The following is a 66123-nucleotide window of genomic DNA, read 5'->3' as shown; positions in this document are numbered from 1 at the left end:
AATGAGAAGTGCATACAGATTCAATTCCAGGGCGTACCCGAAATATCTTGATATTTCAACCCTATTCCCATTGCTTCAGCTTCCAAGTCCTGCAGGTAGAGGTTAGACACAGGCGCTTGGGGAGGCCAATTGAAATTTGAAGAGGTCACTGTTTTAATGTCTCTGCTCGAAGATTCAACGAAGGAAGAAACAGGCATAGGTGTAGGCGGTGCAACGCTTTGAAGATGGTGAGGCTTGAACTCGGGTGCACCGGTAAGCTGTTGAACAAGATCCCGGAAGTTCATAGGATCGACCTTGTACACTTTGATTGGAGTCGGAGGCATCGGTGCCACCGGAGCCTTCTTACACGGCTTCGATATTGGCTTCCTCACAGAATGGAGCCAGGAACCATGTTTCACATCCCTCGCTTCGTCTGTGACGGATGAACCATGGGAACTGGAATACTCTTGCATCATCCTGCAATTTTTCTGGGTATGGAATGTTCTGGCGTATAGGTGACGATGTGATAATGCTTAGTAATAATTAAGCTTGCTGCTGGCTGTCTGGCTTGCGAAAGATGACTACGTATATATACAAGTTTTGCGATGCATTAAAGGAGCAACGATTAAGGCATGTTGATTTGGGTTTTCAATTAGAGACAACGACTTGATGATTGGGAGGCAGCCGGGTTGGGGAATGAATGACAGAACGAAGAAATTCAAACGTGGGTTTTGTCCTGACCGTCGGCGGGTGTACGTGGTGACGTATGAGAATGAAGGAATGTGTGCGCGCGGTCAAAAATGCAGTTAGCGGGATGAGCTTTTCCATATTAAAATATTGCTGTGAGCTTGTTTTTATTGGCCGTGTCAACATTTATGTCTCGCCATTGATGAGTTTATGTAGTAACAAAAGTGTGTAGTGTCAAATTGATTGTTGTATGGGATCGACTCTACGTCATCATTAAACATTAGCCGCCACTGTCCTGTTTGGTCGAAGGGGATTTGAAGATAAAATTATTATTATTATTATGAGGCAACTAATTTTTTTTGTTGGCCAAGATTATTAGGCAGCTACTCAGAATACATTGATCCCACGCCACCGATTGACCCTTTGTATGTGCTTGACCTCATAAACCGCGTGGCTTTTTAGGGTATTTTCCATTTTTGTGAATTTGCATGGACGTTTGTCAATTAATTTGTACCTTCAAATTCCAAGTCCATCCAATCAAAAGGCGTAACTTATTTTCATTTTAAAATTCACTCTTCAATTTGATTGTTTTAAAAATGTTTGACTGAAATATTGGTTATTAATAATCTAAGGATATATATACATATAATGAATGGTGTCATCCATGCTTTTAACATTTTCTGGAAACGCTCATGGATTATGGCGATGAATTTTTAATACCCACTCGCGCACACAGATGATTTTAGACAACACGTTGACGATATAAAATTCAGTTCAAGTAGTAGTGTACTAGTGTTATTACTAATATGGAATATGTATGGTGCAAAGCCTACTACTTCGTTAGGAAGTGGAAGGCCGATCTCCAAATAATTTAAAGGGGAGGGGTGACAAACGGTGTCGTATTGCCTCAGTGCAGAGCGGAGACAAGCTGTGTCTGATTTGGAATGGTCGTTTCAGATCCACACTGACCCAACCATGGCACGAACCATCATGACTTGGAACCCAAGATACATGCAGCAAATGGTAATGCTACTGCTTTCAAATTTCAATATTAATTAATAGTAAGCCATATTGGGATCTCGTGGTCTTGTAATGATCTCACATTCATATACGCAAAATTGCGGGACCAAGCAGTATCAACACTTGCAGATTCGTGTGTGTGTGTGTGGTGTGTTTTTTTTTTTTAAAAAAAAAAGCGTGCAATTAATGCCTCATTTGCTGGGCAAACACATTCGATCACATGCAGGCCAGCTATTCATCTAGAATTTGACATGTTACGGAAGCTCCCAGTGCTGATGTCTATTGATCTTTGTCACGTAAATAATCTGGGTCCCATTATCCCTTTCATTCATATGAATGAACTCCTGGGCAGTGGATTAGAGCAGGAATGCTGTCAAATTTGAGTAATTAAGGTAATGTTTAGTAAACAACAAGTATTTTCTAGAAATAAAATATAGTTGTTTTTCATTTTCTTAAAAAATACTTTCGTTCTTACCAAACATGCATAATTGAATTAAACTGAACTCCTTCATTTCATGGGTTTTGTTTCACTGGAGATGGTTTCAAGAATGGATCATGAGTTATTGACCCTCCCGTCTACGCTGATGGGGACAGTCGGTTTTCAGTGAAATCTGTCTACCACACTTACTGATGACTTTGTTTCTGCCTCTCTCTGAGGCCATCAAACCACGCCAATTATTGTCCATAGCTGTATGTCACTTCGCTTTCTTGTGGAAATGATTTTGGCTTATTTACATAGTAGTAAAATTAATTCATTTGTCTTCTCATGTTCTGATTATTGCAATCAATGATGGAATCAGACCCTTGCATTTTTGCGGTCATCTCTGCGGTGTGAAACCAAATAACGTTTCGTGATTTCTAGACAACTTCGTTTTTCACGCGCATGGATAGTAGGGAGGATGCAAATTGTAAAGAAGTGACCACCTTGTCCGACTGCTCGTTCCAGCCAGCTTAATCATTACTAGTCAATGTTTTTGCACTAATTGAACTGCTGGCCGTTGTTTTCTACCAAATTAAAACGAAAATCTACACATGTGAATTTGAAAAAATATATTACGTTAATCTGAAAGTTAAGGTCACTAACGTCCAAGAAGGAGTCAAAATAAATTTCATAAATTTTCAGTAGTTTTTCCCAAAAATATTTCATGAAAAAATTTGTCCAGGCTTGAAAGTACTTCACAGTCGACTTTGTCCATCATATGATCCCTTCGATGCCATTTAGAATGAGTTTGATGATCCCATATACGTATACTAAGCGGGTCTTTAATTAATTATTTTTTTCAAGCATTACTCCTATATTCAGGTGAAAAAAAGGTATTACTCCTATTACAATTTTGTGGGAAGAGGCTTGAAGTCTAATATAGGGTTTCTTTTTGCTCTTAAATATTGGTAAAGTTCAAGTAAGAAAATATATGGGTGAAGTCAAAAAAATTTAGACAAAATTAACAAGTTAATTACCTCTTCTTGATTTTATTGAAGTGATTAGAAATGATTTACGACAAAGACAGAAGGAAATATAACAGAAGAGAAAACATTTAGAGGGTTATACCGTTGGGAGTCCAAGGGACATGATCACTGTGATAGGGTAAATATGAAGGGAAGACACGGCGGCTTTGTGGGCGGAGCCCTTTACTTACCTACCATGGACAAAACGAGGGGTCCTTTCCATATCCTCCCAAATATGTATGAACATGCACGCACGAATTCTCTCATGTTAGTAGTATTCTTTTGTCATTCCTCTTTTGGAAAATTAATATCAGTAATAGAACCGATAATTTAGATCAAATCCAATATCCCAATCCAAATCTGTCCAAAAAAAATTAAAACCAAATTTGGCTATATGAATTTTTTTTAACAGGATAGGATACGTTAAGCTCGACATAAATAAATTGGCCCAAATTAAGCCCAACCCGAATAAACTAACCACCAGAATTTTCCGCTCTATATGTATATAGAATTAGTAATTTTGACCAAGTTCAATGAACCAACTTGAACTGACTAAAAAAGTTAAGACAATGCTTACTTACAGGGGCTTTTTAAAATGGTAGGATACTAAAGTCAAACTAACCGGAATTACCTGCTCTAATCAGTAAAACTAAGGCTAGAAAAACCAGCTCACACACTTTGATCCTTACGCACTGTCATTCCAGAGAAGATTAACATGCATCCTTTGTTGACACCAAAGAAGGAGCTCTGATTGATGCAATAAATACTACAATACATATCTTTACAACAGTTACCACTTATGTCCAATCTCCTATCTGCTGTACAAGACTATACAATAAAGGCCCCACTGTTTATACTCAAACTTTGCGCTCGCAATACAATACATACAGCCTGAATTGTTTTATTCTACTGCATCGTCATTAGTACAGAACAAAGTGATAATAGGCATCGAATTCACACCCAAATATAACATGCAAGAAAGATCTCCGCGCTGTAACTAACATGTGCGCATAACCTGCTTTATGTAGTCTCTTGCTTCTAGTCTGAATCTTTGCGCACTAGGCGGCGGCCATGCTTTGCAGCAGTGTAAGTTGATATTGCAGAGCCAGTCACACTCAACGAGTGTTTAGCAAATCCAAAGCTCTTTTTAGTCGCCAACCAAATAGTCCAAAAGAATCCAATCCAGCCTGACTCATTTGTTTCCATGTCCAAGTAACATTACAATGTTATTAAATGAAAACGAAAGCAAATTAAAGCAATTTGTTGCTGAACATGAAAGGGAGAAGATATGTTGCAATTCAGAATGGTCCAAACATCTCCAGAAAGATAGTCTAAATATTTTGTCAAGAGATCTAAAGGAAAGACTCTGAACAGGTAATCAGGTCTATGGCAAATGTCTTGGCTGGTAAGTCTATCCGCATACAAATCAGCTGATATCAACACATTTTATTACAAAAACTCATCATGAGTCCAGTAGGTGTAACATACCTCTCATCATTTAGGTACATGATGGGATCAAATAAAAATCTTACTAACTAGGTAGAATAGGATAACAAATTAGCTTGGTTTAATTTGACAGTGCCTGCCTAATTCAAAATAAAATCAACACCTTCAATTATTCAGTTCAGTTGAAACTAAAATGTTAATTGTTGTTTAGAATCCTAATTAGAGCCACATCTTGTCCAAGAAACATATGCCTTTGACACGATTGAAGCAACTACGTTTTACAGTCCAGCATCTGGTAAAAACCTCCATAATCATGGGATAGCAAATAAGATAAACCAAATACAAGATCTGGCCAATGAAGAGTACAAGGTGGTCAAACAATTTGTTACCTGTGGTTATCAGAATAGCCACAATTGTCCAAAATGTAACGGCGGAAATAGTAAATATGGCTACTGATAATGCTCCAATATATATAGCCGTTACAAAAGCAAAGAAAAGTGCCAAGAATCCTCCTGCTGCTGCCAAGGACATGAGAAGCGAGATGACAATGGCATTTACGGTTGCAGCCAGAAAGAAAAGTGCAAAGACAAGTAGTCCAGTCAGAGCAACACAAGTAATTGTTCCAACCTGCAGCAATTTGGGAAAACAAAACATGCCGATCAAAATCAACAAAAAGAAAGTTATCATGCTCCATGTTCTTCATATGGTGATTGCACAGGAGGAAAAATGTGCTGTCCGCAATTCTTTTGGAGCTGGGAGAGAAAAAAAGCCACATCTTCTTTTCTTTTCCTCTTTTAGACAGGTAGAGAAAATAATTCCTCATAAGCATTATGACTACAGGAGGAATTCCTGATAAGCATTATGATACCCAAAACAACCACTCAAACTTTACACAGACCAAAACATTAATCTTCTTTTCCCACTTAAACACGCATTAGGTGATAAGTAATAACAATCTACCGTGTTTTCAGTGCCATTGATTCCTACCTTGAATTTGAACAAATGCCCTTGAAGCCCTATAGCAGCATTCTTCTCATTATCTTACTGGCACAATATGTGTTATAACTATAACTATTTCTTAGTTCAACGTCAAACAAGACTTTCTGCTTATTCAGAAGTATCAAAACCCTTAATTTGCAAAAGAAGAAATTGACCGAAATTAAGTAGATGCTGTCCTATATCCTGTAATGCCAATGAGCAAAAATACGTTGTCTCCAATATGCTATTCTTCTGCCAACCTTCTTATAAATGTTTAGAGAAGATACCATAAAAATGCCCCAGCATAAGTACATCCGATGAAATTTTAAGAAGCTTATCATGTATAAAAACAAATAAGATCAATATATATGACTAACAAAAAGGATCCAGAATATATCATTTTTAAAAAAGAGAATAATTTAGTATTATCAAAAAGCAAGTCGAAATAAAAAACTAAATAACAACAACAGGAAGCTTTTCAATTAAGTGATGTCGGCTACCAAAATAAAATACTGAAATTAAAACAGAAAAATTGTATTCCCATCTCTTTAACTTCATTGAGGAAGCTTGGAAAAAGGGAAGGCAGAGCATATTCGCGATGGACATTTTTCCTCACATATCCACCTATCCCAATTATAATCGTCATATAACTGAACAGCAGAGTGATAAACAATTTCAAACCTCTTAAATGATCCGTTAAACAGCTATTTCATGAAAAATTGACAAGAGCTGAAAATATGTTGGATTAGGTGTATGAATAGAAGATACCTCTTCTCCTGTCAGATGGTTGTAATCCTCATAAACTTTTCAACTTGTCATAATCTCAAAATATTGGATAATTTTTTTATTTGAGGAGGGGGAAAACCACTCCTGCCTTTCTTACATGCAGGTATTACTATACCGGCAGAATAGGCAGTCCCTTTATGCGTAATTTGTGCACGGACGCTACTACAAATCAGAGGCTTCGCTCGTGAAAAGAATGAATCAAATCAAACAAAGGAAAATACTCTCCAATTTCCCAAAAGAAGAAAGCAGATAAAAAATAGATATGATTGAACTCTAAATCTTCCACTCAGTGATGAATTTTAATCTTTAAAACTTGTAATTTACAGCCGGCACCAGAACAGACACATGAATGCTACCAAAAACTTACGGAGATGACAAGGAGAGCTCGGAGAGGACTACCACGACGTGTCCAGAGAAGAACATCGCGCCCAGTATTTTTACTAGCTTCGGGGATTAGAGGGGCGTTTTTGGAGACGGAGATCTTGATCCGGTTCAGCAAGGGTGCCGCGTTATCCGGTTCAGGGAAAATAATCGAGGTGATCAGACGGTGAAGAACCCCATACAAGGTCTCCCTCTCCCTCTCCCTCTCCCGCATGTGGGGGCCACCGGAGGTCCTGTTGAAGCTCTCGTCTGTGTCTTCTCCAGCTACGTCCCCATAGATTCCATTCCGCTTCTCCGCCATTCTCAGTGTGTGATGGTATTGGAACTTCAGCTCAGTTCAGTCGTGATTTCTGGCTTGCGAGGAATTTTGGCAAGAGAGGAAAAGAAAGAAGGGGTTGTGGGTCCCGTGCTTTAATATGGGCGGTTTTGATTATTATTTTATGTACATCGACAGCACAACGAGTAGGAAACACGTCGGCACGTGACGTGACAGCTCTGCATCCACGTGGCTCATACTCTGGTTGCGTGGAGACGAAAATTTCTCCAATGTTCCCGTCCATTCAACGTCTCAATTTATTCTTTTTTAGTTAATTTGATCTGATGATTAATTTAATTGTCATCTGATCTTGATGCAGGTTACATTAAAAAATTGAAAAAAATTAAATTCAATTAACCGTGCATGTAAATTAATCCCTGAACAAAAGTAAATTTATCTGAAAATATTTCTAAAACTAGTTGAAAAAATTGGCCCATTTGATCGATGAAAAGAACATCAATGACAACTACTCAATTACTGTCATATTCGTTTGTAAAATAACAAAATGTTAATCTGCACACTTTGTGAAGATCAATTTTTTCTTCCTTCTCATTGACAGAAGCCCATAGTGGTGTTGCCTAAAAATAGTGTACGTTTGGTGTGAAGTTCAATAAACAATCATGGCATGGCCCCCAATTGGTTTAGCAAACAAACGATCTGGCATGTCGTTTCCTCGGTCGCTAGATGGTCACTTCGTGATAAAATCTGTAAGGAAAAAATTTTACCCAAATAAATCAAAATGGATCGGAGTGAGAAGCATGGAGAGAATGGACTTTAACTTCAAATCATCTTACCTCCTTTAAAATTTGTATAACCTGATGGAGATTCTCGTTGTTAAGCCCCAAAAGATCCTGATCAGCCCTGAAATGAAATAGATGATGATAGTTTTTAACTTATTGTGGACCTTCACTCATGCTTGATCCAAAATAATTTGAAGATAAGGTGAATCAAAAAGGAAAGGAAAAAAGAAAGTAACAGAGAAGTTTGGTACCTTTCTAACATTTGACAGAGTAGTTGGTGTGCATACTGGGCTTCTTTGAAGTCGTTCCTCAATGGTAAGAAGTTTAGCCAGGCTGGAACCACCTGCTTATCAGTAATGAAATATAGAACGCTATGATTATAATACAGGAATAAAAGGCGTGCCAGAGCTAGCATGTATTTCAACTATCTCACGAAGATACACACATACAGATGCATGTATATATGTATGTATAGGCACCATAAGTATAACTTCAACACCAAAATAGAAAGATTGAAAGATAATGATCAAGTATTCTACTTATTATGTTAATTAGAGTCTCTCATGCACCAAAAATGGACTTCAGAGCAAGCCAGCACCGATATGAAAGAAGCTGCTTTGTATATGCGGTGTCACAAGATATCCCAATTAAAACAAGCAAAGCACATGCAAAGATTAGTTGGTATTTACGTTCAAGACCCAGGCAATATATATAGCAGTATTTGGAAAAAGACTAGAAAAATGATACGCACATGATGGCCGTCAATGGTATCACGCCAGAACTCACATATTTTGCCCAAAGCTGAAACAACGGCATCATATGTCATTGTCCTCTCCGATTCAGTTCCGCTTTCTATTACATAATATAGGCTGTCGATAGCCGCTGCACAAATTAAATTCACCACTCATACATGTTCAATATTTACTCAGGTATTACTTCCCTTCTGTCCTGCAGGTAAGAGTGAAAGGCGGTTACCGGGTGCATCAAAGTTGGATACAAGTCCTCTACGCGTAGCACACAAACCGATTCCACGCGCAGCTTCCTTTAAGTTACATTACCCGAACAGAAATAATGCAGAAAAGTTCGGTCAGTATATAAGTGACAAAGTTAAGATTAGAGCTGGCACATTTTGCAGAATACAAATACCCTTTGAAGCTGGGGACTTTCTGAGTAACAAGCGTGTATGACGACTTGAGCATATGTGTCACGATACCTGGTCGAATAACATAGACGAATGAGTCATGAATATTAAAGGCTTATACTTGAATTCAGATATACTACAGCTTAAACCTTTGCAATATATCTGGGTAGTCCTTCAAAATCAAGTTAAAAATTGAGATTGCCACTATTTTCACTCTATCTGGGTAGTCATTGTCACGACCCCGCGGGAAGAGTTGAATCAAATAAACGGTGGAGAAATTAAATAATCAAAGCTTCATATATGTAAGGTGACCATAAATATTTATAGCAGGATCATTCCGAGAAGAATTGCAAGATGAGCGAGACTAACCCACAGCGCTTCAACTGCTGGAAGAAGCTCGTCAACATGAGTTAAGAACGCAGACTTCAATGTATTGATCATTGTCACAAAGCAGTTTGCACCCTTGAACCGAAAACATAAAACTACAACTTATTGCTCTCTCTCGATAAGCATATAAAGGAAAATCCAGCCGCTCATATGAACAATACATACGCAGAAAACAATATGTTCGACATTGAAAGATTAGTAATTTTACTCACTTGAACTAATTCCTCCTCTTGTTCCAGTTTATCCCTCGCGTCAGGAGCCGATGCTCCTCCTCCAGCTTCATTTTGTAGATCGGCAAATGACTCCTGAGAGAGTACTTGGTATATGTGATCAGCAATCTGCTTGATTACCTCCACACTAAAAACTGATCCAGATATCTGCGCAAGCACAGTGTGTTATATATTCCTTATATATAGAAATATAAGCTCAAGCATGTGTGTTGTGATTTCAGTGGACGTTCCCACGCACCGCAATGCATGCATTGAGGCTTTTTATCATCACTATACCCTTCGATCTTTCGATTTCCTGCAGTGGTTTGAAACTCAAAGTAGTTCAGCTAAAGAAATTGTGCAGCAGTGTGGGTTGATATATATAGAGACCAACGAATGATGCAATAATTTTAACGACGACGATGACCAAATACCTCTTCCAAGGCTTTGACCAGAGCTCGAACAGTGAAGTTAATCAAAGCTCTTTGTGACTCTTTTCTATGTTCGCACGAGAGCAGCACGCTTGGAAGGGCTAGAAACAGAAATTAAGGGAAGCTTATACTTAATTAAATACACAACTCAGCGTTTCAAATAATGTTATTTATTACGATGAAATCATAAATACCCTTAACAGATGCCATTTTAGCATCAAGGTCGTCGTCGACACTACTACTGAGAAAGCGGGTCAAAATAGGAGAAACCTAATCATTGGAAGTCGTAATTAGTCGCAGGGAAATGTCTTTCTATGTCTGCGTATATAGCTGCAAACCAAACCAATTACCCTGGAAGCCCAAGGTTCAAATTGTTCCTGGAATCGAACAGCAAACTTTGAAATTAAATCAATGGCCAAAAGCTTCAGCTGAGGGCAAGTCGGAATTTTCTTAGTAATGGTCAACTTCTACAAAACATCAATATATTGTTAGGAATGCTGGTGCCTGCCAACCTTTTACATATGCCTAAAGCTGACGGCAACAATGATAAAAAGAAAAAAAAAATTAAGGATCTGCTTAGAGCTGAAGGGAATATTTGAAGCCAAACATGTAGGGATCAATATCTTCAAGAGTCGGAATCAACAAAGGCATGATCTCATTAAGAAATTTGTCAGCTTCCAGCCGCGGTAGTCTGCACAACTGGGACAATGCCTGCAACGTGTTAACTAACTTCTTAACCAAGCCCAAAGGAACAAATCATATTAAACTATTTATAGCATAAGCTAAAGCAAATAAAATAAAAATACTAGCTGTGTTGTCCAATGCTCTTCTTGGCTTTTATTTTTTTCTCATAAAATTTTATCTTTTGATTAATTATATATTTTATATCTTTTAAGAGAATTATCATTATATTAAATATGCTTGCGAACATTTAGGCATGCAAACAATTATTTAATTAAATGGTATTGCTGCAAGTATTTTTTAGACAGAATTTAATAACGCAATAATGACCAACAAGGAGTTGGTTATTTTTAAGCATGGTCGTCCTATTATGAAATTCGTCGATTCAAAAGAAAAATATTTCTAATTTTGGTGTCTTACAGATTCAACAAAGCTGTTTTGGCTTCTTTTTTTTTTTTTAGAAAATGTAATTAAATAGAGGACGCGATATATTGATGTTCATGAAAATGACCTTTTGTTTACTGGGATGGTTAGGAAAAACAGAATATACCTTCAAGATGTGAATTTTTAATCTCCGGTCGGTATCCGTCCAATTATTTGCAATTCGAAACACAACTAGAAAAACCTTGAAAGCGTTACAAGTCATATATATTAGATGCCAAAGTAAAATCAAAATACATAAACAAAATTCAACTCAGATTTCTAAGCTAATAACTAATAAGTTACTATATATTTGGTGCAATAGAATCGTATAACTAGAAAAAAAAACAATATTTTTTTTCATCCTTTATGGCCCAATCATTCACTACAAAAATAAATAACTTTTGGTAGTGACTTTTAACGGTGACTGTAAAAAGCTGCCATTAAAAATAAATAATTTGTGACGACAAAAATTGTCACTGTTGAAAGGGAAACTTTTTGTGGCAACAATATATAATTGCCGCTAATTATCAAACTTTTAGTGACGACAAGTGTATGTTACCATCGAAGTTTTAAGTTTTAGCGGCGATCGCTGCTGATTATCAACATATTTTAAAATATATTATAATTTTTTTAATCCAAATTTTACATTTAATACTAGTAACTTTAGAGCTTGATATCAATTTAGATGTTCCCAATTTGATAGCTAATGATGGGAAAGAGAAAGATGAAAAGAAAAAAAATGAGCTATTTTAAAATTTCACTTTTAATTTTTACAATATATGAAATATATTTATGTATGTGATGCTATATGATTTTTTTTGTTTGATGCTATCTCGCAACATAAATATAAAAAAATAGATAATATAGTATATAATTTTCTTATAAAATTATAATTTAAAAATGAAAAATAATTAAAAAAGTAAAGTGTAATATAAAAACAACCCAATTACATTACTTAAGAGTTATTGTTAATTAAAAGTAAAAATAAAATTTTAAATAAAACTAGCTAAAAAAATAAATAGTTATGAACTAATGTATAATCATATATATTTTTACTATTTACTATTAATTTTTAGATATTTTTATATTATAATTATAAATATGAACATTAAAATAAATAATACAAATGATATTGTATCAATTATATTTATAGTTTACTTTAGACAAAATAAATAATATAATTTACAATTTGAATAAATTAAAAGAATTAAATTGAAGTATTTAATGATAGTAATGAGATTTTATAATATTTGCTATTAGTATTTAATGAGTGTACGTGTGTGTTTGTATAATATAATATATATATATATATTTAATTATGCAGTAATAAATTACAGGTTTATTTCAGCTTAGGGGCAAAATAGTGGAATACAAAAGGAAAAGGTCATGATTTTAAATCTTGAAAGAGGTAACTTGTGAAATGAAAATATAAATTGGCGACATGATGATATGTGGCATTAGATGGGGTGACATGGCGCCACAGGGTGTGAGGTTGGGGTGACACATGGAGGGCAACGTGGCACCACATGTAGGAGTGATGTGGCACGACGTGGAGTAGTGATGTAGCGACATGTGGAGGGGTGAGGTGACAACATGTGGTGGTTAAACCAACATTATTTTTCAACAGCGACAAAAAAGTCACTATTAATTGATAGTTTTTGCGACAACATTTACTTAACATTCAGCGGCGACAATTTAGTCGCTATTGATGTGTGGTTTCTGTGGCAATTTTTGTTATCATTAATTCTCAATTTTCAGTAACAACTATCTTTCTACAACAATAAAATTTTTTTTCTGTGGTGACATTTGTTGCTGTTAATTCTTAACTTTCAGTGGTGACTTTTATTATCGCCGTAAATAAAATCAATAACAAGAACTCTCACAGCAACTTTTTGTTGTCGTTGAAAACTTTCAGCGACAACTTTTCAATAAATCATTACTGAAAGTCAATTTTTTTTAGTGATTGTTGTACCTTGCAACTTTACTAATGTAAATTCATGGCAAGAAAGCAAGTAATCAGTTAAATGTATCTAATCATTAATTAACTACAAATAATTTAGCATTAATGACCTCAAGTAAATCATTAATGCAACAATAATTCAAAAATTTAAAGATCTTCATATAAAAGAAGAAATGACGACATACTTTGTCTTTTTTACTTCGCTAATCATATCAACCTTTTTTTTTTTTTTCAATCGAAAGCCACGGGGAGTTACTATAATTCTTGAATCCAATAATTATCTGTTATTGAAATAGCAAGTATATTCTCCAACAGTGATCCTCTGTCCAATAAATATGAAGTGGTAATATAAGGAATATAAATATATATTGAATCCATTTTCAACCCTATTTACAAGATGACGGTTAAAAAAAAAAAAAGGAGTCCTATTTAATTTATAACACGATTTTAATTGAATCACATGGATTAAGAAAAGTGGCTAAAATTAATTTAATAATTTTATCTTTTCCAAAATTATCATAAATGCTTCAAATATTTTGTATAGCAACTCGCAAAAAAGCAATGAAAATTTTATATTTAGGAGTGAAAATGTAATATTTATTATTGAATACAAAAGATTTAAATAAGTGCTCTTCTTATCACTAAGAATTATTAATGATTACGTTAATTAAAAAACATTATTAGTATGTTGTACCAAAAAAAAATGATAGTAGTGGTTACCTCTCCAGCATTTTTTAAAAGAGACAGAGCAGAGTGGTCCCAGAGAAACGCTGAGAAAATATAACTCAAGGATTCTATGGATTTTGCCCCAAGCAATAATTGAGATATAAGCGGTTTCAAGGAATCTACTGTCTCCTGATAGTACTTGCGTAAAACAACCTGCACCCCACAATACAATACGCATTTCAAGTTTTATTTGATAAGTAATCACCAACATGAGGCTTCCACAATTTGACTTTGAGCTATATATACATATACCGAAAATGATACTGCCAATGGTCTCAGAGTTTCCGTAGCTTCTTCCCGGAACTTCCCTCCTCGCTGCAGGTGGTTATTTGCATAAAACTGTGAATATTCCAGAAAAAAATATATTTGATGGGGCCAAGTTCCCATAAATATCCATTATGCGTAGTTCTCACACACGTATATATACCTTTAGAAATTTTAGCAATTCAGGCACCAGATCTTCCGAGAACGACTTCACTTCTTCATCGCCGCAATATTTAATCAAGCGACCAGTTACTATAACAGCATGCAACTGAGACCATATGTATAAATTCACACCTAAAAACAAGTTAGTTACTACATAGTGTAGGTATGTTATGAATGCATGCAAAGATGGCAAGCTCCACTTGGTGTCTGTTTATACCTGCAAACGGGGATAAATTGAAGCTGATCTAATTATGGCGACTAGTCTCGGGACGAACTTATTTAGATATCGGACATGCTTTTGATCGGAGTCTGAAGTTAGACATATAATTGCATCAATCGCAGCCCAAAGAACGCGAGGGTGGGCATCAGTCAGCGAGATCTCTAGCACCCTCTCAGCATGGTCACATATCATTTCCTACATGGCAGCCATGGAGAAATTAAGAAAATGATTACAGAGAAGATGGAGGGACGATAAGAAGACAAAAAATTTGCGAAAACAGGGAAAAGATGAGATTACGGGCCGGCCACATGCGCTTACAGTTGCAGCGAAGACAATCAGTCCTGCGTGACGAACCTGCCAATTTTCAGAAATCAAATACTGTGGTACCATCTCAAATCCAATGGAAAGTGGTATGTCTTCGGGTGAATGCCAGCAGACCCGGAACAATAAGAACTTTCCTAGGCGATACTTCTCTGAGATCCCCATATATCCACTCGATGTACTCTCTACATCATACCAAGCAGGAACATCTGCGATACAAAGCAGCAAGCGCACGCAATTCTGGAAAATACTGCATCTAGCCTCCGCAGAAAGTTCAACAAGAAACTCTGAAACTCGCCTCAAAGCCTGTTCATCGAGCATCTTAATATTTTAATCGCTTGGAACGTGAGAAAAATGTTGCCATCTGCAGTCACGGCAATTCGGAACATGCAGTCCAAGACAACATCAAGTTGCATCAAAAAACGGTCCGTATGATATCTAGCCAATTCCACCAAATCCATTATTCTTGGTTCCACGATATGGGTTCGACCGTCCAAGTGAAATGCTCGCAGGAAGGAAATCATCTTTGGTAATAGGACATCGATTTCGCTGTAAAACCTCCATCGGTGCAGCAGGCGTACCAATTTAACGGAGGCATCGAATGTCAGAGCCTGGATGTTGAGATTGGGGGAATCAAATAGCTCGCCGAATCTAACGTTAAGCGACTTATGGTTGGCCCACCAAAATATGTATGCCCCGAGACACTCTTCCCTCGACTCGGGCAAAGTCGATAACACCCTGAGTGCCATTTCTTGCCTTGTTTCGAAGTTCGTGTTAAGGGCGTGTAAAAGATAGTCAAGAAGTTCACCCCACCTCTCGATTTCAAATATCCTGGCGGCTATTTCAGATAAATTCAGAAGGTAAGGTAATGATTCGTGGTTGTGGATAGCGTTAAGAAGCAGGGGTTTGAGATGGAAAAGGACGCGTTTATCAATTATAAACCGATCTTGGCCGTGAATCTTATTTAGAGCATGGTGGAGCAGATCAACGGTGAAGATTCCAACACCAGAGGGAAGACGCGAGTTGAGGAGGCGAGCGAGCATGAGAGATAAAGCATTTGGATATCGACGGGCAAGGAACTCCCAGAGAGCCTTAACTTGTGATGGTGCGTTCTGATTTATAACGGTGGAGTTAGCGAAGTCGCAGACGAGAGATAGGAAGCGCTTCGGGTTATTGGAAAGGAAAAGCTCAACGGCCGCGGAATGGAGCTCATCTTTCTCAGCTTTACTGAGTTCTTGATGATCTTGGACCAATTTGTGCCTTCTCTTGGCTTCTTTACTCGACTCAGGAGGAACCTCATCTGGCACTTCATATATATCTTTCCCGTGTCTACGCTGGTGCTTTTTTCTGAATAACTTGACATCCTCTGACTCTGATTCTGGTGGGACTTCCTCTGACTCTGGTACTTGTTTGCGTCGACGATTCACACGACGTGGAGGAGGCGGTGGTGGTGACGGAGGCCGTGAGGAACGTTCAATACCAGAATTGGATGGCATTGTCGGGAAGTTCTGTGAGTTGGAGGGTGAGAAAGGAAGAAGGAAGGCAGGGGGGAAGATTTTGAATATTGGGTTTAAGATGTTTGGCTTGAAATCTCATGCACATACTGACTCAAATTCCGTTACGACTGTTAGTGACATCAGCATTTCTCTCTAGCCTTTCCCATTTTTCCCATTTAGGATGGACCGTGGGCTTGGCTTCGTTCATTCCTATAGGTCAAGGTGGCTATGAATGATAATACACTTACTGTCCAACTCCAACCGGTCCATAATATTTCTGGCATTTTGAACTTGCTGCGCAGTGAGAGGGTAATCAACCAGGTATATATAACTACGCCGTGGGATCTAAGATTTAAGGTTTATTTTCAACGAAAAAAAAATATTAATATAGAGTTTTCAAATCTTTTATGATTGCACAACTACATGTCGTATTTAAATGATTTTGAAAGAGGTGGAAAACGCTTCAACATTTTTTTGTTTATTGAAAAGTAAAATTTGTGCCACTATTTTTACTAACCTAGTTTTCTACATAGTAAAATAAATCATCAGTAAATTCATTCATGCATCTCTCTCTAGGAGATCTGTTCATTCAAAATCGGGTTGATGAAGTGCGATTCTATCTTGAAAGCTTTAAAAAGGCACAAGTGACATCCTTAAGTTTTTAATGACACAATGTTCCCTCTAACATTTGGAAATTAAAATATCGCAATGTCAACACAATGTTCCGTCTATGTGATCTCTTTCTTTCTGCTAAAGCTTCGACTGAACAAATGGAGGTCATGAAAAATATTATGCAAAAGTTTCTGCTTTATTTCAGAGCACATGATTGACCTGGATAAGTCTAAAATATCTTGCTCTAGAAATGTTCATTTTGCTGGAAGGCAAGAGCTTAGTCAGATATCGGGGATTGGTTTATTAGCCGATCTTGGAAAATATTTAGGTGTGCCTATCTTCCACTCCAGCATTACAAAGAACACTTTCAATCCAATAATCTAGAAGGTCAAGAAATGCCTTTCTCTTTGGAAGAGCAAGTTCCTAAATCAAGCAGGCAAAATAGTCCTGATCAAAGTAGTCTTATCTGCGTTACCTAGCTATCAGATGCAATCGGTTCATATTCCCAAAGGAGTACTTGATGTAGTCAAGAAAATAGGAAGGAACTTTTTGTGGACTTATGATGAGGAGTCTAAAAAAATGCATTTAATCTCCTGGGAATAGATTACCAAAAGTAAGAATGAGGGAGGGCTAAGTATAAAAAAGCTGAGATGTCAGAATGAAGCCTTCATGTTAAAACTATGACGGGGTTTTTTGGTGACCAAACTTGAGGCATTATCGGTCAAATGTCTCAAGGTTGAATATGGTTGCGTAAGTGGCAGCATTCTAGCTATTGGAAAGTATGCCTATGCATCTTTAACTTGGCATTCTATTGCTATTATTTGGGACTCCTTTCTGAAAAGACTTGGGAAGAAAGTGAATAATGATGCATCTACTAGTTTTTAGTGAGATTTGTGGATACCACTTGACCAGCCTCTTGTGTCTTATGTAATTAAATCTTGCACTTTTAACTCACATGATAAATTTTAGGACCACATTCTACCTAGTGGACAATGGAACTATGCAGGATGAAGCGACCTTTTTTCTCAGAGAATATCTCTCTCTTAAGGTCAACTAAACCACCTTCTTCTATTGAAGATGACACCTTGAGGTGGAGACCAGCAATGGATGAAATTTTTTCTATTCACAGTGCCTATAATTTCCTAACTCACAGTGAAGAGGTTAGGAACTAGCCTTTATGGGAGAAATTATGGAAGTGAAATATTCCTGAAAAGGTCAAACTTTTTATGTGACAAGTTTCCCACCAAGGATTAGTTACAAACTCACTTAGAGTAAAGAGAGAAATTTCAAACACTGAGTTGCCATTTTGAGTATAATAGTAAGGAAAATGTTATCCATATCTTGAAAGGTTGTGAGAGTGCCAAATCAGTGTGGTCACTTATTTTAAAAATTAACAATCTTTCAAGTTTTTTCAATGGAAATTTATAGGTTTGGCTAAGCTGGAACTTGAAGTATGACTAGGAAAAGGAAGATTTGGAATGTGGTTGTGGATGAGAGTTTTTATTCTAGTGTGTTGGACTCTATGGAGTTCAAGATGCAGATTTATTTTTTAGGGCCAAATTACACGTACAAATGAGATCTATCATCAATGCCTCCGTCTTCTCATGGAAAGCACTATTAGGAATGAACTTCGACACAAGATTTTTTATGGATTGCATAAACAAGAATCAAGTTGGACAGCTCCGCTAACAAATGTCATTCACATAGATGTTGATGGATTTGTCCTTAGGGATCATCAAGCATCATGTGGGGGGCACTATAGAATTTTGTAGGGGATTGGATCATAGGTTTTCAATAGGCTTTAGGTTTATTCACTATGATTGAAGTAGAACTTAGTGCAATCTAGGACTCTTTGTGTCTAAATAGCTCGGTCTTACCAAGATTCAGATTTACTTCAATTCATTTGAGGCACTGAACCAATTGAAGAGAGATTATCTAGTCGATCATCCATTGCGAAGTGAGCTTAATGGAATTTGTGACTTACTCTATACAAATTGGGAAGCTGATCTTCATTATACTAGAAAGGAAAACATCACATGTGCTGATTTTTTGGCAAGAATTGGTCATGATGCTTACAATGGGATCTTGATGATTCCAACAATTCCTACTGCTGCTTGGATCAATACCTTAAGGACAAATTCCAAGTTGAGTTTAAGTTTTTAGTTGGATTTTGTGATTAGGAGCTTCTCTTATAGTTTTTCTTTTCAAGCTTTTGCTTGTCTCTATTTCACTAAAAAAAAAAACATTAGATGGGCCCCACACATTGAAGCCACATGACATGGGTCCCTTTTCAATGTGTTTGATTTAGATGGCCTAAATTTTTTATATTTATATTTATATTATTAAAATATATGTTTATAAATTTTTTAATAAATATATTTATCATCAACCTAAACAATACATATTTAATTTAGGTGAACTATTTTAATATTTCTTTTTTTGTAAGTTTTATAATTTGACTACTTAAATGTATTTTAGTTCATATTTAATATTAAAATTTTTTATAATTTTTATTCTGATAAATAAAATATTAAAAATAAAGAGAATTCTTTGATGGGCAATTTTTAAAAATTATTTTTTAAAATTATTAGAATTTAAAAAATTTTAAATCTGAACTATCCAAAATAAATCTAGATAGCAAATTTATAAAAATTATCAAAATATCTTACGTTAAATTAGTCATGAAGAGGAATAGATTTGTATAATTTTTTTATAATTTTCATAATATTTTATTTTAATAAATATAAATATAAAATTTAAATTTAGATCATCTAGATAAAAAATTTGGACAGTCTATATTTCATTATCCTGACAAACCTTCAAGATTGAAGGTTTAATGAGTTTCCAAATCATGAGTAGGAATGTTTCTGGTGTTTTTCAAGTGTTGTTTGTGGTTTAGTGTGAGTTAAGGATATACTTGAATAAGGATACTTATCTATCATGATCAGTTATTACTTTATTTTACCATGATATTAGATTATTTTCAATAAAATAAGATATTAAGATATCCTACTAGCATTTTTTTAAAATTTAAATTATATCTAAGATTTGAATTTAAATTATTATTATTATATTGTTTTAAGACTCTCGATATAACTAGAGTTCTCAGTTCTGTTCAGTTTTGATTGTATACTGAATAAAAATGTTCTAGAATATTGGCCTTTCCCCGTCTTCTTGAGAGGCAGCTCTGGTTGCATCATGGTGGTTTAAAAATCTCTTAAACGTTTGAGGGCAGGAGGGATGTTTGTGTTGATCAGAATTGTTGCGCCATGGATCGAATTGCATTTTTACCTTTTGATTTGCACAGGATTTATAGAGGTTGATGGAAGTGTTATTTATTTCGTTAAAGTTTTTGGTCTGCTTTTAAATTATATTTCTATTGAAATTAAATGCTTAGATGAGTTAATTAAAACTCACATATGATAAGTTGATGTAATATAGAGTAACTTAATTAGACTGGCCGGGTTTCGGGGAATTTCAACTTCTCTGAATATATTTCTAACGTTGTTTGAGAAATTCGGCCTCAATGTAAAATGACCCAACTGACGAAGAGAAAATCAATGACAACTACCCAACTAGTGTCTTATTCATTTTTACAATAACATAATGTTAATCTATGCACGTTGAGAAGATCACTCTTCTCTTAATCCCTCTCTCATAGACAGTCGCGAATAGCAGCTGAAAATAGTGTTTGGTTTGCAGTTCAATAAACGATCATGACAAAGCCCCAAATTGGCTCAGCAAAGAAATGATCCGGCATGTCGTTTCCTCAGTTGCAAGATCGTCACTTTGTGATAAAATCTGCGAGGAAAGAAATTTACCCAAATAAATCAAAATCTATTGGAATTCGAAGCAAAGAGAGAATGGAGTTTAACATGAAATCATTACTTCTTCTAGAATTTGAGTAGCCTGACCAAGGTTCTCGTTGTTAAGCCCCAAGAGATCCTGATCAGCCCTAAAACGAAATAGAAGATGATCGACAATATATAGAGTAGTTTCCAACTTACTTTCGAAGATAATGGATGGGACTCGAAAAATGGGGGCCAAAAAAAAAAAACCAGAGAGAGAACTTCGGTACCTTTCTAACATTTGACAGAGTAGTTGGTGTGCATACCGGGCTTCTTTGAAGTCGTTCCTCAACGGCAAGAAGTTTAGCCAGACTTGAACCACCTGCTTAGCAGAAACAAAATATAGCATATATTATGACAAAATTAAATAATACAGGGGAAAAAGGCCGCGCCAGAGCTATCTATACATGCAACACGTATATTCAAAAGTAAATACAAGAGCACGTTAGATTGAAAGAAAAATGTTACGTACATGAGACCCGTCGATAGTGTCACGCCAGAACTCACATATTTTTCCCAAAGCTGAAACAGCGGCATCATGTGTCATTACACTCTCCGATTCAGTTCCGCACTCTATTACATAACATAGGCTGTCGACAGCCACTGCACAAAATTCAATCAAACAAGTTTACTTAGCTATTACATCCTTTCTGTATTTGTAAGAGTGTAAGGAGGCTACCGGGGGCATCGAAGTTGGATATAACTTCACAACGAGTAGCACACAAACCAATCCCACGTGCAGCTTCCTATATAATTAGTTACATTGCCCCATGAGAAATGTAGAAAAGCTTATAAGTGACAACAGAACCAGAGCAGCTGGAACATTTTGCAGAAATAAATACCCGGCGAAGCTGAGGACTTTCTGAGTAACAAGCGTCCATGACGACCAGAGCATATGTATCCCGATACCTGATCATCGAGTATAACATAGACGAATGAGTCGTGAGCACTAAAGGCTCGTAATTGAATTCTGATGTATGACAAGTTAAACCTCTGCAATTTATCTGGGTAGTCCTTCAAAATCAAGTTAAAAATCGAGATTGCCACTGCTTTCACTCTATCTGAGTAGTAATTATCACGACTCTGCTGCAAGATGATGAAGAAATAATGATGCTTCATATGTGTAAGTTGAGAATATTAGTAGTCATTATATTTATGCAACAAGTACTTTATAGCATGATCATACAGAGAATAGTAGCAAGATGAGTGTGGGACTGACCCATAGCGCTTCAACAGCTGGCAGAAGCCTGTCAACATGAGTTAAGAACGCATATTCCAATGTAGATATCATTGTCACTAAGCAGTTTGAACCCTTCAACCGAAAACAATATGTTCAATATTGAAACATTATTAGGCCAACAGAAAAAAGAATTTTTACACAGACTTGAATTATCTCGTCTTCCAGTTCCCGTTTATCACATGCGATTGCAACAGACGATGTTTCTTCTCCCTCTTCTGTTTCAATATTGGCAAGTGACTTCTGAGAGAGTACATGGTATATCTGATCCGCAATCGTCCTTATTAGGTCTACATCTAAAACTGTTCCACAGATCTGCACGAGCACATTGTGATATCCGTAATAGAAGAATATAAGCCAAGAATATCTTCATAGATATTTGTGATTTCAACGGACGTTTCCACTTACCACAATGCATGCATTGAGGCTTTTTAACATTACTGTACGATTCACTTTGTCGATTTCCTGCAGTAAATTGAACCTTGCACTGGTTCAGTGAAAGAAATTGGGCAACGACAGTGCGGGTTGAAACAGAGACCAATGAATGTTTTAATAATCTTAACGACCACAACCAAATACCTCTTGTAAAGCTTCGACCAGAGCTCGTACACTGAAGTTAAACAAAAATCTATGACGACCTTCTTTCCAATTATGGCAAGGAAGCAATATGTTTGGAAGGACTAGAAACAGAAATTAAGGGAAGCTTAGCAACCCAATATTTTAAATAATATTATTATGATGGAATCAGAAAATACCTTCAACAGATACGATTTTAGCATCAGGGTCAGTACTGCTGAACAGGCGGGTCAAAAGACGAGCGACCTAATCATTGGAAGTCGTAATCAGTCACAGGAAAAAGTCTCAATCTCTATATTTATCGAAATCAAAGCTATGTATATAAGCATGTATTACGCTGGACGCCCAAGGTTCAAATTCGTCCTCGAATCGAACAGCAAGCTTTGACAGTAAATCACAAGCCAAAAGTCTTAGCTCAGGGCAAGTCGTACTTTGCTGATCGGTGGTCAGCGCCCTACAAAACAGATATATTGTTATGAATGATGGTGGCCGCTATGCTCAAAGTAGCTAGACGGCAACAATGTTGAAAAAAAGAATTCACGTAGAGCTGAAGGGAAGATTAGAAGCCAAACATGGTATAGGGATTAGTATTTTCAAGGGTCTGAATCAACATTGGCATGATCATGTTAAGAAATTTGTCAGCTTCCAGCTGCTTTAGTTTGCACAATTGAGACAATGCCTGCATCGCGTTGATAATACATGTAAGGAAGAAATCATTGGACTAGTTATAGCCTGAGCTATTGAAAATAAAACAAAAATCTAGCTATATGTTGTGAGAACTGCTCTTCCTGGCTTTTATTTGTTCTTAACGAAATTATCTTTTGATTAATTATATATTTTAATGAGAGAATAACCAATTATTCATTATATTAAATATATTGCTAGGAAGAATGTTAACATGAATATTTTAGTATTTGTGAATACAAATATCCAAGCATACAAGCAATATCATTCAACTGTTTTTGATGCAAGTATTGTTTTAGAAAGAATTTAATGAAGCAGATAATGATCACCGAGGAGTTAGTTGATCATTTCTAAGCAAAGCCATCCTACTATGAATTTCGTCAAATGAAAAATAATATTTTTAATTTCAGCGTCTCTTAGTCTTGGTGGAGAAAAAAATAAGAAAGGAAAACTATAAGGAAGAGCTTTCAAGAATAATAAATTTTTTTATTATTTTTAACAAACTTTTCCTTCTAATTTTCTTTTCATTCTTTTTTTTTTCACTTTTCTCTGGATTTAAACCAAGTTTTAGATTCACAAAATACCGATTGAGGTAAAAAAAAATGGAATGATATTTTGAAATACATAAAAATGACCTCTTTATTTACTGGGTCGAGAGGAGAAACAGAATATACCTTTAAGACGTCAATTTTTGCTCTGCTGTCGGTACCATTCCAATTATTTGCAATTCGAGTCAAAATGAGGAAAACCTTCAAAGGCGTACAAGTCATATACATTAGAAGCCAAACTAAAATCAAAGTAGATAAACAACATTTAACTCAGATTTCCAAGCTAAGTGACCAAACACACGGGGTTCATTAAAATTATAACTAGAAAAAATATATTTATCTAATTTTCATCCTTGACTGCCCATAATCATTTTTGAAACAAGCAACTTTGCTAAAGCAACATTATAATAGAAAGAAGAAAATAATCAGTCAAGTGTACACAATTATGTGTTTTTAAATATATTTAGATAAAAGGAGAGAAATGACATGCAGACAGAAGAGAGATGGTAATGTAAAAAGACATAAATCTATATTGAAATCATTTTCCTTTTATCAATATTTACTTTTATTTTTATCCCTCCTTAATTAAATACACTTTAACCACACATTTATAAAAGTTGTTAGTAACAATTATTTTAGCGGTTTTAGTTTTTTTCAAGAACAATCAACAACGTTTTGAATTTACCCCTAATCAAAGCCATTAAATTAAATTATGTGTATGTCACGTGATTCTCTCTTCTTCTTCTTCTTCTTTCTTCTTCTTCTTTTTTGCATAAAAAAAATGTTGGAAAGTATTTTATAATTAGGAGTGAAAATGCAAGTATATATTATTGAATACAGAAGATTTTTTATAGATCAACGCTCGCTTCTTCCCTTAACGCTAAGAATTATTATTGATTACCTCTTGAGAATCATTTAAAACAAAAAGAGACTCGTCCGAGAGAATTCCGGAGAGAATATAACTCAAGTATTCCATAGATTGTGCCCCAAACAAGGATTGAGACACAAGGTCTCTCAGCGAATCCATTGTTTCCTGATAGTGCCTTCGAAAAATGACCTGCACCCAACAAATTGACGCATTGAAGTTTTATGGGATAAATAAAACCCACATCGATTCATCATCATGGTTCGACGCCATTTGAGCCTGAGGTGTATGTCCTGATATACCGGAAATGATGCTGCCAATAATTTCAGTGTTTCAATAGCTTCTTCACGGAACACCCCGCCTTGCTGCATAAAGAGGTTATTTACATAAAACTGTGAATACTAGAGAAAATATATATATATATATATTTGATGTAGCCAATGATTTCCCAAAAATACCCATGCCTAGTCATCTATACCTTAACAAATTTTAGCAATTCAGGCTCCAAACATTCCGCGAATGACTTCACTTCTTCATCGCCGCAATTGTTAATCAAGCGACGAACTACTGTAGCAGCATGCAACTGCAGATTACACACACACACACACACACACATTGATGTATAGGCAAGTTAGCGACTATTGTAGCTATGTAATGCAGATCTGTACGTAGGAAATTCTAAGAACGAGGATATAATACTTAATCTCACACGGAAATTCGATCTTAAGGATACAGGTAATATTAATTTGGGTGCAAAGATAGCAAACTCCTGTTGGTGTCTGTTTATACCTGAATACGTGGATAAATGGAAGCTGATCTAATTATGGTGACTAGTCTAGGGACGAAGTTATTTAGATATCGGACATGCTCTTGATCAGAGTCTGTAGTTAAACATCTAATTACTTCAATGGCAGCCCACAGAACGCGGGGGTGGGGATCAGTCAGCGAAATCTCTAGCACTCTCTCAGCATGGTCACGTATCATCGCCTGCGTGGCAGCCGTAGAGAAATATAGAAAGTGATTAGAGAGAGATGGAGAGACGATAAGAAGACAAAAATAAAGGAAATAGTTAAACATATATTCCTAAATTTATTGATCAGAAAGCTAAAATATGCAATGCATATAGATCTTTAGGAGCTAAAGGAATTGCGACTTTCTTAAACTATAATAACTCTTCAAAGTTAAAACGATCGCAGGGAAAAGATTAGATTACGGGGCTACATGCGCTTCCAGTTTCAGCAAAGGCAACCAATCCTGCATGACGTGTCTGCCAATCTTCAGAATTCAAATACTGTGGTATCAACTCAATTCCAAAGGAAAGTAGCATGTCTTCGTGTGAATCCCAGCAGAGCCGGAAAAGTAAGAACTTTCCTAGGCTGTACTTCTCTGAGATCCCCATATATTCACTCGAAGTCATGTCCACATCATACCAAGCAGGAACGTCTGCAATACAAACCAGCAAGCGCACGCAATTCTTGAAAATACTGCGTTTAGCCTCCTCAGAAAGTTTAACAAGAAACTCTGAAACCTGGTCCACAGCCTGGTCATCGACCATCTTAATAATTTTAATCGCCTGCAACGTGAGAAAAGTGTTGTCATCTGCAGTCACCGCAATTCGGAACATGCAGTCCAAGACAACATCAAGTTGCGTCAAAAAAGGGTCCGTGTAATAACTGGCCAATTCCACCAAATCCATTATTCTTGGTTCCACAATACGGGTTTGACCGTCGACGTGAATTGCTCGCAGGAAGGAAACCATCTTTGGTAATAGGACGTCGATTTCGCTGTAAAACCTCCACCGGTGCAGCAGGCGTACCAATTTAATAGAGGAATCGAATGTCAGAGCCTGGATGTTGAGATTGGGGGAATCAAATAGCTCGCCGAATCTAACGTTAAGCGACTTATGGTTGGCCCACCAAAATTTGTATGCCCCGAGACACTCTTCCCTCGACTCGGGCAAAGTCGATAGCACTCTGAGTGCCATTTCTTGCCTCGTTTCGAAGTTCGTGTCAAGGGCGTGTAAAAGATAGTCAAGAAGTTCGTGCCACCTGTCGATTTCAAATATCCTGGCAGCTATTTCAGATAAATTAAGCAGGTTCGGTATTGATTCGTGGTTCTGAATAACGTTAAGAAGCAGGGGTTTGAGATGGAAAAGGACACGTTTATCAATTATAAACCGATCTTGACCGTGAATTCGATTTATAGTGAGGTGAAGCAGATCAACGGTGTACATTACGGTATTAGAGGGAAGACGCGAGTTGAGGAGGCGAGCGAGCATGAGAGATAAAGCATTTGGGTATTGATGGGCAAAGAAATTCCAGAGGGCCTTAACTTGTGATTGTGGGTTCTGATGAAAAACGGACGAGCTAGCGAAGTCGCAGACGAGAGATAGAAAGCGCATCGGATTATTGGAAAGGAAAAGCTCAACGGCCGCGGATTGGAGCTCATCTTTCTCAGCTTTACTGAGTTCTTGATGATCTTGGACCAAGTTGCGCCTTCTCTTGGCTTCTTTACTCGACTCAGGAGGAACCTCATCTGGCACTTCATATATATCTTTCCCGTGTCTACGCTGGTACTTTTTTCTGAATAAATTGACTTCCCCTGACTCTGTTTCTTGTGAGACTTCCTCTGACTCTGATACTTTTTTGCGTCGACGCCTCACACGACGAGGAGGAGGTGGTGGTGGAGACGGCGGCCGTGGGGGACGTTTACTACCAGAATTGGACGGCATTGTCGGAAAGTTCTGTGAGTTGGAGGGTGAGAAAGGAAGAAGGTATAGGGGGGAAATTTTGAATATTGTGCTTAAGATGTTCGGATTGGAATCTCATGCACATGCAAACTCAAATTCCGTTACGACAGTTACTGATGTCAGCATTTCTCTCTCGTCTTGCCCTTTGGATCGTGGGGTATTGGTCAAGGTGGTTTTGAATGATACACTAAATGACTTAACTGTCCTACCCGTGTAGCCGATTAGCCCTTTAAGGCCTTAGTTTCTAACAAGTTCGTCTGAAAGCAAAGTGATTTTTTTGCCAAAATTTGCACCATTTCGGGAGTAAAGTCTTTAAAGGTAGGCCCCAGTAAAAGGTAATTTTCAAATTTTGAAGGGAGATATTTCTACACATTTTGTACATGTGCAGAGAAAGAGAAGTCCACCAGGTATATCCAACTATGTCGTTGGATCTAAGATATGAGTTTTTTTTTTTTTTACGTAAAAAATATCAATATAAAATTTTCAAATCTTATATTGTTATATAATAAGTGCATATTTTATAATTAAACTTAAATAGACATTTATTTTGGTTTACATTTGATTAAATTTATTAAAATTTTATATCTATTTAATTGATATTTATATATTTTCTCTTATCACTTAATTATAAGATAAAAAGAAATCTTTGTCATAAAATATCAAAATCTACTTATATCCTTTTATTTTTATATTTTGTGCAGGAAAATAGGAAAAGAATAATGAAAAGAAATATACACACACAAAGGAGAAGCAGCATATCCATAATTATGAAAACAAATATATATATATATATATAAATTATTTGGTTGGAGATTTAGAGAAGATGATATTAACAAGCTGGGGTGCATTCTATACTTGATTTTCAAGAGAAGATCTCGCATTTGGAAGTGATTTTTTACCATATTATTTCTCTAACCTTATTTATAAATCACTTTCAATATATTTTATCAGTATAAAAAAAATTTAAAATTCATTAACTTTATCTTAAAATTTAATAAATTTTTAACTTGACCCTTATTAAATATACACACTTTAATAATATATTTTCTCCTTCCAACATTCAATGGAAGATAAAAAAAATTATGATAAAAATTTAATGATGTAACTTATAAATAAGATCAAAAAATTTCTCTCTATCCTATAAATAAGAGCAGAGGGAGTATAATTTATACTCCTCTAGTCCTCTTTATAACTCATTTCTATTAATATCATCAATATCAATGCAAAAAAAGTATAAGGAATAAAAGTGTGTAGAATTTCAAATATGCCCCTATATAACAAATTTAAAAAGTAATGTCATGTTACTTTTTCTCTCTTATAAAGGGTAATTTTAAAAATACCTTTGAAATATTACCTAAAAAGCTGCACCATAATTTATAAATGAAATCAAATGAACCTTCTAAAAGGTTCCTTATAGATGGTATCAGAGAGAGTGTATTGAAATCCCACATCAATTATGAAAAGAAAAGAGAAGCTTCTAGTTAAACTAATACTCCTCTCTATCAAGAGGAAGACATCAAATCTCCCTTCTAACATTTATGATAAGGGATACTACAAGGTTTATAAGAATCTTTTAAATTGGGGGCTTTCTTTCTTCTCTTCTTCTTTAGATTCTTTTTTTATATTTATCTAATATTGTAGTTTTGACTTTGAGTTTTTGCTAAACTCCCAACCAAAGTCAGGGAATAGCTTGACTAGGATGAATTTGCTCTTTTATTTAGTTATTTTATTTTTCTCGTTGAACATTGATTTTTATCTTCGAGAATTTATGCTTGCTTTAACATTTATCTCTATGTTTTAATTACTCTTATATAAACATTAGTTATATAGATTTTTAGTTGGTAGTCTAATGAATTAAAAGGTAAAAAACTTACCTAGACCTAAAAAAATAGACACATATAACTAAATTATGAATAATTGAGAAGTTTGTGGTGGTTTAAATGACAGCTTCATGATTTAGTTAGAAGGTAAAATTTAAAACAATCCATCTTGATAGGTGAATCATGATCCCTTGGCATTCTGTTAATTTTTTTTTTATTGGCTTTTCTACGTTGTGAAATAAACCATCAGTGAATTTATTTATGCATCTATCTCTTGTCCACTTTTAAATTATTTTTAAATGCAATTAGATCCTTTGATTTCTTAATTAAAGTCACTTTGATAAGTTGATGAAAAACAAAGCTAATAATATCAGCCAATCTGCAAGTTGTGAGTTGGCCAGCAATGGGTAGGGTCGATAATTTGAGTCTAATCCAACGAGCTAGCTTGAACCCGTCTAAAAAAATTTAAAACCAAGCTTAAAAAAATATGATTTTTTATGTTTGGAAAAATTCAGGCCAAGCCCATTTGGGTTAAGGCTTGGCCCTAATACCTAAATAAAAAATATTTATTTTTAAAATATATATAATATAATACTTTCTCTGTTCAAAATGTAAGACATTTTTAGTCTTTCGAGATGTAATTATTATCTTTTTTAAAAGTGCTCATGTTGATAAATGACTTTATAATTATTGTAAGATGTTTAATAGGGATAAATATAAAAAGATAGGGTTAGTTTGAAAGTAGGTAACTATTTTATTGAGGTGAGATTTGGTTAAAAATACTTTATATTATTGAATGGAGGGAGTAAATATTAATTAATTCTTTAAGTTTTAGATTAGTTTATTTAAAATATTATTTATTTGAGTCATATATATTGTTTAAGTATAAAAAATATATTTTTTATAAAATAAAATAAGTAATTTTAAATTAAAAATTAATTAAAAATAAATTTTAAAATAAAATTCAAATATTCGAGCTGTCCAAAATCAAAAGAATTCAAACCAAATTTGACTATTCAAACTTCTCAAAGAGTCGAGTTATTCAGGTATTTCGACCCTACCCCTTGAATTCCCAACTTTAGCGATGGGTTGTATACTTTGGTGAGATAGGTTGGTGTAACCTGCATGTAATTCTGCCAACACGTGGCTAGTTGGCAAGCCAACCTGCATAGAAAAATATTTTTATAACTTTTTTCAATTTGAAAGTTACAAATTCACTTCTTTTTTTTTTGCTATAAAAAATCATATATTTTCTCTAAAATCTAATTATTCAAATAACAATAAAAGTCTTTCTAATCACTATACTTATATTACCACTTAAATATAAATTCATTTAATTTTGTGATTCTTTAGTTATCTTATCTTTGCACTTTATGCAAGTTTCTTTTTTTCAAATTCACAATTTCTTTTTGTGTTTTGCTTAGATTTTAGAATTCTTCAACATTGAAAGAACATAAATGACTAGGTCCAATTAATTACTGAAAATGATTGGTAATTTTTAAATCAAATCTTTATATGGACAAAACAAAAATATAATACTATGATTTGAGATATTTAACTTATATACAAGTGGTGTGTTTTTATTATTTTATGTCATAATTCAAACTTAAATTAAACAAATGTATAAGGGTCAGCTGCTTAAATTGTAATTCCATGGATGCTTACTTTGAATGCTTTTTTTTAAATTAAATCTCATTTATTTATTTTTTGTTTTTTGTTTTTAAATATAAGAGGGCTAACTACGAGTTCAAGCGGCTTAAGTTAATACTGCCCTGCATCTAAACGAACCTATTTTTTAACCCAGACCGTCACCTTTTTGTGGGACATGTTATCGGCTCTACAAATAAACAGTGGCTTCATTCTAGTGGATTCCGAATATCTGCATCAAACCAAAAACGGAGGTTTCAGCCGGTGATAATTTTTTTCAGCATACTCAAGCACCGCTTTTGATTGTTAGAGTTGGAAGGATTTGCGGCTTTCAACAGTTGAGTAAAATACAATCTTTTCACAAAAAAGAAGTTAAAGGACCAGTTCCATTTAAGTCTCATTGCTATTGAATGGTAACTAACTGTAAATATACTGAAATCTGATGAAGGTTTGAGCGCGTGGGCGCATGTGTGTGCGTAATACCAAGTTAGTAATTGCAAACAATGTGGCCTAAATGGGAAATTGGTAAAGGGACGTCAGTGGCTAGAGGCCTGAGGACGTATATCACTTCACAATGGGATAGATTGTGCATGCACCTGTGTCTTTTCCTAGCTTAGTTTTTAGCTTGTAGTAGGTTTTTTCCTTGTTTGCTTTCAAGCACTGTTCTTGCCTGTACTATTCCCAAAAAAAAAAAAAATAGCGTGCATGCACCCATTTATAACTTTCAGTTATTTCCTTCCTCTTCTTTTTAATCCTACGAGCAGGTTTTCATATGAAATCTGCAATTTCTTGGAAACAAACTCAACACACACAGGCACGGTGTGATAGAGTATAAAGAGGCGACTGCTCCCCGATTTGGAGGAATGTGGAAGCCAAACAACAATTCAACGCTCCTGTTTTAAATATTTCTTTTCTTTCTTTTCCGAGCAGCAAAGCATCGTATTCAGATCAGCGAGAGGTTACGTTAGGGGTCCCCCTCCTCAGACCCAATCACAAAAAGGAAAGGAAGGATAATGTAGATGCATGAACACCCGGACGCGAGACGTCCAGTCTTCCGCGGACTTCCTGATGAAATCAAGCCATCCCACTTCACATCACTTTATACTGTTCCATCCACTCCGTCTACACTCTAAAACCCCACATGGTTGATATCGAATCATTAATCAATATGAATGTCGTCATTCGACCAAGTTGCATTAACAACGCAAGGCTATGTGAACGGCTGAGAACAGAAATGGTTTGTGCATTGTACACATTAAATGAAAAAGTCTCTACATTCTTTTACGTCAAAAGCAAAATTCTCACTATTTTAATGTAATCTTGGAGGCTGTTCAGTTCCAAAATCGATGGCACATGGAAGCCATGGAGCAAAGCAACTTCTCAACAATTACAATTGACATTGCCAGATCCATCTTTGCCGCGAGCTCACTCCAAAGAAATACCTTTATCCCAACAATAGCTCTCAATTCTCACATCCCCATGCCCCAAAACAGTGTACAGTCTTGGTATCTTCTTGACGGGCTTATTTGAAAAGAGGAAAAAAAGGACAAGCAACTCGCAGGAGTGAATTGAACCCACTCTGGCTATATTCGAGAATGTCCAAATTATGATTCTTCTTCATTTGAATTAATTGTTGGAACAGAACTCCACGCCATCATCATGTATCGGGGTTAACCTGAGTCATGCGATCTGAGACGTGGCAGATCATTTAGCTTCTCCTGCCTTGCAAACCCATGAATTGTTGATGCAACCAGATTAAAGCCCGCGAACTCATTGGATGGTTCTAGTAAGCTTGCATTTGGAAATGAAGATAGTATCTGAATAATTCAAACTACACAGCTTCAAAAGCTCAGCAGATTGTTGTTTCAATATAGGATTGCACCCACTTTGGATGACGAGTAGCAGCTTTGCAGCAAGTCCCGCATCCAGAGCAACGGAAGAGCACTCCTCAGGTGCAAGCTTGCATACAGACCATAGGATCGACAATGCATATTGGGTGCAGTTCTCTGAGATTCTCATCAGGTAATTCACCATATTGGGTATGGTGTTAGAACAGTTCTTCAACGCTACTCTGCCTTCAGGTATCGACGCCAATGCATCTAAAATGGAAAGCGCCAACTCAGAACACTCTGGCTCCAGACCGGATAACAATTCAACTAACTGAGGAACAGCACCAATACTCACTAGCAAATTCCTAACTTCTTTATGCAAGCATAACTTTCTAAGGAGGTTAAGCCCAGGAAATATTCCGTTTGAGTGTCTCTTATCCTTCACAAGCCGCATCAGCCCAACCAAGAGGCTATGGCTTGAAATAATCTCAGAACGAAAATCCTTCTCCTCAATCAATGATTCAATCAGTCGGGTACAATTGATTTTGGTCTCAGTTGAACCCTCGTTCAAAATGTCCACCATTAAAGAAAGCTTAGCAGGTTGCATTAAATTCTTTTTTGATTCAGAATCAAGGGTCAGGCATACAAGTATACCTATGACCTCGCAGCCAACAGCATGGGAAGTAAAAGGACCAAGTAAGGAAGACATTACTGAGACTCCACCTTCATCAACGACTGTCTTGCGGGCAGTGGAGTGAGCAGCCACTACATCATGGAGCTCCTTGAGGGCTTGAACTCGAGCTTGACCCTTCACTTTCTTCAGCGTCTCCACGAGTTCTGACGCCCTCCCCTGCACATCTTCCGATCTCTTCTTCATCAGCAGATACTTCTGAGAAAACCAAGTGTATATCAGACGGTAAAGAGTTGTATTTGGAGTAATGGAATCGTCCCAGAGCTCTTGCATCGTGGTAGGGCAGGTTAGGTGCCCCAAATTGAACCATTTGAGAATGTTGGACCTCTCGTAGGTTTGGCCGGTGCAGAGCGTGACTGGATCTTGCATTGGCTCAAGGGAGATTGGGCAGATAAACACCGAAGGAACTTCGGACAAGTCGAGCTCTTGAATCATCTTCCCCAGATCCAATTTCTCAGCGGCCCCAGCTCCGACAATCCCACCGTCAACGCCACCCAAAACCCCATCCTTGACGGCAGTATCCAGATCTAGAATCTGACCGTCGCCCCCACCGTCGAAGCCAGCAACCACATCACGTTTAGAAGGCTGGTACATCGGCATTTTGGAAACCCTTCGGGAGAAAGACCTAGTCGGAAAATGCAAAGTGGCACACGAAACCCACCCAAAATCTCTACAATGACAGGCACCGGTCAAGGGGCATTACATCGAGTACGCACATGAGCTGTGTGGAAAAGGAAAAGTAGGAAAAGAGGAATAAAACCGGCGAGGCGAGTTCTCATGGGCAATTTACAAGCAACAAAAACTGCTTTATTGTACAAAACCCTCTCCCGTTTCTTTTTCTCCGCTTTATCTGATCTCTTTCAATGGTCAAAAGAATCATTACCATCCTATCTCACATCAGGAACACACAATCAAGCTTCTTTCACTTGATGCTCAAGCTTCAAAAGGGTTAAATCAGTAACCCCTTTAGCAAATCAATAAAGATGCCGAGGAAACCGAAAAAGAATCCAACCCAATCAAAGACCGAACAGTGCGGACAAACACTCCACTAACACAAGCAGATTAACAGAACCAAACAGTCGAAAGACGGAGAGAAAGAACAGAGAGTGGGATCACGAAATCAGGAACCACAGGCGGAATCAGGAGAGCCGGAGATGAAATAACAGGGAGGTCCGTACCACAAGAGGCAAGAGACAGTGGGAGGGAGGGAGCAGCACAGAAAAGCCATCCCTGGCAGCACAGCTCTTCTTTTGGGGCAAGAGAGAAAATTAAATTAATTACGGGTAAAAAAAAACTTAAAAATAAAATACGAAATATTAGATTAGCCCCCATCCTTTATCTTTTTTGTTTGGACTGGAAAAGATAATAACAATAATAATCCAGGTGACCGGGATGCACGGGATGCAGCCGGTTCAGGAGCCCCTCGGCCCGCGCACCACACGTGCAGTCATCACGTATTCACACACCACTCCGCCACTTTGTTTAGCGTTCACTCATCACCCTGCCCCCTTAAAATGACACTCACATCGCAATCCATCATTAACCCCAAAAGATAAATACTAATCACCATAATAATACTGATAATAATAATCTATCCCGGTCAGATATCTAAAATTATTCCTCACGACAAGTTGAAGTTGGTTCGTATTAACCGTCTTTTCATCTCAGTGAAATGTCATTTCCTTAAATAAGAGCGGAATTGCTGGAAATGGTTCGAGGAGGCAAATGAATCTGTCGAATGCGCTCGGGTGAAAACGCATTAAAAAGGAGGTGAGGTGGTGACATTTAAGGTGCAGTTAGATTCATATGAACAGGAAGTGGCACCTATACGATGCGATCGATTAGAAAAATGTATGGCATTTAAGGTGAGTTTGGTTTACAACTTTAAAAGATGTAAACAAAGGTGGTTGGAAATCCTACCACAGCACAGCAACAGCATGTAAGAAAAAAGAAATGAAATTGAATGATAAAGAGATGGGAAAGGAGAGTGTAAAGACGTAAAACTGGGGCTCCCAGGGATTGAAAATTGAATGAATAAAAAAAGAGATTTGGGGTGAGGGACACGAAGCAAGAAAGGGTTGCGGTGGGGTTCACAAAAGTGCAGCCTGGGAAGCCCCACGAGCACCCGGGAACAACCATGCTGGTCCCACTCCTGCGCCCCCCAACCAAATCGAATACCCCAATCCATATATCTGCCCCATTTTCCTCTTTCAAGTTTCAATATTTAATTTAATCGCCTGATTTTTTATAAATAGAAAGAAATTACTTCATAAATCGAAACACTCGCCTTTTTAAAATATATATTTGGGGAAATAATAGAGAGTGGGAAAGAGCCAGCAAAGCAATTGACCGTGACAGGGTTTGCTTTGACTGTACGTATCGGTTTTGCTTATCCGGTCGTTTGCTTTGACCAGCTTTGCAAATGTCGAGTGCACTGCCTTCCCTCCTACCCAATCGGACACCGACACGTGACCCTGCCATCTCTGTCCCCCGGCTTTCCTCACTCCCCACCCTCCTTCCCTTGGAGTATGCTATCACTGTTTCTTTAGCTGCTCTTTATCTTTTAATAATTATTATATCAAATCAATCTTATCACGATTCACAAAGACCAGGCTTTGACTCAACTAATTCAAAAAAAAAAAAAGGTTTTAGGTTGCTTTTTCTTGAGACGGTGGGTTGTAATCAGCGATTTTTTTTTTTAAAAAAAAGGAAAATGAATGGGTTTTGGTTGGATTCGTAAAGCTGCAGTATTAAGGATTGGGCCATATTCTGGTTTGAATTATGTGCGGTGTAGTTTGAAGGTTGTGTCCAGATTGGATCTTTTATAGGTTGGGACTCGGGACAGTCCCATTATTATTGTTATTATAATCATCATATCATTTTGTGGCGTTTTGATAGTATATATTTTAGTGGTCTTCGATCTAGATGGAAATGAAAGCTGGGTGTTGTGAGCGCGAAGTCATTAGTAAAATGAAAATAATGGGGGGAGCCTAAAATCATTGAAAAGAGAAAGAAGTATCTGCTGTGGGGATTCAACTTTCAGAGTCACATGACCAGAACATTATTTTAGGGAAAGGGAGTCACATGATCCGCGTACTTAGTCAGTCATTCTAAGCGATCACTACGAGGATCTCTGTACTATAATAATATTATTCTTGACACAAGCACTCCCCAGCTTAGGGTTAGCCTTCGACATGAACAACACTGATTCCTGTTGTTCTGCCCGGTATATTCTTTTATCCTCCTACTTGCTTCTACGTTCTCCCACACTTCCTTTGCCTTTATTTTTGAAAAAAACAAAAACAAAAAACCCTTTTTCCGTTCGTGTGTTATATTTTTTTATTAAGCTTTTTTTTCCCTGTTCCTTCAGAACTCCATCGAAACAAGAAATGGGTTCAAACAAAAGCACTAGTTAAACAGACATCGTTTTACTACATCTATTTTGCAGCGATTTAAAATATATATGCAAGAGCTGCATCTGCTTAATTTTCGCCCTTATATTTTAAATCTGTTTATACTTGGGAATGTCACATTACAAGTTGCAAACTTTTCTCATCCCGAACTCCATCTTCCCGGTTCTGTGATTTTCATTTCACTTTTAGCTTCCTCGCTCCGATATTGAATCTTCCGTGCTCTTAAACACGGACACGGTGGTGGCTTTCCTTCGATATGGCTTTTCGGTTTTTGTGAGAAAGTAATGTCTAGTAGAACTGGGTTTCTTGTGTCTTTTCCGATTTTAAATTTGGGCCATTCTTGGACATGTTATGAAAGTAAGCCCATCTAATGGATTCACTGATACCAGCCATGTTGAAATAGAATGGCAGCCACGTGGGTCTGCTGAAGACCGAGGGTGGCTCGGATCAAGGACTCTCCCTTCTTTTTCATCTTTTTCTCAATCATCACCCTTCATTAAATTTATAATTAAAATAAATTTATTTAATAAAATAAAATCAATGATAAAAATTAAGACAAAAAGGAAAAATGATAGAAAATAAGGGGAAAGACCCCTCTCCTGAGGGTGGCCATTGACCAGCATTTTCACCATTCCCTACAAATGCCATAATCAAACATATCTGTCACACCAACAGACAGAAGTTAGAGGGAGCCACATTGTTTACAAAAGTCATACATATGCAAAGTTGTCATTGCATGACTTGTTCCTAGAAAAATATATGGAATACATGGTAAGAAAAATGGAAGCGTCCCTTGGGTAGATCCCATGACAGGAGTGGGAGTGGTTTAAAAATTGAAATACAATGACAACTTTTTGTAAAGTTGAAGTTTGCATACTGGAAGGGGATGTATAGAATAATTGGATGGGTGGCCTGGTTTACGAGGGAGGGAGGGAGGGAGGGAGTGAAGGAGGCAGCAAAAAGGTTGCCAACCTAATTTGGGGTAAGGGAAAGAAACAAGAGCAGAAAGAGAGGTAGAGTTACAGAAATGGGGAAGATTAGTGTGTAATGATGAGATGCTACGTGAAAGCAGAAAGTTGTTTGTCTACTCATCGGGGTCCCCACTCCTACTCAATCACACGCACATTCCATGTACCATACTCGGCAATTAATAATTGTGGAAGCAAGTTTGCTTTATTGCACGTTTCATTGGCCATCCCAGCAAGTAATTGAACCTTCGTTTCAACAATGCCTCTTGACAGTGACTCCTCACCTTGTTCTTTCAACTCATGCCGGGTCCTCCTTCTCATCTTCGTGGATATTTATTTGTCCACCTCAAAATTCCCGGACTCTGTTTTCGCAGACACGCACAGTCCTGCAGTGCATGGCATTGTTTTATCAGAGAGCTGAACAATGGTACCGAACCTTCCTGCAAAATGTGTTTCACCAGTGCATGGAAATAAGGAACGGACTTCCCAACACTCGCCCTCCGTACGCACCATCAATATGCCTAGCCAACGTTCTCTCACTGTCTTAATAACAACTAGATGAGCTTGGTGATGATTATTTAGGAAACATTGTTGATTTTTTTTTTCTTTTTTTGTGAATTGAATACTGTTGAAATTATTACACGCAATAATTTATTTTAGTACCGCTGGGTTATTTTCCTTAACAATATACACGCTCACGATTCACAAACATTGAAAGCTGTAATAATTAAGCTGGTGTTCAATTAAAAAAATAAATAGTTAGTGATGATATTCTCTTAACTTTCTGGAGTCAGGATAAGAATATAATATGAACCTTTTACTTGATTATATAATTGGATTCGTTTAACATTATCGTGTTTTAAAATATGCTCAAAATTTATATGGTTTCTCCTCCACCTGCTCCGAAGGCCAAAAGAAAATCCACCCTTTTCATGATTTTATACTCCATTCATTAATTGTTCTAAGAAAATTTATATACTACCTCCATTTAAAAATATAAGATATTTTTTTAGAGGTTAGATATTACAAAATATAAAATAATTTTAATGTTTTAAAATGTAATTCATGTATTTTTTAAGAAATTTCCTTAACAAATAAATTATTTTATATTTTTTTAAAGTAAAACACCATATTAAATGAAAGTAAATATGAAACAATAATGTTAATTGAATTAACTATTTTATTAAAAAATGAGATTTAATTAAAATTTTTTTACATTTTTAAAAGAAGAGAATATACTTGGCATTATAAAACTTTTTATATGTATTTTTTATTTTTATTCACATGAGACATAAATCTATTCAATTCGTCGATTGAACATAAAGAGTTGTTACTTTTCATTGGATGAACCACCACTTTATGTGCATTTCATTTTATATTCATAAATATACACATAAATTATTTTTAATTATTATACGAACTAATATACATGAATGATGAATCCACTTTTTAGTCATCATTAAATACACATAAATTACGTTAGATGTTACATTTTGGGTGTATACATCTCATTGTTAAACCATACACTACATCAAATTAGTCGTTGAACGCAACTTCTAAAATTATAATTATAAAACGAATTATAGGTATTAAATGACAAATATACATTATCGATCAAAACGAATTACTTTATAGCACACTTCTGCTTATAGAGTTACTATATAATCCGCCAGCCATAATTACCTCCACCAATTAGGCAATTTTAATATATTTCTTCCGTTCTCTCTTTATTCAACATATATGTGTATGCTCTTTTGATCTTCGATAGGAATTAATTACCGAATCAGGATATTCTTGCCCCCAGTTTTGTGGGTTACTAGGAAACTGCATGTACGTCGTAAAGACGACCAGGGTAAGAAAGTGACAGTCATTCTTACAAACAAAATTACATACATATATCTCTCAAAGACATCACTTGCGTGTGTGTGAGGGAATACTCCAACCATATTAAAAGCTTTAATTGTACATAAATAATTACGAAACAGAAAAAGAAGGGAAACAAATCATGTGAATGTGCGTCGAACCATAAGTCCAAAATACCTTATTTCATGGCCAACCATTTTTTGGCCATTGTGTCCTCTGACTCCTCTCTCTGGTCCAAGAAATTCCATCGTCGGCATTTAAAAGGTCTCGACTTGAGATCATCTCTTCACAAAACAAAAATGAAAGACCACAACAATGCCAAACATGGCTGGTTCACCAAGTGCATGAAGGCACCAATCAGACTCCTCACCAAGGCCAAGCACTTCTACATCCACAGCATCACCGAGTGCTCCGGCCGCTTCCCTTACCTCGACGCCGCCATGGGCTGCCCCACCGGCCAACTCTCTGCCCTCCCTCGCAGCTTTAGCGTTAGCTCTACCAGATCAAGCTCCGTTCAAGATTACAAGGACCTTGTCAAGGCTGCTGCTGCTGCAAGGACTTCCCCTGTCAGCCGAGTTGAATTTGGTGTTCCGGCCAAACAGCCTGCTCCGCCGGCTAGAGTGCCTCGGAGTCGCAGCGTTGTGATCGGAAGAATCGACGAGGACAAGCCTTGTGACTTCGGAGACGATCTACCAATCAGGCCAAATATATATCCAAGAAGCAAAAGCTATGCTGCTCGCAGGAGATCAGGAACGCTTTGACGTTCAAGCGACTATCGTAAGCCAAAGCCTGAAATGAACTTTTTTTCAGAAGTATATAAAGTACTGGTTCTTCTTTTTTAAAGTACAGAGTGGCCTGAGATCTCTGAGTTTAATTTGGGGAGGCGTGTTAAGGCATGAACTTTGTGAAAGATGTATGTCTAAAATTAGAATGCTCAACTTTTTTTTTTTTCTACAGAAAGTTACGAAGAATTTGTGCTCATGACAGTGAGTATTTTTAATTAATTTGTGTGGTTTTTATCTGTCAGGATCTAGGATTTATTTATATATATTTACAGCTTGGACCCAAATGAAACAAATCAGATAGAAAATGAAATATTATCCATGCTCATGTCTCATGTTGATAGTCCTCTGTTTCAGATCCTGCATGCTTTCAGATTCCTTCTTGAGAACAGAGTTATTTATTAATCAAATACATACAGAGTTTACGTATTTGGATATATAGATGTTGAAATTGATTGCGTCAATTTCTATTCCGAGCCAGAAATAACCAATTCTCAAAAATTTAAACTGATGATAGACATAAAATTAAAAAAATGTATGAAAATGTATATTCTGCCCTCAAATAATTAATGAAGGAAAACGGGAAATAATGAATGACAATGAATAGATATATAGATGATCGTGTATGGTTTAGTAGTTTTGGTTTTTAAAAATACGAGAATCAGCAGAAAGCAAACAAAATTCAATAGCAAAAAAACTGAAATTAACGCATACCTAGGGTTGGAACTTAGAAGCGAAAAAGTAAAATGGAAGCATGCCCAAAAGCAGAATGGGACTGGGAACCAGGAGTGGGATTGACAAGGACTGATTTAGAAACATCCCAATCCTCACCCAGCCTTCTCATCATTTACCACTCATTGCTTAACACGGCACCTACCAAACCACTTAGGAGGGATGTAATCATTCTGCATATTTCCTTTTCGGTTCCCAATCTTCTCTCACTGTTAAATGCATGCTTATCTCCCCTTGTTTTCTGCATCTATCTCTTCTGGCTTTTCTAAACTATTCCAAATTGCATCTAATGACACCCAATTCTACCAAGGTCCTTTCAAGAATTCTAATTTCAGTCACGTTGACTTTTTTTATTTCAAGATCTCCGTCCATGTATGTAAGCTTTCTTCGGCATTATAAGATGTGTGCTTTTCACTTTTTGAGGGCTGAATGCTCATGCTTCTTCATCAACCATATCACTCTTTCTCCTCCTCCTCCTCCTCTAAATGCAGGACTTGAAAAGCATATATTAAGAAAAATCTGCTTGGTTTCCAATCAATGCCTGACCACTTCATTCAGTCACTGCACAACAATTAATAATTATAGAAGCAACTGGGCTGGCTGATAGACCTCGTGCATTATCGTATTTAAGTCCATAGATGACGTCACTTTTACACAAAAGTAATATGATAGAGGAAAAACGTGATTTCATTAATTGAGTAAGCTGTATATATATATATATATATGCATACAGATGCTATAGAGCAGGAAAAATAGATAACAAACTATCTAATTAACTTAATACACTGTGCAAATTTATTGTCCATTGAAATTAATCAACCATTAACAGTTTTTACATCTATCAAGGTCGGTGGATATATTGATCGTGGAGAACAAACATTATTTGGAATCCTACACAATGACATTCTTACACGCATCAAGCTCCCAAATTGTTGGAGCTCTGATACAAAAGATCAGTGGTGATCTTTAGGATTGTTACAAAAGCCGATCCTATCCTCTTAAAGCACCACATTTTCTAGCATATATACCCAAATAGAACATCGCAAGGTACAGGTTTGGTAAAATCCTTACCAATCACATTCCTTAAGTTTCACGCCACTTTTGTAAAATCTCTCTTATTATTCTCCAATTAACTTCAAATTTCAATCTAATCAAGAGACTTTTTCAAAGTAAGTGACAAGTTTGTCAAGTTCACAAATAGGTTATAAAAATATTAGATAAGTAAGGTTACTCTTATTAATCCTCCCCAATCTCCCAAACATAATAATAATTACTAATTTTGTCAATTTTCACAAGTGAGGATAACAAATTTAACGAACTTAAACAAAAGGGATCCCAAGTTTTCAATGTTTAAAACACCCCAAAAGAACTTTACATTGAAGAATCAAAGTTTATTTTGTATGCGAAAGCATGGAATCTCAAAAGGGTCAGTGCATTTGCATATATTCAAAAACTGTGATATAGTGCAAAAACAGAGCCGTGCATTGTGGCTCGTGGCACTTATACCACGGCTTGTGCACCTCTATACCATGCGCTGCGGCATATTGCACGTTCCATGACATTAAAATTCTATTGTCATTTGACAGCGCCCAAGACAACTTCCGACATGCCTATTTCTCAGTCTGACATCTGATTAACATGATTTAAGTGTCTATAAAGAGCTTTCTCCTAACTCTAGCTATTAACTTTAGCTTTACACTCAAATTATTTCTCATTCAAGAGTTAAATGTAACAGCCCTCCTGGGTCACCACTGCCTCTCCAGGGTCTTTTCCCAGGCGCTGGACAACACACATGTCACCACATGATTGCCGGCTTTTCCCACTGGTGGTACAGTGGTTATTCCTCACCCCACCCTCACGGGGGTCTTTTGGAACCTCCCCAGACTCGAACCTCCAACCTCTACCACCTTAATGAAGTTGAGGCGAAGTCTGGTACCATTGAGTCAACTTGACTCAATGGTACCAGACTTCGCCTCAACTTCATTAAGGTGGTAGAGGTTGGAGGTTCGAGTCTGGGGAGGTTCCAAAAGACCCCCGTGAGGGTGGGGTGAGGAATAACCACTGTACCACCAGTGGGAAAAGCCGGCAATCATGTGGTGACATGTGTGTTGTCCAGCGCCTGGGAAAAGACCCTGGAGAGGCAGTGGTGACCCAGGAGGGCTGTTACATAAAAGGCGCCTTTTATGTAACAGCCCTCCTGGGTCACCACTGCCTCTCCAGGGTCTTTTCCCAGGCGCTGGACAACACACATGTCACCACATGATTGCCGGCTTTTCCCACTGGTGGTACAGTGGTTATTCCTCACCCCACCCTCACGGGGGTCTTTTGGAACCTCCCCAGACTCGAACCTCCAACCTCTACCACCTTAATGAAGTTGAGGCGAAGTCTGGTACCATTGAGTCAAGTTGACTCAATGGTACCAGACTTCGCCTCAACTTCATTAAGGTGGTAGAGGTTGGAGGTTCGAGTCTGGGGAGGTTCCAAAAGACCCCCGTGAGGGTGGGGTGAGGAATAACCACTGTACCACCAGTGGGAAAAGCCGGCAATCATGTGGTGACATGTGTGTTGTCCAGCGCCTGGGAAAAGACCCTGGAGAGGCAGTGGTGACCCAGGAGGGCTGTTACATTAAACACTCATTTTAAAATTCTCACTTTTTCACCTTTAACACAAAACTTGAGTGCCTAAACTCAATACCAAAAGCCACAAACACTCACTAAACCACATTCAATAGACTACAACGAACCTAATGACACATCATATCATTAACCATACTTATAAAATAAATTTTCATTGCTCAACTCCCTTAATCTTAAAAACAAAAGGGAGAGCTCTAAAACTCATAAATCATCAATTAATCCACATGAATCACATTTCATATGCAATTCTTACTCATATTAATATTTTGGCCTTACTATAGATCTTGCAATTTATAAACATACACCTTAAAGCCCAAAATACACTACATAATTAACAAAACACATAGTATAAGTAAGTAACAAATGAAATATTCTCTAGTTGGCAATATCATACACAATATACACATAAATGTTCAAAAGGTAAAAGAGGCCTACTAATAGGATTACAATCCTAGACCTTAGACTATTTTCCTCTGTCTGATCCTCTTGAGCTAGTTCCTAAAATATTAAAGATAGTGAGGTGAGTATAATCACTCAGTAACAAAAGTCTATCTAACTCATACTAATGCATGTCTGTAAAATCTCACTCTACTAACCACAATTTATCAAACAAACTCATGATAATCAAAGGATTAACCTATATAAGAGATTACCAAGTTTTATTTTAAAATCAAGGAATCCCAAGTTTTCATAATGCAAATGAGTTTAAATCAATTATAGTCTTTTATATTAGAGTAAAAATAAGTTACAGATACATGTGATACCTCAAAGGAGTGAAAGTTATAGAAAACAGTTGGAAAATAATGTGTTTGCTGTGAGACAAGGTAATGCACCACGGCTTGTGCACACTGTGGCAAGGCGTGTTGCTCTCTATGTCATAATCTACAACGTGTTACATACTAATGATAGCAAATTTTGCTGTCATTTGACAATAAAATCAGGAAATTTTTGACACATCCTGATTCTTCATCCAACTTCCTAATAATATATTCTAGGTGTCTATGGAAAGTTCTTTTCATAAGCTAGCTAATGGCATGAGGTTTACTTCCAATACAAGTTACACAGGAAGTTGGACACCCAAACACATTTTTTCATAGTTTTTCACAATAAAGGGTGTCCAAAATCCAAAATAAATGCCAAAAGTTTTTTTTTAACACCTGAACCATATCCATTAGACCTAAGACTATTAGCACAACACGTCACAAGCACTTAAATACCAATTTAACCTCTAAAATCACTCCTCAACCCTATTTTCTAAAAACATCAAAAGGAGGCAATTTTCATTATATTGCATCAAAACTCAATCGAATCATCTTTAAAACAATATTTCTATACTTACACTAGTATTTTGGCCCTACCAACATATATATATATATATATATTCATACACAATTGCTCAGGGCCTAAAATACATTTCAGATAATTGCTACAATAAAATAATGCAAGTGCAATAGTATGCATCCTAGAATTGAAAAAATATTCTATTACACAAAATAAACATAATCTAGAGGCATACAGTAGGAATGAAACTAATTCCTAGCCTCTTGAGTCTTCTCCCTTTCTGCACTAGAGTTAGAGCCTGTAAAATATTAAATGAAAAGGGTGAGTCTAGTCACTCAATAACCAAGGTAAAACCTACTTTATACAGTTATATATCAATTATAAATCAAACATATGCATATGAAATCAAGTTCTAAAAACATGCTTTAACACATATCATATCTTACTAATTTAGTTAGCACATTTTCATCTCACACATGCCAGGTATATAATCACAAGACACTCATACATGTGACCATAGCCCGATATATCACACGACTTGCCACAACACAAAACGTGTTACATAAGCAATGATCAATCAATCTTATATTCTCTTTATTTCATTCAATTGAAATCATAGGTTATAACACTAAATAGGGCTTCGTTCATATGACTAGACTACCCAAACTCACTAATTGTGAGGTGTGACTTGGGTCAAAGATCACATGACTCACTCTCGAACTACGGCTTCCCCCACTCTCGAATCTTTGATGTATCGTATACTCTAAGCTATTCTTCTTGCTGGACTAATGGAGATAACTAGGTTCTAGTCCCTTGACAAACTATGGAACAATCCCTCAAAAAATTGTAGGATAAGGCTATACCCTCATACATTGGAGGGTAACCTAAATATCATATGAATTTTCCTCTACTCTCAATTCTTAGGCGAACTCTCGCTCAGTGATTATATCATATACGATGCTCACTCAATTTTCACAATCTCAATTATTCAATATCAACTTAACATGTTGGGCTCACGAATATGCGCTACCTAAGTGAGCATAAATTTTTATTTTCACTTATATCATATCAACACATCATTTTCATCATCAATCACTCATTCAAAACACATTGTAAAGAGAAATTTTTTTTCAAACATCACATTTACCACTTCAAAACTCATTTTGCAATCACTTTCACATGTTTAATATACATCACAAAATTTACATAGACACCAAGTTTCATTACATGTTACTCAATTTCACAAGTCATAATTCGTATGATAACCACACAATTGACATCACATAACAATTAACATACAACTACTTAAAGTAGGATTTTTTCAGTTACCTTAAACCTTTGAGAGGTCAAAGGTTTACCCTTTAATGCTATAGCTTTCAAGCTTGAATTCCCAAGCTATATCAGTGTCCAAGAGCTTAATCTATAATTTATCAGGTAAACTCTCATTAATATTGTTAAACTCACACATTTCAACTCTAGTCTTCCCTCTCTAAATTACCCAATGCCCATTTGATATGAGTTTGGGCCTATCCATTGAGTTTATTAACTCTCTCTAGTCTCTAATAACATTAATAAGCTATTAAACTTTCATTATTGGCATCACACTTTTCTAACAACCATCATTAATGTCATTTTCATATATTTATGAATCCCAACAATCAAAGATATCAAAATTCATTATATCTAACTTTAGATTCTCCAATCTAGTCCTATTAACTTCATTTGAGTTAATAGATTTGGACGCATAACCTAGACTAAAAATTATCTTCCACTATTAAACCTTAACTATAAATTTATAAATGTGAAAGATAAAGAGAGATCAATAAGTGTGATACTTATCTTGGTGTTTGTAACTTTTAAAATACTCCCAGTGCCATCTAAGAATGAACCCTAGCAGTGCTCAACTCGTCCTCTTCATTTTCTCCTTTCTTTCTTTTCTATATCTGTCTCAGTTCGTGACTAATATGCTAAAGAAAATGGCTGTACACCAAAGCGTATGGCATAGAGAGGTCCCCTTCTTTCATCTGTAGTGTTTTTGTGCCATAGCAGACGTGATTCACGCTACGGTATATGGTACAGCAACACTAACTCTTTATTTTTTTCTTTTTTCAATGCCCAGTTGACTCGACTTAATACCAGATCCACAATTAGTATTGAAACACAATTGAATATGATTATTAGACCTCCCTGGCCATACACTATCTCAACTTACTTAATTATCCTCATTAAGTTTAGTTAATTAGGGAATTAAAATTTAGGATGTTATAATGTCAATTAATTTAAATGCAAGTGGGAATAAAAACATTCTAAACATGAAAATGTTCAAGTATGAAATTCATAATGCTCATTTGTCGAAGAACATAATTATGAGTTGATGATATAATAATACTATCATATACATAGAAAACAAGATCCAATCAAAAGATCTATTTTTTTCACATTCTCACATGGATATAATAATGAACTCATGATTTTCATCACTAAGATCACAAGGCAATCAATCATGTGCCCTTTATCCATACATACACGATCATACCACTCTTATATCCTCCTTATTCCTCTGATAAGAAACCATGGGCTATAACACATTAAGTTTGTCTATATATTGAGACTATCTTAATCAAAACACTTGTGAGAGGTTACCTAATCAAGGCTTCCCATCTCACTAGTGGGTCATTGTTTCTACTATTTCTCATACTATAGGGTGTCATTCTCCTTAGATTAATTTCCTCATCAAACAAGTGGATAATTAGTTAGGTTCAAGTCCTTCATTGAACTAGTAGTACAATCACTCGTTGAATAAGTGAGACAATATAAATAATAAATTTAGACTAACCATTGAGCTCTAATGGAAGCTTTACCAACTCCCACCTCTCATTAATCATGTAGTGCATCAACATGTAAATTTCTCATAGCATGCAAATATTCATTATACGACATGCATAATATCATCATTAAACTCATATTACACATGGTTATAATACAACAAATAACAACCAATCATTGAACTCCACATTTTACACTCATTGAACTTCACATTTTCACAATTATTGAACTTTATATTTTCACAATTATTGAACTCTAAACAATTCACATATGCTTATTGAACTCTTCTATCACAACAATCATTGAAAATCCATTTACAAACCACATCATCAAATTTCAAATGAAAATAATTCATTGAACCTTACTAGAATAATATAATGGATTTTCAAATAAGACAAGCCACACCTGCATTTCATCTCAAATTCTCATATTTAAATTATCAAATGTCAAACAGTAAATTAATTAACATATAAAAACATGAGAAAGAATACCCTCGGTTATCTCAAACCTTTAAAAGGTCAAAGATTTTATCCCTCAATTACACACTCCCAAAACTTCCATAAAGCTTGAATGGTGCAACAAATATCTACAAGTAATCACAATATACTTCCTTAATATCCACCTTTTGGATAATTTTTCCTCATTAACTCAAGTACTTCTTCACTCCTAAGATTATTCCTTCTATATAAAAGTACTTATAGGTTTTTTTAGCTTCCTCTAACTCACATTAATATCATTAAACTCTTATATAATCATTCAAGGGGCTACATGTCCCAACCACTTTATTAATGGTGGATTTTTTGATATTAAATGCTCTTTAACCACTACCCATCACAAACCATAAATGCTAGGTTTCATTAATTTAATCAACTCTCATTAACTCTATTTAAGTCAATGAGTTCAAACACAAAGCCTTTATGGACCGAAAATCATCATTATCAACCAAACCTTAACTTCCAATATCAAGAAAATGGAAGAGATGGGTAGATTTAAGCTTGACAACCTTACCTATAGTATTTAGAAGCTTCAAAATATTCCAAATTCTTCTAAACTCTAAGCCCTGGCAGAGCCTCTTGTGTTTCTTTCATTTTCTCTTTCATTTTTCTTCTTCTTTGCATCAGTTTCGTGGCTATATTTTAATAAAAAATTGGCTATACGCTATAGCTCATGACACAAAGAGGCCTTCTTAGCTATTTCATGTATATGTGCCACGGAGGATCATCCACAAGCTGTGGCATGTGGTACAGAATCTTACCTTTTGAATTTTCTTTTTCTTTCACGTTCAGGTTGACCCGACTTCACTTTGGATTCACATTTAGGGTTGAAATTACAACTAAACATGCCCATTAGACCTCTCTAACCACACACCTCACTAAATAAACTTAATTACTCTAATTAGTCTTAATTAATCAAGTTTAAATTTTGAGAATGTTATGCTTCTCTATTTAAGTTCTTGAATTTGGTCAAGAATTTTGGCTTGATAAATTTTGCCCATCTCTCTTCCACATGTGGGCAGTCTAAAAGTACAAAGAGGACGTCTTCCTTCCTCTTGCATCTAGGGACAAACTTAGAGAGGACAAGCACCTTATTATAAAAAATATATTTAAAAGTTATATTGTTTTTCTTTGTTAAAAATGATAAAAACTAATTTTAGCCCCCATTATAATATTGTTTTGTATTTTGGCCCCTCCATAGGTTTAGTCCTAGATTCGTCCATGCCTACATTCCAAGGGGTAGAGGTTTGTGCTCAGTAAAGCGCTCAAGCCTTAGCATGTGATTTTGTCTTCATAAAGAAGCCACAAATGAACTTTGATCTTTTTTAAGTTTGGTCCATCTCTAACCCTCCATTTGAATAGGAAAAAAAGTTGAGAGAAAAAAAATAGAGAAAAGAGAAAATGGAAAAGAAAATATTATCACTCTTCCTATTTAGATGGACAAGAGAATATAAGGAGAAAAGAAAATGAACAGATATTATAATAATTATAATTTTTTTATATCAAAATATATCATGTTTCATGTAATTATATTTGTAAAAATAAATGGAAAGTAAAAATTATATTAAAATTAACACACTCAAATTAATTTAAAATCAAATTACTTGTTAAAAATGTATTTTTATATTGTATTTTAAAATCAAATAATTTAGTAAAATATGTTATTTTCACATTTTAAAATCAAAAGTGGGCACTAATAAAATTAAACATAGTAATTATAAACACAAAATCTCCAACACATTGATAATGAAATATTATAAACAAAAGTCAAATGTGTTTATATACTCTCATATTCAAGTAACTTTGCAACCTCTATTCCCTAAAATAAAAAATAAATAAAAAATAGGCCATAAATTCAATAGCTCATAAAGTTTAACTCAAAGTCATGATAACAATTTTGATTTGCAATATCATACACTTGCCATGTTGAAAGAATTTTAAACAATAGGCTTTGAGAAGGAACATTAATATCATTGTACAACCTCAAGAGGTTATGCACCTACGTAATTTGATAATTAGTAGCATTAAGTTGTAGTATGAAACAAAACAATAGCTGTCATGAAGGTGAAAATTTTGTAGTTTTGTGTTAAGATTTAAAAATCACAAAATGAATGACTTTCAAAGTTGATTAAGAGTAATCGACTGTCAGAAAAATGGTGTTTACATAATTAATAAAAGGAAGAACACCTCTCCCCTGAATTCTGGAGTTGCTCACATGACAATGATGATCTCTATCACGTAAATCTGGATACTTGAACCGGCGAATGGCTATTATTTAATTAAATGGTTAAATTAATGTAATTTATAATCATAAAAATTAAAAATTATAAACCAAATTATTTAATTAAAATTAAATTAACGTAATTAAATAGTTTCTCGAGAGTTAGAGCACGAAATAGATAAGAGGGAGAGGGAGGGTAGACAGTGAAAAAAAATTTACTTTCAAAATTTTTTTACTTTTAGAAAAAAAAGTTGGAAGAAAAATATGATAAGTTTCATATATTATTTTCTTCTCACTTTTTTTTTCTTCTCATTTTTTCTTCCCTATCCAAGTAGGGAAAAAATTATTTTCTATCCATAATTTTTTTTCTCCTATATTTTTTTCCCAACCAAACAGAGCATAAATTTTACTTCAAATTGGATTTGTAAGTTTGTCTAGTGTCAGCAACGAAAGAATAAGCATAACGGATAAAAAACGTTTCTATGCAAAATAGTCCTCCCCTCCTCAGCTCTTGGAATGGGGGTGGTATTATGCAATGGTTTAACGATCGACTACTGACACAGTGTAAAAATTCATATCCGAACAACAAAGCACTTGTTTTTTGGTTACACGACAAGGTATTGTGTTTTTCTTTTCTTTCTTTTTTTGATAAAAAGGAGGTATTACGTTACACAACAATGTGGTGAAACCAAAAGGAGGGTTTGGGTCTAAGTTACGGCAGTCCAACCCAAACACACCATCAAGGTTTTGTTATGTCGTCATTGGACTGGATTGTCCTCTTTGGGCTACTGCAACTGCAACAGCCTGTCTTCTTCATTGATCCCTTACCCCAGCGTGGGAGGATAAAGGTTTCGGCTTTTGGGTATTGAGTATTGACCCCGCTAATCATCCTTCGCGAAATAAGGACGAAATTGAAAAATTTGGTATATAGCCAATAGTTTTCACAATTCTGTCGGTTGACTAACCCTCTCCGATGGTTTAGTTGTTGATTGTTATCAGCGGCGAAGGCAACCGTTCAGCTTCGAGAATAGTTATTAGTCATCACCACTCGCTGTCATTTGTCCTTCATCACCATCTACTTTCTTCATGCTCCCTAACATAGCGAATAGTTTTCACTCGCTTCCTCAACAAAATTATAATTTATAAATATTTCACATTGTAAAACTTCAGTGGTTCTATTGAACTAGTCAATACCATTCATACCCTTTACGGGCTACAGGTCTTTCCATTCCTCATTTTGCTGCTGAGAGGTGGACAGTTCTTGCTTCCTGACATTGTTGATCCTTGTCGAAATTTAAAATAGAAAACGCTAGAGACCGCCTATAAATAGAACATCAATAGCATGAGCTAAAATTAACACAACCAGAACATACATCAAAGTGTAAATAAATCAAGTAAAAGGTTAAAACAAAAAATAATACTTTTGAATAGAGATAAAATCATAAAATCGGAAACCGGGCATGAAGAATCTAAATGGAAAAATGGAAGATGAAGTGGATTTGAACGGTGAAGGACGATTGGAAAGCCGTTGGGGTAACGGGTAAAGTCAAAAATGAAAGTCACTTTATGGAAGAGAAAGCCGCACGAAAGCCGTTAAATGGGAAAGAAGAATAATATTCAAAAAGCCAAAAGGGAGAGTAAAAGCAAGTAAATCTTGAAGCAAGCATCTTCAGCATCGTTGCAGGATCAAACGCGTTACTCACATTTGTTCCATTACCTGCCTAAGTTACTCGACGAAACTTCCTTCCAGGTTCCCCCCTCGCTTCTTATAAAAGACTTGCAAGAATCTCTTAATTTCTGTCACTGTCAAGTCCTCCATTCCAATTTCAGGTTACGCATCGAGATGAGTTACTACGATCAACACCAGCATCAGCCTCCGATCGGCGTTCCTCCTCCGCAGGGTAATTTACTCTCGTTTGATTCCCTCTATACCATGGAATTTTATTTTCAAGACTTTAATTTTTTGATCAATTGTCGACGTGAGAGCGATTGGTGAAATTATTGGTTTGAATAATGAACAGGGTATCCAACAAAGGATGCTTATCCTCCGTCAGGCTACCCAGTGCAAGGATATCCTCCACCGGGCTACCCCCAGCAAGGGTACGCTCCACCACAGTATGCCCAGGCTCCACCTCCAAGGCAAGACACCAGTTTTCTTGAGGATGGTATGCCCTTCTCTTTCTCACGCTTGTAGATGATGTTTTTTCTGAAATTCTTGGACAATTGCTTCTGCACATACCGTCCGCTTTATTTCAAGAAATCTGCCTAGCATGTTTTGGATAGATATTATATTCCTGGTAGGAATTTAACTAGTTAGAACAGCTCGACTGCAATTGAGCTGAACCTAGCGTTGTTTGATCATTCAAGTTCTTGGGGTCTTTAGCTCGGACTCGGATTATAAAATACAACATGTTTATCTCCTTTGTTTATTCCCCGTTTCGAAAGTCGTAGTGGCTATCCTCTTGAGGTTTCGTCTTTCTTTTTTCTTCGTAAGCTAAGGTCCTGTTTTGTTTTCTTGTTATCCTGCTTTGTAAGATTTCAAAAAAGTTATAAGCTGTCTAGCAAAACATAAATGTTGAACGAAATTTGTTTGGATAGAAGTATTTCCAAATAATCTCGAAAACATGAGCGTACGAGGATTGTAAATAAAAATACAAGTGCTGTTCTCTGTAAGCATAATGTCTGTTCTGCTGTTGTGTTACTCTAATTGCCCTTTATTACGGATGAGAAAAGTCACATGTAACATGCATCAAATTGCATATGAATTAGCCTTTGAAGTCTGTACTTACCAGTCTGTATATTTTGCAGTTTAGCGGCACTCTGCTGCTGTTGCCTGCTGGATGCTTGCTTTTGAAGAGAGGTGTCTGTTCAGCACATTCGCGCGGTCATTCCAGGAGGCAGCATCATCGTCATCTTCTTTCAAGTATGATATAATTCAATAGTAGGATTTCTTTTGTTAGCTTTTGCCACAGACCACAACTTGTAGAAATGTATTAGCACGACTCGGATATTTTTAAAGACTCCATTATTGTCTGAATTTTTGACATGTGAGTGCCTGCCCTTCCTTTCTCTTCCCCTTTTCTTTCGGCCAAGTTGACTGTGGGTTAGCTTTTTGGATGCGATTTCTCATGAAGCAAAAGAATCTTGACCATGAACCTATAATTTGATCAAAAGAATCTTGTCCGGTAGTAGCGAAAATTATGCGTGTGCTTCTTGCTCGACTTCAAAAGCTGTATTATCTATCAGTGCATCGTCCAAAACTATGACCGCACCGGGTTGGCAACGCGTGAGAAGGCACGTCATGTCCAACAGCTTCGGCCAATCTAACTTATATTCCCTACCACAAATCGCCAGAGATCGTGACTATTGTTGGAGATTTTGGTTCGTGGAGTGGCCGTTAATTGGAAATGACTGGCATCTGAATTCTCGATACAAGAAGCTGGCCTGCTTCCATGGTACCTCCGCTGCGACTTGTGTGATAAATTCAATATATGGCCATCTTAATTTCTTCTTAAACTTTCCGTTGCTTCGAAAATAATTCATAGAAAGCCGAAAAAAAGTTGTAAAGCTAGATTAGAAGCTCTTGCTTTCGTCAACCAAGCCGAATTTAGAACACTCAGAAGTCAGAACGTACCAAACAAACATTTCTGAGTGTTTATAGTGTGGGCTAAGCAGATACCGGAACATGTGGTGGGATGACATAGAACATAAGTCTATCTCCGTTGATATTTGTGGTTTATGAAGAGCAATGCCACGCGGTGAAGGTACAAACAATGTTAAGGATCGTTTGGCAGTGGTCAACATATTGACGAGAGTTGAGAGATAGAAAGGACAATAATAGCTATTAGGTAGCACCTAGTGGCTAGTGACCCAAGGATAGGCTTCTTTTTAAGATCCCCTTGGATTTATTGCCATTTGCTGCCATGATTAGCCGGTGAAACGGGCCTCACTTTTAGCTAACGCTTGGCCCACCCGAATCATTACTGCTTGGTAATTGGTCTGAAAATATCAGACTTGAAACGCCCTCACTGAGCTTGTCGTTTACCTCTTTTCTTTAATCGAAGAAAAGGCGCGACGGGGACGCGGTAGCCTTGAACGGCCTTGAGATAAGATGCTCGATCGCAATTCCAAGGAGATTGCTACTTGAGGTCAAGTTACGCCCTCCGCGTATCTCACACGCTTAGCTTTGGTGCTGTCCGCCTCACACAAACCAACTACTATTCTTCCTCGATCCTCACACTCACAGTCCATGTTTTGGTTCAGACATTTTTCTTCTTCTTCTTCTTCTTGCTCCCTTCATTTAATTCATTTGAAAATATAAAATATTTTTTTAAAAAATTAAATATTTAAAAATATAAAATATTATTAGTCTTTTAAAATATAATTATTATTTTTTTAAAATATCTCTATTAATAATAATTTTATATTTATTATAAAATCTTTACTAAAGATAAATATAAAAAGATAAGATTAGTTTAAAAATAATTAATTACTTTATTAAAAGATAAAATTTAATTAAAAATATTTTATATTTTTTTAAAAAAATATTATATTAACGTTATATACTACCCCCTCTCCCCCACGTCCCCGTTTCGCCGCGTAAGGCAATTATTTTTTTTTCTGTATGATTATTTTTTTGTAAAATTAAACGTGATAATCTCAACTAAAAGATATTCTCAAATAAAAACGTAAATATCTATTGACGTAGTTATCAAAAACAGATTTTATACAGGAACCCGCTTCTCCTTCACTAGACGCCTTGAACTGTTGTCAAAGGGGAAAATATGTAACGAGTAATAATTTATTGATTTTAGCGAACTCTGACATAACCACTAATTAATTATTGGATATATCCACTGGAGTTTTTAATTAAGAAAAAAGTAAAACTTTACTGCGTCCGGTCTGATAGAATGTTACTCTTTTCACCATCCTGCGTCTTTTTATTGTTTTATTTTCTTACAATTGCCCTTTCCGAATATTCCCAAATTATTTGGATTATGATATTTTCGTGGGAGGTGGTATCTATTTTCATTACGACAATGAATTTAATCAACTATTTAATCTTAATGCATCCATTGTGCTGGTTGAATGCAGTGTCACGCTTCTATAACCTGCGCCCCCCTCCCCCTCAAAAAAAACTTCCTGTGAACTGAATTTTCTGGCACAAATGCAGAGGAAAATGGCTACCTGTAGTTCTAGCTCAAAGCCACCGGTGTGGCAGAGAAGCCAGAGAGAACGTTGGCTTTCCGGCAGCCTTAAATTTCAGGCCTTCAACGTTGCACCCAGAGTCAAATCTTGTGGCTTTGGTGGGAGGCCGGAAACTAGAAAGAAAGCAGCAGAATTTGTGGTGAGAGGATGCCGGTGTGACCCAAACAGGGGAGACGGCTATCGTGCCGCCGAGGAAGACCAAGAGTTTGTCAAGGTTCTGCGGGAGGCTCAGCCTTATATTTCTATTCACAGAAACAGCATATTCGTCCTCGTCATTTCTGCAGAAATTATTGCCGGCCCCCACTTGGACGCCATTCTCAAGGTACCTCCCTTACACTTCCCCCCACCCCCGGGTTGACTGAGCTCAATACTTTTGTGACGGACTGAATAGTCGTTCCGGCCTCCGATCCGGCTAATGGCCGGAATGTTCTGCTTCGACGAGATTTCCCCAGCGTCATAGATTTTTTTCATTTGTTTGTTTTTGTTTTTAGGAGCGGTGCGATGTGTCATTGTCACTGTCAAGTTCGATAGTTGCAGTGACTCGGTGAGGCGGACTCGTGGACAAATCTTTAAAACCGAGGAAGGGCATAGTCGATAAATACGAAAATGTGGGAAGGATGGAATGAAACACTAGGAATTCAAATCCAACACATGCTCTCAATAGTAATAGGAAGTTTGGTAAATAGATATTATCCTACTCGGCGGCGGCCGAGAACACCCTAGATTCTCCACACTAGCCTCTTATTATCTCTCTTGTATAGTCTCACAATTTTATACACTCCCTCCATTAACAGGCGTCAATCTGGTCTTCACTTTGACACCTGAACAATTGAGTCTGTCAAATTATTTTTGCCTCCATGCAAAGTCCTGTAATAATCTTCTTTAACTCGTGAGATGAACCAATGCCACATTAGTTATTAGAAGCGACAATCATCTGTTGTTGTATAAATTCGGTAGGGACCTGTTCTAACTTTTTAATTTTATTTTTTATTTTTATCTGAATCATTGATTTTTAGATAAAATAAAAGGTATTTAAATATTTTGATGTCTCAAAATGATAAAAATTTATATTTTTATAATTTTTTAAAAATAAAAAGGTATATTCATGATTTTAAAAAAATAATAAAAAATATGAATTTTTATCATTTTGAGACATCAAAATATTTAAATATCTCTTATTTTATATAAAAATAAATGATTAAAAAACAAATGAAAAACGAAATTAAAACGCTGGACATTAAAAAAGGATGCATTAAAGAGCCCTACCCATAGATTCGTTAGTATTGTGCCACCGAAATTCATCTACCTAGAAAACTAGAACCAGTGCTCAGTTTTCCTGTGAAGGAATAGGTTTTTTTGGGACAGTGGTTTTTCTTAATTTGATCAGCTTAGTACTGAACCATATAAAATTAGAGACGGTGTTATCTACCCTAATTGCCGCGCACTGTTTAATCAATCCTCTGTCCATGGTGGGTTCTCAACGGCTATCCTGAGCAGCACAGGGTTGCACGAAACTGCGTCCTGGGCTCCTGGCTCAGTTTTTTGTTCAAAAAATTCCTGTATCGTCTGCGAATCTCATTCCGATGGCCATACGTATGTTTGCGTTTTGATCACTACGTCATAAACATGTTTTCTGCGTCTCGTCAATGGACGACGACAATAAAAACTAGAAACAAAAATAATCTCGTTTGGGTGAATCAATTTCATCCATAGCCCGAAGGAAGAAAAGTGATTCCGCCTTTCTCTCTCTTTAACTGCACAGTTAATCTTACATTTGAATCCTCGATACTTGTAAATAAATAAAAAATAATAATAATAAAATTCTTTTTAAATATATAAATGATAAGTTAGTTTTTTATAATATTATAATTTTTTTATTATTTTTAAAGACTTTTCTGTTATTAATAATTTTATATAAATTATTAAGTTATTTTTATTGAAAATAAATAATTCATAAGTTTTATTTAAATATTCATAATTTTTTTTATATTTACATGTATTGTTGTAAATATAAAAAGAAAAGTTAAGAATATTTAAATAAAATTTGTGAATAATTTATTTTTAACATGGGCAATTTGATAATTTATATAAATTCATTAATGATAAAAAATTTTAAAAAATTTTAAAAAAATTATGACATTTCGAGAGATTAAATTTTAAAATTTTATTGTCATTTTTTAAAAAAATAATACAAGAACTTACTTAGAGAAAGGAGAAAAAAATTAAGAGGAGCAATTTTCAAAATTTTACCAAAAGGGCAAGTATCAAATAACAATGACATTATTGATTGAATTGAAGTCTATTTTTATTTCAAATATATATATATTTGGCCTATAGCATCTGGTATTTTAGCCCATTAACTTACGAGGTCAAATTAATTTGGATTGAGATTTGGTCGACTCATATTTGGAGGAATCCTCTACCACACCCCTTGTGGGGATTTATCACGTTAGCTACATTCTCAAAGTTTAGAGCTAAATTAAACTAAAACAATACCATATCAATTGATTTAAGCGTTAGTTTGGCTATCCCAAAAACATTTATGATAAGTTATGGACATTTTAAACAATTTATAAATTATAAATTAATGTAACACATAATCTTTAACTGATACAAGAACTCTCCTTTTTTTTGTTAAGTCAAAAAAGATTTCATGATACACACGTTAATGGTTGATTTAATCCTAACTCTTACAAAGATTACATGTTATATTTTTTCATCAGCAGATTACATGTTATATTACTCTTTTTTTATTCAAACACTCATAATTTCAACCAAAAAAAAGGGGAACGCACCAAGATTCGGAATCTAGCTATCTATAACTACTTCCAGTCCCGGCCTTTCTATTTTTTGAATGCAAGGTGCACGTTTTCTAGTTTACTTTTCAAAGTTCAAAGTTGGTAAAATTACATTCATTAATTTCTAAGACTCGGGTCCCATTACTGCAGCCATGGATGGCGGCTTCTCGTCCCCTAGAAATTTCTTTCGTTCGCTAATGTCACCCGCCCCGAAATATGACACTTCTTTTGCTCTTGATAGCCTCTCAATGGCGGCTCCAATACCGAGCTCTTACATTTCTCTGCACGCTTCTCGCAAATTTTCAGATTTCCACTTGCGTACTGACCTGTGCTATTCTTCTCGCAATTTATACTCGCAACTGAATGCAAGATTTCGTTCCCTAAAACCCTTAGCATTAGCCGCCGATGACAAAGCAAAGCTCAATGAAGCGGCCTCAACCAAATGCGATGGGTTCAGCGACGAATTGGGAGAAAGCGCGGAAGGGGAAAGCCTCGGCACGGTGGAAGATAAGCAATTTGTGCGCTGGTTTCGCGAGGCCTGGCCTTACTTGTGGGCCCATAGAGGCGGCACCTTCGTCGTGATTATTTCCGGTGAAATCGTCTCCAGTCCTTTCTTAGATCCTATTCTCAAGGCAGGTCATTCTTTTAGGATAAAATTTAAACCTGGTTTGTTCTTTAGAACTTGTCGAAAAGATATATCTAAAAGATGTGCTCCATTTAAAATCTTTTTTTTTTAATCTTCTTCTATTCAGCGGCCTATATAGACACGTTTCTGCTTGCAGGATATAGCTTTCCTTCATCACCTGGGAATTCGGTTTGTTCTTGTCCCGGGGACCCATGTGCAAATAGACAAGCTTTTGACTGAGAGAGGTTGGTCACAGTTATTGCTTATGCTTCTTCTTGAGTATCAGCCGCAGCGTGTGTGTGTACTATGGATTTCAGCAGATGATCTAGTTTTCTTTCACTTAGAAACTTAAAAGCAATGCTTACGTCTTATGAACTTGAATATGCGAACCATAATAATGATAATGATAATAATAATAAGTAAATATAAAATAATATTTTGTCCATAATTTCATGTTTATTTTCTTAAAATATTTAGTTGTTTAATGATCAATAACTCTCAACCAGGTTGATTTGAGTTGTGTGATGAATAAGTATGATCATAGCAAAATCTCATAGCTGGAAAGAAAAAAAAAATACTTGTTTAATATTTAGCAATTATTTTGTCATTATCAGGGTTATCAATAGATCACTCTTGTTTATTATCTTTGGCTGTTACCAAACCCATTTCCCTTTTTGCCAAGCAAAAAGAAGAGAGGAGTTCTTAATTTATGAATGATCAACTGCCTTGCTATTGTAGGGAGCCAACCTAAGTATGTTGGTCGATATAGGATTACCGATGATGAATCTCTTGCTGCTGCAATGGAAGCAGCTGGGGGAATAAGGTTGATGATGGAAGCAAAACTTTCTCCTGGACCGTCCATATGCAATATTCGTCGACATGGTGGCAATAGTCGTTGGCATGAAGTTGGTGTCAGTGTTGCTAGTGGTAACTTTCTCGCAGCTAAGGTTTGAATTTTGTGATTCACTGTTAAAGTGATGATTCATTTCAACTGCCATTATCTTAGGTTAAGATAATAAGGACATTCTGAAGCTGCGTCTCTGTTTTCAGTTTGTGCCATTGTAAAAGAGTAAGATTTTTTTTTTTTTTTTTTTTGGCTTGGCAGAGAAGAGGGGTTGTTGATGGAATTGACTATGGATCAACTGGAGAAGTTAAGAAAGTAGATGTTTCTCGCATGCGTGAGAGGCTTGATGGTGGTTGTATAGTTCTTTTAAGTAACCTTGGTTATTCCAGCTCTGGAGAAGTATTAAATTGCAAGTATGTTTCAGAGCTTCCAATAGTATCTTTCTACCAGGGTAAAAATAAAAAGCTTGGTACAACTTTATTTTATGAGATGGCAGTTTAGGATATGACATGTTATGCTATCAGTAGTTAAATTCTATGTTACCTATACATATATATATATATATATATGTATATTTCAAATGTAATCCTTAAATTAGAATCTTTAATGAAGTACTAACTTCACGTCTCTGCTATTTGTTTTTGTGATATGCTCTTTTAAAACTTATTAACTGGCATTCATGTATGAACAGGTAATCGGTATTCCATATGCTGTGTGAATCACCGGCTTCTGTGTCTCATTTGAAATATTAATAGATAACCATTAGAGTTTCAAGTCTTAAATTTTAGTTCTCCTTGTCCCACCAGTTAGGAGTATTGTGGCTACATACTGATGATATTTTTCCCCCACCAGCACCTATGAAGTTGCAACAGCTTGTGCATTAGCTATTGGAGCAGACAAGCTTATTTGCATTATAGATGGTCTAATACTTGATGAGAATGGACATCTTATTCGTTACTTGCCTCTTCAAGAAGCAGATTTGTTAATTCGTAAACGGGCCGAGCAAAGTGAAATAGCTGCTAACTATGTGAAAGCTGTTGATGTAAATAATTTCAGCTCTGCTGGTCATAAAAGTTCTAATGGAACAGCCCATTCCCCACAGAATGGAGATGCCTTTACTCCAACCCATAATGCAACCTTTCATAATGGTGTGGGTTTTGACAATGGGAATGGCCTATGGTCTGGTGAACAAGGCTTTGCTATTGGAGGTCAAGAGCGGCTAAGTCGAATGAATGGTTACCTGTCAGAATTGGCTGCAGCAGCTTTTGTTTGCAGAGTACGTACATTATGTCTGAACTTTCCCTCATCCATTTTGCTTAAACTCTTACCTTCTGTCACCTTCCATCACTGTATCCCAAAACTCAATTGTCTATCTACTGGAATTCAGCTATATCACATGTTAGGGATGAAACTGCCGACAGATTACATAATATAAGGATATCTTGTACTATATTCTGTGTTTCCAGGATTACAACCAAAAAGTACATTTAAGAGTGTTGATTTCTATATGAGAAATTGCTGTGGCTATGCATAAGCAGTTGTGAGAGTGCCAGCACTTGCCAAATCAAGACCTCTTTGAGACTACCCAGATGTTGTTATCGTGTTTTCCATATGTTTCTGCTACTGCAATACATAATAATTGCTACCATATAATATGTGATTTCCCTTGACATTTTAGTTTCTTTATGGAATCATTTTGTTCAAATGTGATTTTGCTGCTTAAAATTCCAGTTCATGTGTCTCAACTTTATCATTAACAGCGCCATCCAATTTTTTGTCAGGGAGGTGTTCAAAGAGTTCACTTGTTGGATGGTACTATTAGTGGAGTTTTGTTGTTGGAATTGTTTAAGAGAGATGGAATGGGAACAATGGTGGCCAGGTATGCATTACTAGATGACCCTTGTGGCATTAATTTTACCAGATTGTGTAAGAATATGATCTGACTCTAAGTTCTACACATTGCTTTCTCTCCACCTTATATGAAAATATCGATCATTCACAAAGTTGAGTAGTTAATTGAAATAGATAACTATCTGAATGATTGACAGGAACTGGTGGGAATAAGGTAAAGAAATAGAAGCAACAAGAGAATCAATACGAAACCGATAGTAATCAGAAGCTACCCCTCACATCTCCTACATCTAAAGTTAGGGATAAGGATTAGGCCTAAAGGGCTAGGCTTAAAAGCCCTATTTAAATGAGGATTCGAGTTTTGAAAAATTGAAATTTTTTTAAGCCTTGAAAAAACAGGCTCTGGCCCAAGTAGTCATCCAAGGTTGGTTAATTTTTTTTTCTGGTCCAAAAAATCTCTCAAAACATACCATCTGACTCTAAGGCTCTAAACTCTTCTCTTTAAGTCATGACAATCTTGCGATACTCTTCTCCCTCTTTAAGTCATGACAATCTCATAATGCTCTCCTCCCTCTTCTCAATCTCAACAGCATCTGTGCTCTCCTCCCTTCTTTAGATCTCAACAGTGTCGGTGCTCTCCTCCATGGCTCCATCCTCTTGATCTCGGTAGTGTTAGTGCTTTACTTAGTCTGATTCTTGCAATGAGTGTTCATCTCACGATCTTTGATTCTCAGCTACAGGTAACGGTCCTTGTTTGCTTATTTTTGGGTTCATTCTGGTTCTCCTTACTCATCTGATTATTGGTTTCCTCACTCACCTAGTGATTTTTCGGTGAGCCAAATGACAAAATACAAATATTTGTTTAAGCTCTCATTTTCAATAGATTACTTCTGGTTTGCTATTAATGCTATCACACTGTTGCTCTTTGAGTGCTCTTCATATTCTTTCTGTAACTCTAGCAAGTCCGTGTGCCTTCTTTCTCACCCTCTCTTGATGAAGACCTGCTTCCATGACTATGATAGCATTCATAGCATTAATCTAAGCCATAGGATTGGTTGACAATGGTTTCATCACCAACTTTATGGAAAATTGCAATGGTAACAAATATATACCATAAATGTGATATTGTCCATTCGCCCCTTAAATTACAGCTTTGAATTTTAGAATATTTTACTTAATTTGTAATGTTTATTTTTTTTATTTTTTTTTTTAAACAGGCATACAGGCTCGGCCCTAAGTCCTTTAAATAAGGGTCAGGTTTTAGAAATAGGACATTTTCAGGGGAATCGGGTTTTAATGCTTGAGCCCATAAGGGCTGGGCCTTTATGGACTAGGCCCACCCGTTCACCACCTCTACTTACGTCCAATTTTAACACAAACATAAATACAAGTGGTATCTAATCTGCGCTGAAGGGCATACTCATGTTCAACACATCTGCATCTTGTTACCTTGCGAAGGAGACTCACCATACCACAGCAAAAATGTCAGTCTCCTGAGAAGATCTTCCCTTCTCTTCTTTCTCAAACCCCCCAAACATAAGTAATTAACAAATTCTTCAGTGTTCGTGTCGTGGGATCCCCTCTGTTAAATCTAATCTAGAGGAAAGCCTAGTCCTAAAGCTAATGAAGTCTACAGCACAGAGGCAAGGCACTCTTCATGGCCAATGCCAATCATGCACCTTTGCTGCCTTTTGTTTGTAAGGCAACAAGAAAAAGGACCAACTTATATATACCCAGCCCGAAAATTAAAATAGTGATAGGATAATTTAGGTAGTTACAAACCTGGTCACTCAGACGTGGATCTTTTTTGGGTCTGGGTTAGGTGTTTTAGAGGTCTAGGGCTATAATGGCCCTCTTTGCGTTTGACTACTTTTCTTGAATCTCCTAGCAATATGCTATATAGGTCAAATTGTTGACATGGTTGTACCTGATGAAGCTTGGTTTTGCTTCTGCTGGGAAATTTTTATCTCCTGGAGTCATTGATTTCATAAGCTTATTGTCAATGCAGTGATCTGTATGAAGGTACTCGGATGGCTCGGGTTGCAGATGTTCCTGGAATAAAACAACTTATTCAGCCTTTGGAAGCATCTGGTGTATTGGTTAAGAGGACTGACGAGGAGGTTTTTTTAGCTTCTATTTTTTATTCTCCATAGCTATATTAGGTGCCATAACTTATGTCTATAACTAGTAAATTTGCCATGTAGCCTCTAAAATTTTACCATTTGCTGTTCATAGTTGCGTCAAGCAGTGGATTCCTTCATTGTTGTTGAAAGGGAGGGTCAAATAATTGCTTGCGCTGCCCTTTTTCCTTTCTTTGAGGAGAAGTGTGGAGAGGTTGCTGCCATTGCAGTGTCACCAGACTGTCGAGGCCAAGGACAGGGTGACAAATTGCTTGGTATGTTGCTACTCATATGGATTTACAATGCTTTCCTTAAATAAGATGTATTTACATTTCTTTTCTTAAATAAGATGGATTTACACTTCTTGTTCTCAATAGTTGATGTACAGAATGTATGTGGGTATTTATCTGACTTTGTTCTGACTAAGATTAAGAGAATATAACAACTTGTAGTCATCTCTGACTTTTTGTTGCAATTAAAGTTATTTTTAATTGCGGTTTTAAATCACGTTCGCGAAACAGTGAGGGTAGCACTTATTGAAGAAAAAATGGTAGAAAATCATTTGAGATGGTTTGTGTATGTAAAAAGAAGATTGCGAGAGGTATCAGTGAGAAGAGTGGAACATATAACTTTGAGCCCTGTTAAGAGGGGTGGAGGAAGGCCTAAAAGAACACTCTCGGAAGTTGTTGAATGCGATCTCTTAAACAACAACAACAACAACAACAAGCAGCCTTTATCCCACTAGGTGGGGTCGGCTACATGAATTGCAAGACGCCATTGTGCTCTATCATTTATCAAGCTTTTAGGAATATTATTAATTAACAGATCGCGTTCAATAACTTCCAAGAGTGTTCTCTTAGGCCTTCCTCTACCTCTCTTAATCAGACTCAAAGTTATATGTTCCACTTTTCTCACCGGTGCCTCCCTTGGTCTTCTTTGTACATGCCCAAATCATCTCAACCGATTTTCTACCATTTTTTCCTCAATAGGTGCCACCCTCACTTTTTCGCGTATGTGCTCATTTCGAATTTTATCTTTACGTGTATGTCCGCACATCCATCGTAACATTCTCATCTCTGCTACTCCAACTTTATGCTCTTGCTGTCCCGTTAGAGCCCAGCATTCACTACTATATTTCTAAAAGCTTAATAATATTTCTAAAAGCTTAGTAAATGATAAAGCACAATGGCATCTTGCAATCTCCTATTTAATGGGATAAAGGCTTATTGTTGTTGTGTATTGTTGTATTTTCAGCGGTTAGCAATTTTATCTGCAATAAATAGCCAAAGCTGAAAATCCTCTAGGGTGCATAAGGGCACATATTTTATTAGTTCATGCATTGAATTTTATAAATGATGGTGCTTCTTTCTGAAAGGACGTTTAATCCAACAGCTATTTTACTGTAGTCTTTGGTTTTTTCTTTCTCTATAGCTTCTTGTCACTTGTTTTTCCTTCAGTGTTTATTTAATCCAGTGACCGAATATATGCAGACTATATTGAGAAGAAGGCTTCATCTCTTGGGTTGAACATGCTTTTCCTGCTTACTACTCGGACAGCAGATGGTATGGAACTGTCCCAAGTGCATTTCATACGAGTACAGTGGATGATTCCTGCTTTTTCAGTTTATTTTCCTTTTAGTCTCGGATTCTCCTTTTGTTCATTAACCACATTTTTTGTTCAAAATCCCTGCATTTTTTCTTCCCCCTCATTTCAAGAAATCTGGGTCTGTTTTTGTATGGATCATTTCAAAACCACCTTGGTCATTGATGATTTGATAATGTTAATGCTGATTCTAACTCAAAAGGTTTGTGCGGAGAATAATATTTTTGTTGTATTTTCTTATTTTTCTTGCAAGTTATGGTTATCAGTTGTCAGTCTTAAAGACACTTGATGCAAAAATGTGCGTTGGGGGTGTGGTGTAACGAAGTTGTTAGGTTCATATCCATGCATTTGTAATTTGCTTGTTAGTTTTACGCTCTCAAGTATGTTATTAGCTCCACTAGGGCTTGTCTCAAGAAAAGTTCTTCAACTATTGCTTGACAGGTTTGTAAGTGCGTGGATTTTCAGAATGTTCAATTCATTTATATACAGGAGAAAAAGGAGGGGGCAAAATCAATCTGTTCCCGTAATTGACCAAGTATTATATGAAGAGGCT

The 66123-nt window shown here is 36.2% G+C and overlaps 9 protein-coding genes and 1 long non-coding RNA gene across 19 annotated transcripts; 3 read left to right on the top strand and 7 right to left on the bottom strand.

Annotated features, from left to right (window-relative positions):
* Nucleotides 1-14: 14 nt before the first annotated feature.
* LOC129295674 (VQ motif-containing protein 29-like) lies at nt 15-480 on the bottom strand. The gene has a single exon (XM_054934214.1). It carries the CDS (start codon nt 453-455, stop codon nt 21-23), a length of 435 nt encoding a protein of 144 aa, XP_054790189.1. The 5' UTR covers nt 456-480; the 3' UTR covers nt 15-20.
* Nucleotides 481-3855: 3375 nt separating this feature from the next.
* On the bottom strand, nt 3856-7102 carry LOC129295677 (uncharacterized). The gene is made up of 3 exons (XM_054934216.1): nt 6710-7102; nt 4968-5205; nt 3856-4319 (listed from the first exon to the last, which is right to left on the bottom strand). The coding sequence occupies exons 1-3, from the start codon at nt 7022-7024 to the stop codon at nt 4171-4173; spliced, it is 702 nt and encodes a 233-aa protein (XP_054790191.1). The 5' UTR covers nt 7025-7102; the 3' UTR covers nt 3856-4170.
* Nucleotides 7103-7480: 378 nt separating this feature from the next.
* Nucleotides 7481-9643, bottom strand: LOC129295682 (uncharacterized). Of its 3 annotated transcripts, XM_054934227.1 has the most exons (8): nt 9520-9642; nt 9290-9382; nt 8926-8992; nt 8755-8821; nt 8531-8661; nt 8031-8122; nt 7834-7900; nt 7481-7744 (listed from the first exon to the last, which is right to left on the bottom strand). In XM_054934227.1, the coding sequence occupies exons 2-8, from the start codon at nt 9325-9327 to the stop codon at nt 7658-7660; spliced, it is 549 nt and encodes a 182-aa protein (XP_054790202.1). In that variant the 5' UTR covers nt 9328-9382; nt 9520-9642; the 3' UTR covers nt 7481-7657. The 3 variants fall into 3 exon arrangements, with proteins under 3 accessions (XP_054790202.1, XP_054790203.1, XP_054790204.1); XM_054934228.1 differs by having other exon boundaries at nt 9290-9643; XM_054934229.1 differs by lacking the exon at nt 7481-7744 and having other exon boundaries at nt 7867-7900; nt 8566-8661.
* Nucleotides 9644-10330: 687 nt separating this feature from the next.
* Nucleotides 10331-15731, bottom strand: LOC129295681 (importin subunit beta-3-like). 7 transcript variants are annotated; one of them, XM_054934220.1, is made up of 7 exons: nt 14681-15731; nt 14381-14578; nt 14165-14269; nt 13990-14076; nt 13732-13890; nt 11179-11253; nt 10331-10658 (listed from the first exon to the last, which is right to left on the bottom strand). In XM_054934220.1, exons 1-7 carry the CDS (start codon nt 15023-15025, stop codon nt 10524-10526), a joined length of 1104 nt encoding a protein of 367 aa, XP_054790195.1. In that variant the 5' UTR covers nt 15026-15731; the 3' UTR covers nt 10331-10523. The 7 variants fall into 7 exon arrangements, with proteins under 7 accessions (XP_054790195.1, XP_054790196.1, XP_054790198.1 ...); XM_054934221.1 differs by having other exon boundaries at nt 10331-10646; XM_054934223.1 differs by having other exon boundaries at nt 13990-14052.
* A 4635-nt stretch (nt 15732-20366) lies between these two features.
* On the bottom strand, nt 20367-26632 carry LOC129295673 (uncharacterized). Its single transcript, XM_054934213.1, has 20 exons — nt 25784-26632; nt 25360-25557; nt 25049-25153; nt 24873-24935; nt 24607-24762; nt 23832-23906; nt 23046-23152; nt 22810-22927; nt 22653-22719; nt 22477-22577; nt 22306-22362; nt 22045-22212; nt 21880-21972; nt 21652-21746; nt 21503-21569; nt 21340-21406; nt 21133-21263; nt 20891-20982; nt 20701-20767; nt 20367-20613 (listed from the first exon to the last, which is right to left on the bottom strand). Exons 1-20 carry the CDS (start codon nt 26552-26554, stop codon nt 20527-20529), a joined length of 2685 nt encoding a protein of 894 aa, XP_054790188.1. The 5' UTR covers nt 26555-26632; the 3' UTR covers nt 20367-20526.
* Nucleotides 26633-31945: 5313 nt separating this feature from the next.
* Nucleotides 31946-34578, bottom strand: LOC129295676 (U-box domain-containing protein 30). Its single transcript, XM_054934215.1, has one exon. It carries the CDS (start codon nt 33904-33906, stop codon nt 32557-32559), a length of 1350 nt encoding a protein of 449 aa, XP_054790190.1. The 5' UTR covers nt 33907-34578; the 3' UTR covers nt 31946-32556.
* A 5111-nt stretch (nt 34579-39689) lies between these two features.
* LOC129295683 (uncharacterized) lies at nt 39690-40654 on the top strand. Its single transcript, XM_054934230.1, has one exon. The coding sequence runs from the start codon at nt 39736-39738 to the stop codon at nt 40309-40311; it is 576 nt and encodes a 191-aa protein (XP_054790205.1). The 5' UTR covers nt 39690-39735; the 3' UTR covers nt 40312-40654.
* Nucleotides 40655-51061: 10407 nt separating this feature from the next.
* Nucleotides 51062-54261, bottom strand: LOC129295679 (uncharacterized). Of its 2 annotated transcripts, XR_008589608.1 has the most exons (3): nt 53312-54261; nt 51717-51842; nt 51062-51615 (listed from the first exon to the last, which is right to left on the bottom strand). It is a non-coding gene; the product is annotated as an uncharacterized LOC129295679 (long non-coding RNA). The 2 variants fall into 2 exon arrangements; XR_008589609.1 differs by having other exon boundaries at nt 51062-51842.
* Nucleotides 52279-53568, top strand: LOC129295678 (protein CYSTEINE-RICH TRANSMEMBRANE MODULE 13-like). The gene is made up of 2 exons (XM_054934217.1): nt 52279-52423; nt 52544-53568. Exons 1-2 carry the CDS (start codon nt 52366-52368, stop codon nt 52714-52716), a joined length of 231 nt encoding a protein of 76 aa, XP_054790192.1. The 5' UTR covers nt 52279-52365; the 3' UTR covers nt 52717-53568.
* A 1243-nt stretch (nt 54262-55504) lies between the features above and the next one.
* LOC129295680 (probable amino-acid acetyltransferase NAGS2, chloroplastic) lies at nt 55505-65530 on the top strand (the record flags this gene model as incomplete). The annotated part of the gene is made up of 10 exons (XM_054934219.1): nt 55505-55537; nt 55696-56052; nt 59311-59398; nt 59892-60100; nt 60259-60410; nt 60850-61273; nt 61779-61876; nt 63857-63968; nt 64084-64243; nt 65459-65530. Coding segments are annotated over exons 1-10 (1690 nt in total), but the record flags the coding sequence as incomplete, so codon positions are not given.
* Nucleotides 65531-66123: the final 593 nt, after the last annotated feature.

This window comes from Prosopis cineraria, unplaced genomic scaffold (assembly GCF_029017545.1).
Source record: "Prosopis cineraria cultivar Desert tree isolate PC_DT_omini unplaced genomic scaffold, ASM2901754v1 PC165, whole genome shotgun sequence".
Lineage (NCBI taxonomy): Eukaryota > Viridiplantae > Streptophyta > Magnoliopsida > Fabales > Fabaceae > Prosopis > Prosopis cineraria.
This window is presented reverse-complemented; position numbering and strand designations above follow the sequence as displayed.

Bases quoted from the DNA above. Each gene is read 5' to 3' on its own strand.
- LOC129295674 (XM_054934214.1), bottom strand. From the start codon at position 455: ATGATGCAAGAGTATTCCAGTTCCCATGGTTCATCCGTCACAGACGAA.
- LOC129295677 (XM_054934216.1), bottom strand. From the start codon at position 7,024: ATGGCGGAGAAGCGGAATGGAATCTATGGGGACGTAGCTGGAGAAGAC. The intron at 5,206-6,709 runs GTAAGTTTTTGG...AAATTGCTGCAG, and splicing joins GAGCTCTCCTTGTCATCTCC to GTTGGAACAATTACTTGTGT. The intron at 4,320-4,967 runs GTAACAAATTGT...CAAATGAGTCAG, and splicing joins GGCTATTCTGATAACCACAG to GCTGGATTGGATTCTTTTGG.
- LOC129295682 (XM_054934228.1), bottom strand. From the start codon at position 9,327: ATGTTGACGAGCTTCTTCCAGCAGTTGAAGCGCTGTGG. The intron at 8,822-8,925 runs GTATTTGTATTC...TGTAACTTAAAG, and splicing joins AAAGTCCCCAGCTTCAAAGG to GAAGCTGCGCGTGGAATCGG. The intron at 8,662-8,754 runs GTAACCGCCTTT...TAATTTGTGCAG, and splicing joins ATCCAACTTTGATGCACCCG to CGGCTATCGACAGCCTATAT.
- LOC129295681 (XM_054934220.1), bottom strand. From the start codon at position 15,025: ATGCTCGATGAACAGGCTTTGAGGCGAGTTTCAGAGTTTCTTGTTGAA. The intron at 13,891-13,989 runs GTATATGTATAT...TGTGGGGTGCAG, and splicing joins CATTGGCAGTATCATTTTCG to GTTGTTTTACGCAAGTACTA. The intron at 11,254-13,731 runs GTAACCACTACT...AACGCTTTCAAG, and splicing joins TTTTAAAAAATGCTGGAGAG to GTTTTTCTAGTTGTGTTTCG.
- LOC129295673 (XM_054934213.1), bottom strand. From the start codon at position 26,554: ATGGCACTCAGAGTGCTATCGACTTTGCCCGAGTCGAGGGAAGAGTGT. The intron at 20,983-21,132 runs GTACGTAACATT...TCTGCTAAGCAG, and splicing joins ACACTATCGACGGGTCTCAT to GTGGTTCAAGTCTGGCTAAA. The intron at 20,768-20,890 runs GTACCGAAGTTC...ATTTCGTTTTAG, and splicing joins CTCTGTCAAATGTTAGAAAG to GGCTGATCAGGATCTCTTGG.
- LOC129295676 (XM_054934215.1), bottom strand. From the start codon at position 33,906: ATGCCGATGTACCAGCCTTCTAAACGTGATGTGGTTGCTGGCTTCGAC.
- LOC129295683 (XM_054934230.1), top strand. From the start codon at position 39,736: ATGGCCAACCATTTTTTGGCCATTGTGTCCTCTGACTCCTCTCTCTGG.
- LOC129295678 (XM_054934217.1), top strand. From the start codon at position 52,366: ATGAGTTACTACGATCAACACCAGCATCAGCCTCCGATCGGCGTTCCT. The intron at 52,424-52,543 runs GTAATTTACTCT...AATAATGAACAG, and splicing joins CGGCGTTCCTCCTCCGCAGG to GGTATCCAACAAAGGATGCT.